A 72,089-nucleotide genomic window follows, 5' to 3' on the forward strand; every position below is an offset into this window, starting at 1 on the left:
TCCCGATCCAGGCATGACCAGGAAGTGGCAGGAAATACCAATCACTGGAAGAGGAGGATCACTGATTGGCTGAGAGGGCATCTACTGCCACTTCCTGTGTGTCAAACCGGGAGCAGGAAGAGGAGACCAGCAGGGACTCCATGATCACTATAGAAACATGAGTGTCAGGATAGCAACTACCGTCACACACAAGCAGGTTTAGTGCAGCCCAAAACTGCCCCGGACACACTATTTCTAGCTACTTGCAGGATCACCCTAGGCAGTGACCTGCAACTCACACAAACAGGGACAAACACCAAGAGAATCGTCGTACAGAAAAAGGGTAAAATACCAGTAGGACAGTAAAGTACAAGTAACGCCATGGGCAAACAAGAGAACCAAGACACACCAAAGAGTCAGAACCAGGAGATCATTGCGATAACAGAACGCCAGAAGCAAAAACCGTAGTCGCAGACCCAAATCCAGTATTCCCAAGCCAGGGGAGTCTTCAAATAATGCAGGAACCAGCAAGGGGAGCCAGAGGACAGAAATTCACTGGCACCTACACGCTGCAGGTGCCGACCTTTATACTGGAAGAAAGGCAACTCACATCAGCATGCCCGCTCGCTGGGTGGAGCTGCTGCCAAGGCGCCCTGATGTTCAGGAGCCCAGGGGCACTTTCTCATTGGCCCCGGGGCTCCGACATCAGCAAGAACCGCCCTGCAGTTCCAGACGCTGCTGCCTCATGGAGACAGAAGCAGCCATGGGAACCATGACACAGAGGTTTACATTGAATCCATTCTGTCCCTTAAAGAGAAAATTTTGGATGACTGAATAACTCCTTTAAATTAAAATGTGATTCCGGTGATTAGAACATAACTTGCTGCTTAACCCAGTCGAAGAAGGGTATTCAGGTAATGGCTGTTTATTCAATAGCAAAGCTACAAATGACATGGACATGAAAATAAAGAGATAGAAAAGAGGGAAATGTTGATCAACTCATGACGCGTTTCGGCACCAGCAGGCCGATGCCTTTCTAGGCTCATAGAAAAAAGCTCTTCCGTATACTCTACAGAAGGTTAAGGAGTGCGTATACTCTACAGAAGGTGAAGGAGTGCCGTATACTCTACAGAAGGTGAAGGAGTGCCGTATACTCTACAGAAGGTGAAGGAGTACCGCATACTCTACAGAAGGTGAAGTAGTGCCGTATACTCTACAGAAGGTGAAGGAGTGCTGTATACTCTACAGAAGGTGAAGGAGTGCCGCATACTCTACAGAAGGTGAAGGAGTGCCGTATACTCTACAGAAGGTGAAGGAGTGCCGTATACTCTACAGAAGGTGAAGAAGTGCCGTATACTCTACAGAAGGTGAAGGAGTGCTGTATACTCTACAGAAGGTGAAGGAGTGCCGCATACTCTACAGAAGGTGAAGGAGTGCCGTATACTCTACAGAAGGTGAAGGAGTGCCGTATACTCTACAGAAGGTGAAGGAGTGCCGTATACTCTACAGAAGGTGAAGAAGTGCCGTATACTCTACAGAAGGTGAAGGAGTGCCGTATACTCTACAGAAGGTGAAGGAGTGCCGTATACTCTACAGAAGGGGAAGGAGTGCCGCATACTCTACAGAAGGTGAAGGAGTGCTGTATACTCTACAGAAGGTGAAGGAGTGCTGTATACTCTACAGAAGGTGAAGGAGTGCTGTATACTCTACAGAAGGTGAAGGAGTGCCGTATACTCTACAGAAGGGGAAGGAGTACCGCATACTCTACAGAAGGTGAAGGAGTGCCGTATACTCTACAGAAGGTGAAGGAGTGCTGTATACTCTACAGAAGGTGAAGGAGTGCCGTATACTCTACAGAAGGTGAAGGAGTGCCGTATACTCTACAGAAGGTGAAGGAGTGCTGTATACTCTACAGAAGGTGAAGTAGTGCGAATGGAGCTCTACGGAAGGTGAAGGAGTGCCGTATACTCTACAGAAGGTGAAGGAGTGCCGTATACTCTACAGAAGGTGAAGGAGTGCCGTATACTCTACAGAAGGTGAAGGAGTGCTGTATACTCTACAGAAGGTGAAGGAGTGCCGTATACTCTACAGAAGGTGAAGGAGTGCTGTATACTCTACAGAAGGTGAAGGAGTGCCGTATACTCTACAGAAGGTGAAGGAGTGCCGTATACTCTACAGAAGGTGAAGTAGTGCGAATGGAGCTCTACGGAAGGTGAAGGAGTGCCGTATACTCTACAGAAGGTGAAGGAGTGCCGTATACTCTACAGAAGGTGAAGGAGTGCCGTATACTCTACAGAAGGTGAAGGAGTGCCGTATACTCTACAGAAGGTGAAGGAGTGCCGTATACTCTACAGAAGGTGAAGTAGTGCGAATGGAGCTCTACGGAAGGTGAAGGAGTGCCGTATACTCTACAGAAGGTGAAGGAGTGCCGTATACTCTACAGAAGGTGAAGGAGTGCTGTATACTCTACAGAAGGTGAAGGAGTGCCGTATACTCTACAGAAGGTGAAGGAGTGCTGTATACTCTACAGAAGGTGAAGGAGTGCCGTATACTCTACAGAAGGTGAAGGAGTGCCGTATACTCTACAGAAGGTGAAGGAGTGCTGTATACTCTACGGAAGGTGAAGGAGTGCCGCATACTCTACAGAAGGTGAAGGAGTGCTGTATACTCTACAGAAGGTGAAGGAGTGCTGTATACTCTACAGAAGGTGAAGGAGTGCCATATACTCTACAGAAGGTGAAGGAGTGCTGTATACTCTACAGAAGGTGAAGGAGTGCGTATACTCTACAGAAGGTGAAGGAGTGCTGTATACTCTATAGAAGGTGAAGGAGTGCTGTATACTCTACAGAAGGTGAAGGAGTGCTGTATACTCTACAGAAGGTGAAGGAGTGCTGTATACTCTACAGAAGGTGAAGAAGTGCCGTATACTCTACAGAAGGTGAAGGAGTGCCGTATGCTCTACAGAAGGTGAAGGAGTGCCGTATACTCTACAGAAGGTGAAGGAGTGCTGTATACTCTACAGAAGGTGAAGGAGTGCCGTATACTCTACAGAAGGTGAAGGAGTGCCGTATACTCTACAGAAGGTGAAGGAGTGCCGTATACTCTACAGAAGGTGAAGGAGTGCTGTATACTCTACAGAAGGTGAAGTAGTGCGAATGGAGCTCTACGGAAGGTGAAGGAGTGCCGTATACTCTACAGAAGGTGAAGGAGTGCCGTATACTCTACAGAAGGTGAAGGAGTGCTGTATACTCTACAGAAGGTGAAGTAGTGCGAATGGAGCTCTACGGAAGGTGAAGGAGTGCCGTATACTCTACAGAAGGTGAAGGAGTGCCGTATACTCTACAGAAGGTGAAGGAGTGCTGTATACTCTACAGAAGGTGAAGGAGTGCTGTATACTCTACGGAAGGTGAAGAAGTGCCGTATACTCTACAGAAGGTGAAGGAGTGCCGTATACTCTACAGAAGGTGAAGTAGTGCGAATGGAGCTCTACGGAAGGTGAAGGAGTGCCGTATACTCTACAGAAGGTGAAGGAGTGCCGTATACTCTACAGAAGGTGAAGGAGTGCCGTATACTCTACAGAAGGTGAAGGAGTGCCGTATACTCTACAGAAGGTGAAGGAGTGCCGTATACTCTACAGAAGGTGAAGTAGTGCGAATGGAGCTCTACGGAAGGTGAAGGAGTGCCGTATACTCTACAGAAGGTGAAGGAGTGCCGTATACTCTACAGAAGGTGAAGGAGTGCTGTATACTCTACAGAAGGTGAAGGAGTGCCGTATACTCTACAGAAGGTGAAGGAGTGCTGTATACTCTACAGAAGGTGAAGGAGTGCCGTATACTCTACAGAAGGTGAAGGAGTGCCGTATACTCTACAGAAGGTGAAGGAGTGCTGTATACTCTACGGAAGGTGAAGGAGTGCCGCATACTCTACAGAAGGTGAAGGAGTGCTGTATACTCTACAGAAGGTGAAGGAGTGCTGTATACTCTACAGAAGGTGAAGGAGTGCCATATACTCTACAGAAGGTGAAGGAGTGCTGTATACTCTACAGAAGGTGAAGGAGTGCGTATACTCTACAGAAGGTGAAGGAGTGCTGTATACTCTATAGAAGGTGAAGGAGTGCTGTATACTCTACAGAAGGTGAAGGAGTGCTGTATACTCTACAGAAGGTGAAGGAGTGCTGTATACTCTACAGAAGGTGAAGAAGTGCCGTATACTCTACAGAAGGTGAAGGAGTGCCGTATGCTCTACAGAAGGTGAAGGAGTGCCGTATACTCTACAGAAGGTGAAGGAGTGCTGTATACTCTACAGAAGGTGAAGGAGTGCCGTATACTCTACAGAAGGTGAAGGAGTGCCGTATACTCTACAGAAGGTGAAGGAGTGCCGTATACTCTACAGAAGGTGAAGGAGTGCTGTATACTCTACAGAAGGTGAAGTAGTGCGAATGGAGCTCTACGGAAGGTGAAGGAGTGCCGTATACTCTACAGAAGGTGAAGGAGTGCCGTATACTCTACAGAAGGTGAAGGAGTGCTGTATACTCTACAGAAGGTGAAGTAGTGCGAATGGAGCTCTACGGAAGGTGAAGGAGTGCCGTATACTCTACAGAAGGTGAAGGAGTGCCGTATACTCTACGGAAGGTGAAGGAGTGCTGTATACTCTACAGAAGGTGAAGGAGTGCCGTATACTCTACAGAAGGTGAAGGAGTGCTGTATACTCTACAGAAGGTGAAGGAGTGCTGTATACTCTACGGAAGGTGAAGAAGTGCCGTATACTCTACAGAAGGTGAAGGAGTGCCGTATACTCTACAGAAGGTGAAGTAGTGCGAATGGAGCTCTACGGACACATTTAATGATGAGAGCATTTCACAGCCTAAGGCTCCATTCACACGTCCGCAAGTGTTGTCCGCACCCGTTCCAACACTATGTGCTCTCCTCATCCGCATTTCCGCAGCGCGGCCCCAATCTTCTGGTCCGCAGCTCCGGAAAAAAATAGAACATGTCCTATTGTCTTGTCTGCAATTGCGGACAAGAATAGGCATTTCTATGGGGGTGCCGGCCGGGTGTATTGCGGATCTGCAATGCACTTCGGACGTGTGATGGGTCCTAAAGGCCAATCCTGGGGCTGAAGCACAGTGTGAACGCAGCCTCCATTGCTTTGATACATTTAAATGTTTCCCATGATGCAGTTCTGTCTTCTTTTCCCCACTTTGATCACATTTGCATATTTTCTAATTCTTCAAACTCCAAAAAATGATTTGTTTATTTTTGTAGCGAATGAATGACGCCCCCTTCCCCCATCCTATACGTGCTGAGAACGCCCCCTAGGACAGCTCTGGGCGTCAGGGGCCTCACTAGTTCACCAGTACTGTCTTCATTGTCAAAGAATTGCAAATGACTGCCCATGAAGGGGTTAACGAAAGGAGGCGTCCATGTAATGGTCCAGGACAGATATGAATTATCCCCTTCGTATATCAGCAGCAACGCGCTAGAACATTGCTTGTTTGGGTTGTCAGGACGCATTGTGACCGCTGTCATATCCCGCGACATTCCCGTCTCTTATATTAACTACGAAGAAAAGCTTCTTCCACCTGTTTGTGTTCTGACTTCACAAAAATGGATTATGAGGAGACAGAAGGGAGCACCCTTTACATATCTGATGCACGACGCGCTTCATGCCGCTAACCTCCTTCACTGATGTTAAGCTGTTTCTACCTACAACTTTGCAGACTTTCTTTGGAGACATCTACTCTTTTGTCTTCTGTCAATTTTTCTCTTGGGAAAGGTTCGGGCTATTCGCGGACGAGCATGTCCCCTTCACATCTTTTAATATTCTATTCAAAAACAGTGATATTGGCGGCTGGGTGACAACCACTGCGCCCAGTGTCTCCAGTTTGGCTTGCCAGGAACCTTCACGGTTAGATAGTTTTATAGTATTCACTCTTACAGATCATTCTGTGTGTGTCAGTCTTTACTATAGCTCTGGCATTACTTTTATAGACCAGGAAGATCAGGATGAGCAGATGTCTAGATACCTTGCACATGGGGGGTGATGAAGTACATAGAATTTCTGAAAGACATAGAAGAAGTCAGCTTGAAGGGGTTGTCTCATGAAGGCAACCACGGTCCGTATGACAGCACATGGACATTATAGAGGTGGGACCTCCACTCAGAGGAGCTTTCTATGAGCCAAAATGGAGGCCCACACTTGTTTTCGAGAACTCGATTCATCCATGGACAGTCGTTCAGCTGAATGGTCGCTATGTAATACCATGTTTCCCCTGTAGGGGTCACTCTAGGAGAATTGCCTGACTGACCACTAATTTCGCACAGTAAAACCAAGCTCTTTCAGGACGTTCAACTGATCAGCACTTTTTGAAAGGGGTTAACTCTGGTGAGACAACCTCTGAAGATAACGCTTTATGTGTGTCCTCTTATGTCATTTTTACCTCGAATTGGCAAGGTCTTCCCTCTTCATTATCTGAAGTGGGAGATTTCTCCAAGTCTTACATGATCAGCCATTTTTCTAAATCTGTGCCTTTTAATACCACATTTGGCCTGCAGGAGGCGCCACTGTAGAAAAGTAGCCTTATACATTGGATGTTCAAATGAATGGCCGAGCAAAAACACCTGGAGGGGTCAGGTCCACAAGAGACATTCTTTGACATCTCTTTATTTTGGTCAACAGAGGAGGTCCAAGCAGAGAACCCACCTATAAGGCCTGTGTGACCTATTGGAACATATAGACTGGAATATCTGCATGAAAATACCTTGTTGATACATTAGATCACTAACTGGTATACATAATTTCCAAGGGTAGATCTATATATATATAGAGAAAAGTATGGATGTCAGTTGATGTGTTTCGAGTCCAGAGTCTAGACCCAGGGGCGTAGCTATAGGGGGTGCAGAGGTAGCAGTCGCTACCGAGCCCAGGACCCTGAGAGGCCCAAAGACCCTTGTGCCACATAAGACACTGGCATTATAGAAAGTGCATGCTGGTCAACTTACACATCTGGCTGGGGGGAAGGGGTTAGGTCAAGAATTTGGCATGGGGGGGGGTGTCCTTTCAATGTTTGCCTCAGGCAGCAGGAAGGGTATGTGCTACCCTGCCCCTTGCCAACAAGTACTGAGGGAAGGGGGGCCCAAGCTGAACTCTTGCACCAGGGCCCATGAGCTTTTAGCTATGCCCCTGTCTAGACCATTTATGAACTTGTAGAAAGGGAGAAATCTCCAGAACGTGAATAAGCCTAGATTTGAAACGCGTTAATTAGCAAGGATGTGTGTTTTTAAAAATATGCCCTCTTATTACAAGCACAAGCCCTCATCCCACCATCGTCAGGAACAGATTGAGAGAAAGCTGCAGAATCCTGGAAGAATGGTAATTCACATGTCGCCTTTACATCTGAACATTTGGTAATAACTGTCTCAGGGCTTTCTTCCCATTAAATAATTTTGATTTTATTACCGCGAGTGGCAAGAAGTCAAAATCCAGTTTTACCTATTTAGTAAATTAATACACTTCTCCTGTGCCATTTATTAAGTCCCCGTGATTAAATTCACTTAGGAGCTGATGTAACATTGATGAATGTAGAATATCACAGCTACATCAAAGTGTCGGCGACGCAGAGCATCCTCCATTAGAAAACGTCTACATGTAATGTATTTATGTGTGGACCTGGGGGCCCGAGACTGGTCCCTCACAATTTCAATTAATACTCATCAATTTTCTGTGAAACAGGTTACCTCACTTCATGTCTCAGGCCAAAGCAAAGAAACACTTTGGGGAAAACCATTACATTGTGTTGCTCCTACTGCTGGGTCTGAGGGGGTGGGGCATAACACAGGGATTCTTTGTATGGTGCTTTTTAAATCTCTGCCCCCGCGGAGCCTGCACTAGGTCTAAAATAGTGCATCAATTTTACTGACTGTGTTCTGTTAAAGGAGTTGTCCGGGTTCAGAGCTGAACTCGAACATACCTCCATTTTCACCCAGGCAGCCCCCCTGACTTGCGCATCGGAGCAGTTCATGCTCCGATGCTCTCATTTGTCCTGCGCTAAACCGCGAAGGGCAAAGGCATTTTTAGGAGTTCCGGTGGCGTACTGGGGCTCTCTATGGGGATGCCAGGAAGTCCGGTGATGTCACCGGCACTGATGGGCGGGCTTTAGCACTGCCCTAGCCAGTAAAATGGCTAGGGCAGCGCTAAAGCCCGCCCATAAGAGCTTCCGCCCGGCAGTGTGTTATGATAAACAATAGAGCCTGTGCCCTGCGCGATGTAGCGCATGGCAAGGGAGCGCATCGGAGCATGAGATGCTCCGATGCTAGTCTCAGGGACGCTGCCTGGGTGAAAATACCCTTCAACATTCAAAGAGGGTATCCCAAAAACACATCTTTTACAACTAACTGGTGTCACTCCCCCTACCAGTTCCCAAAAGTAGCCATCAATGGTCACATGGATGGATGATTCTGTTCAAAAGTTTCCTTAACTTCTATTCATCCATATGGAGAGCAATCAAATACTGTAGGTGAAACCAGAGGCTAAACTTGTAGTTCTTGGGCCCCAATGGACAATCTGTTATAGGGCCCCATCTAACATGAGATATTTAGCCCTTTTACTGGTTGTGGCAGTAGAATCTTTAGGTCCTCTCAGTTACCAGTGTCCATGTTCAACTGCTACCCTTGAACCATCTATATCTACACCCCTGATATTTGATACTGGAATGGGCTGATCTCAGGACAGCGGGATTGGGGCCCCCTGATGTGCTCATGTCAATCATGTGTGTATGCATCTAGTTTTCGATGGTCATCAGCCATACTTCTTAGGATGTACCTACTGTGGGCCCCTTCAAGAAGGGAGGGGGTGGTGAAGAACCAGGGTGGTGGCTACATTCACAAATTAACTAAAGACTATTATAAAGTAGATGGGAGCAAGGAAGCACCAAGTTCTTATAATGGTGTAGTATGGTGGTGTTGACCATTACCAGAAGAGGACTTTGTGGAGTTGTCAAGTCAATGTAAAATGGTAAAATAAGCCATCTTACCGATTCCCCACTAATCCCGTTCAGAAGCTTTCCGTTCCCCACCACCAGTTTTTCCTTGCTTCCTGGTCCCTCTCACTAGGGAATTATCAGGCAATCAATTCCTGTGTGTCGAGAGAGACCAAGAAGAAAAGACCAGCAGGAACCAGGAAGTATCAGGGTGGGAGTGGTGGGGATCGGTAAGAAGAGCATAGGCTTATTTTATTATTTTACACCATTCGTCTGAGCCTCTTTAAAATAATTTTTACTCATGGTCCATCCCTTTGATATTTGATATGGGGCCCCTAAACCTCTACCTACATCCCTTGAGGATTCCAACACACATACTATCTGCACATGTGGACATGTCTGTATTTAATCCCGGTAATTATCATATTCTCAAGGTGCTACATGACCTCTTCAGCTCTTATCAGGAAACTGATTTGATACCTTCTCACATTGGGTTAAAATGGGCAGGAAATTAACTTTAGGAAACAATCAGGACGATCATTTATTCCATATTTCTCCGTTTAATCTACATGGTGAGCTTCATTAGGCTCCCATTCATGGGTAATAGGATTTTATCTGGGATCTTTGTACGACTTGGTCATTTTTTTTCATCTCTCAGCATTAAGCAGACATAAGGAACATCTCGTTACCATAAACTGCTGCATAATGGCATCGCATATTAGATAACCGGTATTAAACCATCCCCGGAGCTGGCCGTATCAGCCTGGAAATCAGAATTTCTGAAAACCATTTGCTGATTAATAGACTTCCTGTAGTACAACCGGGCTCTGATCAAGTTTGATTGACTAAATTTAACCCTAGGATGACTGGAGTCCCATGATACAGGGCGGCATGAGGCCTGCAGCCTGGGATCTGGGCAAAAAGGGTTAATTTATGAATTAAAGATCTACATAGAAGAGCATAACCCTATGATGCTTAGGGCGAGGGAGGAGCAATATGGCCAAGACCATCTCCAGCTCACATTATGACTGGGATTGGTCATAAATATTTGCTAACATTCAATTTTTTTTTACTGAGGATCTTGACAAGCGGATGCCAAAAGGGGCAGATTTATGCAAACGCTGCATCAAAGGTGGCATCAAGGGGAGTTTAGGGGCATTGTGGGTAGAAATGTGGGTGGAGCATACAGATGTCCCACAATTTTAGATGAAAATGTTGCTAATTAAGGTGATGTTGTACCTGGTGCCCATAACTCTGCTCTGGGGAGGGGGTATCAAACACAAATTTTAAGGTATATGCTTCATCTGCCCTTACATAGCATCCCAATGGGTTGGCCTATCTCTGTGGTAAGTGCTGACGGAGCCCACAAATACAATCCAGAAGGGTACCACTCATGAGGTAAGAAGGATTGGTGATTCTTGTATAATTGCCAGGGCTCAGACAATAGAATGGATGTCCTGCGTTATAGTGGAGGAGTTTCATATAGTGTGGTGGTCATGCTTGAGCCCCTCAGGGCTGATGGCCGAGTACAACCTCACTGTAACTTCCTCAAGGGTTGTCTCAAGGCCAGGGCTAGACTAGCCCTCTAGGAACCTTCGGGGAGCCTATGCTTTAACACAATAATCAGTCCTGCTGATCCAGCAGAAGACAACTCAATCTGGAGATAGCTTTGGAGCCAACCATTTGCCAGTCAGGTCTATTTCTTGTAGATTTCTCTAAACAACCTATAAGACTGAACAGCACCTACAGATGTGTCCTTCATTACCTTAGTTCTTGGCTCTAGATATCTGGAGATGAATGCCACAAGATGACAAACTTTGAAAAAATAAAAGGTTTGCATTACAAGTAAAACTTTTTTCTAAGCTGGATACTTTGTGAAACTTATTATGGGATTTTGCCAGCTGAGAGCCAAGGTAAGAAAGGATACATCAGTATTTTTTGAGTATTTTTTTATTCTAAGTGGGAGGAATATATTCACCTGCTATATATGAGAACCCCTCTATAAAAGGGTGAGTTTCTGTTATCAGGACCCCCGTATAAAATGCTGACACGTGGCTTCTGTGTGTAATACTATCAGTTCATACCAGCCGGCATCTTTTCCCTCCTATCATGCATGGCAGCCAGAGTACTCATTCCTCTCGTTGCTCCGTGCTTCAGACCAGTCGTGGCCCTCCTTGCCTCATTCCTCCTGCTGCATGCTCCCATAGGGCATGGACGCTCTTCCAGTCTCTCAAAAGGTCAGTACACACACAGGATAGTCTGTCCTCAGCTAATGGCAGCCTTTCCTGGGGTATACAGTCGTAGCCAAAAGTTTTGAGAATTACATAAATATTGGAAATTGGAAAAGTTGCTGCTTAAGTTTTTATAATAGCAATTTGCATATACTCCAGAATGTTATGAAGAGTGATCAGATGAATTGAATAATCCTTTCTTTGCCATGAAAATTAACTTAATCCCATAAAAATCTTTCCACTGCATTTCATTGCTGTCATTAAAGGACCTGCTGAGATCATTTCAGTAATCGTCTTGTTAACTCAGGTGAGAATGTTGACGAGCACAAGGCTGGAGATCATTATGTCAGGCTGATTGGGTTAAAATGGCAGACTTGACATGTTAAAAGGAGGGTGATGCTTGAAATCATTGTTCTTCCATTGTTAACCATGGTGACCTGCAAAGAAACGCGTGTAGCCATCCTTGCGTTGCATAAAAATGGCTTCACAGGCAAGGATATTGTGGCTACTAAGATTGCACCTAAATCAACAATTTATAGGATCATCAAGAACTTCAAGGAAAGAGGTTCAATTCTTGTTAAGAAGGCTTCAGGGCGTCCAAGAAAGTCCAGCAAGCGCCAGGATTGCAGAGGTCCTGAAAAAGAAGGGCCAACACTGCAAATACTGACTCTTTGCATAAATGTCATGTAATTGTCGATAAAAGCCTTTGAAACGTATGAAGTGCGTGTAATTATATTTCACTACATCACAGAAACAACTGAAACAAAGATCTAAAAGCAGTTTAGCAGCAAATTTTGTGAAAACTAATATTTGTGTCATTCTCAAAACTTTTGGCCACGACTGTATATGGTGCTTTCCCCTATGGAAAGGTGTCTGAGAAATGCTAGTTTGCCTGATCACCATATTGACCCTATCCTGACCTCTGCCTGATCATTCTATGGTCCATATGCCAACTGCCCTGACATGTTACAATCTCTGCCGGTCCTGACCCCCAGAATGCACTCTGACCAAGCTTCTGCCTCGGGGGCGTAGCTAAAGACTCATGGGCCCTGGTGCAAGAGTTCAGCTTGGGCCCCCCTTCCCTCAATGCTTTGTGGCCAGGGACAGGGAAGCACATGGTCTTCATGCTCCCTGAGGCAAAAATTGAAATGGCACCCCCCAATGCCAAATGTTTTACCTAACCCCTTCCATAAAGCCAGAGGTGTGACTTTACCAGCATGCACTTTCTATAATACTTGTGTCTTCTTATGCACCCCAAGGGTCTTTGGGCCCCCTCAGGCTCCTGGGCCCGGTAGCGACTGCTACCTCTGCACCCCCTATAGCTACGCCCCTGTTCTGCCTGTAGCTTTGGTGCCACACACTTGTGTTTATTAACCTGCTTCAGTCAGCAACCAGTGAGCAGAGACTAGTACAAGAATTAGCAGACTGGTAGCCCCTGCAGCGAAGTCTAGATCCCCCTACTGAAGTGAATGAGTAAATACCCAGTGACCGCCTTGACAACGATTTTCTACAGAATGACCATTATCACAGAGTCCTCCTGCAGATACCTCTGTGACAGCTCAATGAGAAGCCTTCGCTACTGTATCTGGACGACTTAATAAAGCCCAGGGGGAATCATCCCAGAGTAATACAATGTTTGATGGCTCCGGTGACACCGGCATCTCACAATCTCATTCGCTTCTACTCCCAGAATTCATAAAACTTATCCTGGCCTCTTGTCGTCTGAGCTCCAGCTCTGATCTCTCTGCTCAACACATTCAGATCTTAACACAACAGAAAAAAATAATTTCAAGGGTAAAAAAAAAAAATTCGAACTTGGCAAGCTGACGCTTTCATGTGTCATGTGGAATGTCGCTTCACATATGTCACATAACGCTACATGGGTTTCCAAGGCAACTTCTGTTTGATAAATTGGAAGCAAAAAGGGAAAGAAAAAAAAAAACAAAAAGAAAAATTGTTTGTATTAAAAAATGGCCTGAACGGGAGCAGAGAATGGAGGAAAAGTAAATACAGATGAGAGACCTCAGAGAATGTTCTAGAGGGATTGGATGAATAGATAGATAGATATCACTGCAATATTGTATTTTTACGATTGCACTTGGCAATAATATGTATTTTAAAGATTTAATACTTGTACGCATTCACTTGCTTGAGAACAATTTTTTTCACTAATGCTGGATGTGCTGCGGATATTTTTCATTTCTAGATAAAGAGATAGGTAGTAGACAGAGATTGATGATAGATAGATAGATAGATAGATGAGATTCATAGATAGATATACAGCCGCCCTCCATTCATTTTATATGGCGCCGCCGAAAATAGCCGAGCGGTCCCTTAGAAGTGAATGGGAGAAGTGGCCGGTCATGCACGGTGCGCTCCAATTTACTTCTATGGGGGGAGAGCTTGGTGGTGACCGGACCGGAGTCCTCCAGCCACCACTTTGCGAGGCTGGAGATCCCAGCGATGTGCCCCCATTGTCTTTTACAGACACAAGACAATCTTGTGAGGATCCAGACGCATTGTTCTATTGTTCTCTGTGATCTTCTATCACTTCTCTTCATCTCACATTACAATAAATATAATCAACTCTCCAGGAAACATTCCTGTTCTTTTGGAGAACGCTTTTCGGGGCTTACGATACATGATGGAGAAGTGACTGTCAGCTTTTCAACAATAGCTTTGTAGTTGGTGTAAAATGCATGTTTAATTAATTTTCTCCAGGGCCGGAGGTGGGGGGGGGGGGGGGGTGCTGTCAAACCTTGGCATGAAGTATCTATTGAATAACACTGGAGACAATGATAGTTTTGTATGTTTATCTATGAATGTGCTTTTCTGCTTTGCACAATAAGTTGATCTGCAATTCTGTGAACATCCAAAAATAACAAGGGTATTATCACCGTTTATTTACCAGACTCAGCTCTGCTGCATTTGCATGAAAATCCTCCGATAAGAGAGATAAGGGGAAATCATTACTATCAAACGGCTGTGATAAGGTGCAATGATGTATCCTGCCAAGTGCACAATGATATCACACAAAGCAGATCAACCTTTGTATAGGAGATAAATAAATAGATAGATAGATAGATAGATAGATAACGATAGATATATAGATAGATAATAGATAAATAGATATACAGTCAGGTCCATAAATATTAGGACATCGACACAATTCTAACATTTTTGGCTCTATACACCACCACAATGGATTTGAAATGAAACGAACAAGATGTGCTTTACCTGCAGACGGTCAGCTTTAATTTGAGGGGATTTACATCCAAATCAGGTGAACGGTGCAGGAATTACAACAGTTTGCATATGTGCCTCCTACTTGTTAAGGGGCCAAAAGTAATGGGACAATTGGCTTCTCAGCTGTTCCATGGCCAGGTGTGTGTTATTCCCTCATTATCCCAATTACAACGAGCAGATAAAAGGTCCAGAGGTCATTTCCAGTCTGCTATTTGCATTTGGAATCTGTTGCTGTCAACTCTCAAGATGAGATCCAAAGAGCTGTCACTATCAGTGAAGCAAGCCATCATTAGGCTGAAAAAACACAACAAACCCATCAGAGAGATAGCAAAAACATTAGGCGTGGCCAAAACAACTGGAACATTCTTAAAAAGAAGGAACGCATTGGTGAGCTCAGCAACACCAAAAGACCCGGAAGAATACGGAAAACAACAGTGGTGGATGAGCGAAGAATTCTTTCCCTGGTGAAGAAAACGCCCTTCACAACAGTTGGCCAGATCAAGAACACTCTCCAGGAGGTAGGTGTATGTGTGTCATACAATCAAGAGAAGACTTCACCAGAGTGAATACAGAGTGTTCACCACAAGATGTAAACCATTGGTGAGCCTCAAAAACAGGAAGGCCAGATTAGAGTTTGCCAAACGACATCTAAAAAAGCCTTCACAGTTCTGGAACAACATCCTATGGACCAAGATCAACTTGTACCAGAGTGATGGGAAGAGAAGAGTATGGAGAAGGAAAGGAACTGCTCATGATCCTAAGCATACCACCTCATCAGTGAAGCCTGGTGGTGGTAGTGTCATGGCGTGGGCATGTATGGCTGCCAATGGAACTGGTTCTCTTGTATTTATTGATGATGTGACTGCTGACAAAAGCAGCAGGATGAATTCTGAAGTGTTTCGGGGAATATTATCTGCTGATATTCAACCAAATGCTTCAGAACTCATTGGACGGCACTTCACAGTGCAGATGGACAATGACCCAAAGCATACTGCAAAAGCAACCAAAGAGGTTTTAAGGGAAAGAAGTGGAATGTTCTGCAATGGCCAAGTCAATCACCTGACCTGAATCCGATTGAGCATTTCACTTGCTGAAGACAAAACTTAAGGGAAAATGCCCCAAGAACAAGCAGGGACTGAAGACAGTTGCAGTAGAGGCCTGGCAGAGCATCACCAGGGATGAAACCCAGCGTCTGGTGATGTCTATGCGTTCCAGACTTCAGGCTGTAATTGACTGCAAAGGATTTGCAACCAAGTATTAAAAAGTGAAAGTTTGATTTATGATTATTATTCTATCCCATTACTTTTGGTCCCTTAACAAGTGGGAGGCACATATGCAAACTGTTGTAATTCCTACACCGTTCACCTGATTTGGATGTAAATACCCTCAAATTAAAGCTGACAGTCTGCAGGTAAAGCACATCTTGTCCGTTTCATTTCCAATCCATTGTGGTGGTGTATAGAGCCAAAAATGTTAGAATTGTGTCGATGTCCCAATATTTATGGACCTGACTGTATATGAGATAGATAGATAGATAGATAGATAATAGATAGATAGATAGATAGATATGAGATAGATAGATAGATAGATATTAGATGATAGATGATAGATAGATAGATAGATAGATAGATAGATAGATAGATAGATAGATAGATATGACATAGATGATAGACTTTCTGTTTTACATAGTAACATAGTAGATAAGGCCGAAAAAAGACATCCGTCCATCCAGTTATCCTGCAAGTTCATCCAGAGGAAGGCAACAAAAAAACTGTGAGGTAGAAGCCAATTTTCCCCACTTAAGGGGGAAAAAAATTCCTTCCCGACTCCATTCAGGAGTTTTGTACATCTTTGGTGGTATATGTGATGCTACACAATACAGACAGGACTATATTTGGGGAGCAGAGATACGTAAGAAGATATCATTATTATAAATGGCACAGATTATGTTGTGGAAAAGCTATTACAATTTTGTATTGTTATCTAGGATTCTATCATTATTTTCCGGCTCCCCCAGTTTGTCTTATTTCCGGCTCCCCCAGACTGCGCAGCCCCTATGCAGCTACGTATAGAGCCTTGCTGTAATTTCCCCTCTGGCGTGATATTTCTCTGGTTTGTATTGTTCTATGCAATCATCCACAGAACTAGCAGAGAATGCAGCAGAATAACCCAAAACCCACTGAATAAACAGAAAAACAAGTGAAAATAAAGCAAGGACGTGAAATGCGTTTCTAGCGGAGCAACAAAAGCGGCAATGAAATAATGCGATCGCTCTTTATCTTCTGCCGAGTCATTTTGCTGTTATCGTCACCCAGTGAATCCTTTATTGTCGTATAGAAACAACTTAATTTCCAGCCAATGTGGGGACCTGAGCCATGGAGACAGATTGTGCAGGTTTTTAATAAAGTAACTTGAGAGGATTATGGTTTAACCCTTTCTGCTTAGGACGTAATCACCCCACATCTCCTCTTGTGCCCAGGGGGCTGAATAATATATATTTTTTCTAAATGCAATAAATTGTAAATAAAATCTGAATTATGGCTTTGGCCAGTGAAGAACGCTGCAGGAAAAACACAAGAAACTGATAAGCCCCAGAAATTTTAAATTAAAATGTGGCTTAGCATCAGGACCCTTCTGACCTAAGGCCTATCAGAGTCATAGAATACATCTAGAGAAGGAGAGAAGGGCCCCCAGTCTAAAATCAATTCATTCCACCACTACCCAATCACCAATCTTAGAAGGATGACATGACTCTCAAGCAGGTTCCTCCTACTTTGGTTGGTGTATCACAGTACTGTTGGAGAGAGAGAGTCAAGGAACTGAGCCAGCCTTCGAACAGCCCATCTCCAAGGTCTTTTGGTTTACATAGAAGAACAACTTAGCTTCAAGAAAGTCTACTGTTCTCTAAACCAACAGAGTACCGCCCGAGTAATAAAAGTAAATGGAAAATCCCAAGTGTTTATCTCAGAAATGGTGATGGTACTACTGATTGGATTTTGATGAAGCTAATGAAGGACCTTCAAGAAGGTCTAGGCAAAAAATACAAATATCATCCAAATAGTAGAGTACTTGACCTTCTCTACACTCTACATGAAATGGAATACCTAAAGGTGGTCATACACATTCGATTAAGGTTGGCCAAACCAATGAATATAGACCGTAGTAGCCAACCATCTGTTATGTATTAGATGTTAAGTCCACATTCATTAGGTTGATGTCAAGAGAAAAAATTTCCAAGATGTTGAGTTTCAAGATTCCAGAACCTTTGTTCTTAGGGGGGTTTAATGTGTTTAGCAGGATAGACACCACTTTCCCCATATAGAAAACATGCATCCATGTGTGTGGGGAGGTAAGGAGCTCCCGATACAGCTGTCGAGCAAAAAAGCATTTGGCAGACAGCTATTGAAGGTGTATGGCCATAGCTATGGAGTAGGTATTATTTGATTACCAACCCATCATCAGAACATGAGCACCAAATCCTTGCTCCTGAAAGAGAACTACAGAGGATGGATGAAAGACATGAAAACAGTCAAAAGTACTGTTCTTGGCATGGAGGCACCACGTTTTGTTCCTGAAAGACAAGTAGGCACATACTTGGTGTCATTCTCCATTAAAATTTGTGGGAGACATGGATTCAGTGAAGCGTTCTGTTCTCGGTCTTTATGGAGGGTCCCAGTCCAACTCTGACCAACTAATCATGAGCACAGAGTCCATGTTTCTGAAAGAGAAATAGAGATGCATCTGTGGTCAGACTCCATTAACAAAAATGTGAGACATGGAAACAGTCCAGGGGACTACTCTTGTCCTCACTGGAGGTCCTAGTCTAACCCTGATCCTGGGGAAATGGGCATCTGTGTGTTTCCAAAAAGAGTAACCAATCTCTGTGTGTGGTCATGTTTCATTAAAGTGAATGGAAACATACAAGAAGCCAAGGAAACGATTCTTATAATAAAAAGTGGGTGTCCAACTCGAACCATATTGATAAAAACATTTCTGGCATATCCAGTCATTATGCCATCAAAGTTGTTGTCCTGGTAAAACCCCATTATGCCACATTGAGATGGTGGCTTCATGAATGGCTTCTTATAGTCATGCCCCACATCTAGAATCCTAGAAAACCCCATTACCCATGATTAGAAGAAAACTTTTCATGGATGTTTGTTTATTTTTTCAACTTGAGTTAATTTTTTGTTTAAATTCTCCAAGTTTCCAGGTGGTTCCAAAAGAACATGTGAGAATTACACTTAACGTGAGAATCATCTTAATACGGTGCATAAGTAAATCCAAAGACTCGGCAGATGGCAAGACTCAGAAGCATATTGAGAGTGAAGCTCAGCCGAGGAACTGCATTGATCAGCTCTTAATTCGCTGGGTATCTGACCATAAGGGTGTCATATTTACCACACGTTTCTGGATTTTTATGTTATTTTTTTATTGTTTTGATGATTTACATCTCCTCGCTCTCCATGAGCTGCACACTATGCTCAAATGTTGAATTTATAAACAACCTCTAATAATTACAGTAATTAATCTCTTGTCTCCGAACCATAAAACCACCACATGCAGACTGATGGCATGCAGTCATGGCAAAAAATCTCCCAGCACATCAGGGATTTATATTTTTGTTTCCCCAGAAGGCAGGATGAGAAAAGCTTCTTGTGAGTGAAAAGTCGATAAAGTTTGTCCAAAAGTCTGACAATGGATGAGAGATTTATGAATATCTAAAGTGATCCTGTCACCAGAGCCTCTGGCTTTTAGAGTTCTGTCCATTATGTCACTTCAAATACAAAACATATTTGCTAGAGATATTGAATCAGGTGTTGAAACGCGTGGAGTCTTGGATAGTGACTCCCAGAGGTAATCAACAGCCCAAACTAAAAGAGTAACAGCTTGTCCACACAAAGACAAACTGGCTACAGTTGTAACCCATAAAGTCAAAGATTTAACCAATTCATTACTCAAAAATAACAAAAAACAACAAAAAAAAATTATCTGACACATTTAATATGCACATTTCATCCTTATAAATATTACTGTTATATTACTACCCCATATGTACAAGAAACTAAATACTATAGTAAACATCCACATCCAATAAAATCTTCATTTTATTTAGGAATGCATTAAAAGAATGTTGCAAAACAGTCCAAAATGTGCAAAATGATCTATGTTTATGGATTTTGGAGTTTATAGTCCTTGGTCACATACACGTGAATGATTTGGACTGTTTTGCAACATATTTTAATGCGTTCCTAAATAAAGTGAAGATTTTATTATAAGTGCTATAATTCTGGATGTTGTTGTACTGATCATCAATTTGAGCCTAGCAGCTTCCTAGAACTCATTCCAATGGAAAGGGATCCAAAGACGTAAAGAGCTCTAGGGAGGAAAGCTTCTAAATGTATACTGTCTTTTTAAGTAGTATAATGCTGCCATCTATGTACAAATACTTACTATAATACTGCTGTGTACAGGAATATTATTACTATAATACTGCTCCTATGTACAAGAATATAACTACTATAATACTGCTCCTATGTACAAGAATATAACTACTATAATACCCCTCCTATGTACAAGAATATAACTACTATAACACTGCTCCTATGTACAAGAATATAACTACTATAATACTGCTCCTATGTACAAGAATAAAACTACTATAATACTGCTCCTATGTACAAGAATATAACTACTATAATACTGACTCCTATGTACAAGAATATAACTACTATAATACCGCCTCCTATGTACAAGAATATAACTACTATAATACTCCTCCTATGTACAATAATATAACTACTATATTACTGCCTCCTATTTACAATAATATAACTACTATAATACTGCCTCCTATGTACAAGAATATAACTACTATAATACTGCCTCCTATGTACAATAATATAACTACTATAATACTGCCTCCTATGTACAAGAATATAACTACTATAATACTGCCTCCTATGTACAAGAATATAACTACTATAATACCGCCTCCTATGTACAAGAATATAACTACTATAATACTCCTCCTACAGTATGTACAATAATATAACTACTATATTACTGCCTCCTATGTACAATAATATAACTACTATAATACTGCCTCCTATGTACAAGAATATAACTACTATAATACTGCCTCCTATGTACAATAATATAACTACTATAATACTGCCTCCTATGTACAATAATATAACTACTATAATACTGCCTCCTATGTACAAGAATATAATACTATAATACTGCTCCCGTATGTACAAGAATATAACTACTATAATACTGCCTCCTATGTACAAGAATATAACTACTATAATACTGCTCCTATGTACAAGAATATAACGACTATAATACTGCTCCTATGTACAAGAATATAACTACTATAATACTGCTTCTATGTACAAGAATATAACTACTATAATACTGCCTCCTATGTAAAAGAATATAACTACTATAATACTGCCTCCTATGTACAACAATATAACTGCTATAATTCTGCTCCTATGTACAAGAATATAACTACTATAATACTGCTCCTATGTACAAGAATATAACTACTATAATACTGCTCCTATGTACAAGAATATAACTACTATAATACTGCTCCTATGTACAAGAATATAACTACTATAATACTGCTCCTATGTACAAGAATATAACTTCTATAATACTGCCTCCTATGTACTCAAATATAACTTCTATAATACTGCTCCTATGTACAAGAATATAACTACTATAATACTGCTCCTGTATACAAGGATATAACTACTATAATACTACCTCCTATGTACACGAATATAACTACTATAATACTGCCTCCTATGTACAAGAATATAACTACTATAATACTGCTCCTATGTACAAGAATATAACTACTATAATACTGCTCCTATGTACAAGAATATAACTACTATAATACTGCTCCTATGTACAAGAATATAACTACTATAATACTGCTCCTATGTATAAGAATATAACTACTATAATACTGCCTCCTATGTACAAGAATATAACTACTATAATACTGCTCCTATGTACAAGAATATAACTACTGTAATACTGAGTCCTATGTACAAGAATATAATTACTATTATACTGCCTCCTATGTACAGGAATATAACTATTATAATACAGTCTCCTATGTACAAGAATATAACTACTATAATACTGCCTCCTATGTACAAGAATATAACTACTATAATACTGCCTCCTATGTACAAGAATATAACTACTATAATACTGCCTCCTATGTACAAGAATATAACTACTATAATACTGCTCCTATGTACAAGAATATAACTTCTATAATACTGTCTCCTATGTACAAGAATATAACTACTATAATACTGCTCCTATGTACAAGAATATAACTACTATAATACTGCCTCCTATGTACAAGACTATAACTATTGTAATACTGCTCCTATGTACAAGAATATAACTACTATAATACTGCTCATATGTACAAGAATATAACTATTGTAATACTGCTCCTATGTACAAGAATATAACTACTATAATACTGCTCCTATGTACAAGAATATAACTACTATAATAATGCTCCTATGTACAAGAATATAACTACTATAATACTGCTCCTATGTACAAGAATATAACGACTATAATACTGCTCCTATGTACAAGAATATAACTACTATAATACTGCCTCCTATGTACAAGAATATAACTACTATAATACTGCTCCTATGTACAAGAATATAACTACTATAATACTGCTCCTATGTACAAGAATATAACTACTATAATACTGCCTCCTATGTAAAAGAATATAACTACTATAATACTGCCTCCTATGTACAACAATATAACTGCTATAATTCTGCTCCTATGTACAAGAATATAACTACTATAATACTGCTCCTATGTACAAGAATATAACTACTATAATACTGCTCCTATGTACAAGAATATAACTACTATAATACTGCTCCTATGTACAAGAATATAACTTCTATAATACTGCCTCCTATGTACTCAAATATAACTTCTATAATACTGCTCCTATGTACAAGAATATAACTACTATAATACTGCTCCTGTATACAAGGATATAACTACTATAATACTACCTCCTATGTACACGAATATAACTACTATAATACTGCCTCCTATGTACAAGAATATAACTACTATAATACTGCTCCTATGTACAAGAATATAACTACTATAATACTGCTCCTATGTACAAGAATATAACTACTATAATACTGCTCCTATGTACAAGAATATAACTACTATAATACTGCTCCTATGTACAAGAATATAACTACTATAATACTGCTCCTATGTACAAGAATATAACTACTATAATACTGCTCCTGTATACAAGGATATAACTACTATAATACTACCTCCTATGTACACGAATATAACTACTATAATACTGCCTCCTATGTACAAGAATATAACTACTATAATACTGCTCCTATGTACAAGAATATAACTACTATAATACTGCTCCTATGTACAAGAATATAACTACTATAATACTGCTCCTATGTACAAGAATATAACTACTATAATACTGCTCCTGTATACAAGGATATAACTACTATAATACTACCTCCTATGTACACGAATATAACTACTATAATACTGCCTCCTATGTACAAGAATATAACTACTATAATACTGCTCCTATGTACAAGAATATAACTACTATAATACTGCTCCTATGTATAAGAATATAACTACTATAATACTGCCTCCTATGTACAAGAATATAACTACTATAATACTGCTCCTATGTACAAGAATATAACTACTGTAATACTGAGTCCTATGTACAAGAATATAATTACTATTATACTGCCTCCTATGTACAGGAATATAACTATTATAATACAGTCTCCTATGTACAAGAATATAACTACTATAATACTGCCTCCTATGTACAAGAATATAACTACTATAATACTGCCTCCTATGTACAAGAATATAACTACTATAATACTGCCTCCTATGTACAAGAATATAACTACTATAATACTGCTCCTATGTACAAGAATATAACTACTATAATACTGCCTCCTATGTACAAGACTATAACTATTGTAATACTGCTCCTATGTACAAGAATATAACTACTATAATACTGCTCATATGTACAAGAATATAACTATTGTAATACTGCGTCCTATAGTCCAGGAACAAGTTTATATCTAATGGAATTGCTCTTTAAAAACATAATTACTCACTAGTTCATAAGTAAATATGAGTATTTTGGGTAGCAGAATGTACATTATATGTAAGTAGCATTTGCTTTTTATCTGTGTCCTCATCAGTTTTCCATCCCACATCTGCAGCATTTCAAAGCTCCTCTTCTCCATGCGGTTGCAGCGCTCGCCTTCAGCTATGGTAGTTACTGATGGTCTGCTGTTGAATTTTAATTACCTGCTCAGTCGATGATGATTTGCTGCCTTGGTTAAATAGTCTCCAAGGTTTGGATTGCACAGTAGGAGCCATATATCAATTTGATGAAGGAAGGAGGGTAAAAAATCCTAAAACTATTTTGTTTTTTTCCTCTCCTGCTGAGTATTTATGACGCTTCCTCTCCAGCCCAACCAAAACTGTTTTGAAAATTTCCTTCAAACTTATGTAATTGATAAGGACAAAATAAGTGTCATAGAAAGTCTTCACAGATCAAATAGAAATGTTTTCGGGGGTAGCGATTGTGATCCGAGTTCTGTAAATGGCGGGATGCAGGACGGTCTGTGTGCACGCAGACAGCATGTAGCAATCAAATAACTGGTGTTGTTGTCAAGGTAACGTTTTGTAGATTGTGTCCTTTTGGTGTCCATCGGTGCTGAATGTACAAAACCTCAGTTTGATACTTAAAGAGGTATTCCCATCTTGCTTGTATATACCGTATCATCAATGCCAGATAGGAGTGGGTCCTAGACCGGGGTGCACCTAGCTTTTCTCCTGCCTGAGGTAAAAATTGAAAGGCTAAATTCTCAACCTAACCCCTTCCCTCCAGCCTAACTGACATCATTGTAAAACTATACATGCGGTGCTGAAAAAGCATACAGGGTAAAACAGCGCCACTCACCTCTTACATTCAGTGACGTCTCCTCTGATGTAGACTTTCTCTTTCCTCATCTTCTCTTCTCAGTCCAGACCACCATGATGATTACTTTCAGCCATCTCTTTTCTCTACAGAATTTTGCACACAGATATCTTAGTTTCCTACTTTTCTATCATCCTCCCACGTTCTGAACACTCCATCCTGCCACCCCCAATGCTGTACCCACTGTGTTCCCCAATACTACACTGTAGTAACAGATAATCCCCGTGAAAATGCTAGTACTACACAGATAGTGCCCCACGTTCAATAATTATTGAAGTTGAATATTGAGAAATGAGCGCTTCTACAATGGAAATGCTCACTGTCCATGGCCCTTCCGCCAGCCCCCATTTTTCCCTAGGTGCCTCACATCGCCTCATTGGAGGTGCACCCCCGGAGCCAAACATGGGACCCGCACCTATCTGACATTGTCGGCCTAACCTAGCAATATGCTATCAATGTCCCAGATGGGAACACCCTTTTAATGGGTTAAATAGACAGTGTATTTAATGCATTAAAATAGTATTCCCATCTCAAGATTTATGGCATACCCACAGATTATTTCCTAAATGCCTGATAGATGTGCGCCTCTGAGCTGATATCTCCAAAACAGGACCCCAAAGTGAAGGGAGAGCAAGATGTGCATGCACTCCACCTTCCATTCACCAGGAGTCCTAGAGGTGGGAACCGCACCTATCTGACATTTATAACCCATCTTGTGGATATTCCCCATGAGTAACGCTTTAACCTATCTCAGGAACAGGGCCCAATCCCATGGCTAGTGTGCATGGAGAAATGGCTGCACGTGCGTTTCTCTCTCCGTTCCCTTCTATGAGAAGATGCCTATAGTCCCTTAGACATAGATGTGCGCCAATCATATGGGGGATTGGGGACTCCTGTTCTTGCGAACGGTGCGGGTCCAACCATCCTGTAATAGGGAATGACTTTTTATTGGCATACCCCTTTAAAAGAAGCGTTAATGGGGTATTCCCATCTGGGACATTAATGACATACCGCTAGGATATGCCATCAATGTCAAATAGGTGTGGGACCCACTCCTATCTCCAGAATGGGGCCCCCAAAGTGAAGAAAGTAGTCCCACAGTGGTGGACGGAGAAGTGGGTGCACTTGTACAGCTTGCTCTCCATTCAACACGATGGGAGTTCTGAAAATAGCCGAGCTCAGCTATTTTCGGACATCCTATAGCGGTGAAGCATGCGCAGTGTGCTTTTCTTCATTTTGAATGCCCTGTTCTGGACATAGGATCAGGTCCCAGAGGTGGGACCCTCACCTATCTGACATTGATGGCATTTCCTATTAATACGCCATCAATGTCCCAGATGGGAATACCCCTTTAAGGCCAATCAATATGGACCCTCCTGGACTATGTTCAAGGGGGCTTTAGTAAATTGGAGCTTCCTGACTTCATCTCTGCCTATAGTCATGTCTATAGGGCCATTGGGTAACTTTGGGCTCGTGTCCTTGGACAAGTCAGTTCTTATGATCAGAATCCAACTTCTTCATAGACCTTTTTGGTCTTCTATAAGGTTAATTACTAACTAAGGTTCTCTACTTTGGACAACCCTCTTTTGGGTCAGTAAATAGTAGGGTTCTCCAGGGCTGGTCTTTTCTGTGGCCCCTTTGAATAACAGAGGGTCTGTAAAGGCCCCCCCCCCCCCCCTCCCTGTGACACCCATAGGAACTATGGATACAGGTTGTCCAAATGGGACAACCTCTTTAACATACCTTCTCTTTGTTATAATGTAATTATAACGGAGATAAGCAGATAACATGCCACTTATCTCTTAGAGAGACAAAGAATCAGCTTAAAATTCAATCAGTCCAAACGTTTCCATTGGGAAACCTGCGATTTTCAGATCTCACTGAAATTGGCAACACAAATGTAACATTTACAGCGAGTATGTTCTTGAAATCTCCACTGAGGGCGGCAGCGAGTGATACGTTTTATGCAGCGCTGCAGATTACACTGAAAAAATCATGCGCTATGCTATGACACATCCTGCGTGCTAGTAATGCAGTTCATGACAATGACTAATAGCTGCCGCCCCTTTAAATAGCCCGCCGTAATCTAATTTACCCCCTTTTAAATGGTAAACGTATTAAAATGATGGTCTAACGTTTGGAGATGTCAATGAAGGATTTGTTATTCCGAGAAAACTAGTTTACAAAGTGACTGTTACATATTAGACAGGACGTAAAGACATTATTGTGGTAGGGTGCCATGATTGTAAATGGCCCAAGCAAGCCCCGAGCAATCCGTCAATAGGAAAACAGTAGCATACCAATTATACAATTACCGAAAAGCAATTATCCAAAGTCTGTGACCGATGGGTGGTATCCCTCTTGGAATGACTGCCGGCTTCCCAACGAAGAGGCCCGCTTGCATCAGGAATAGATAATGGCCGCTGCGCCATTGCTTAAAACAATATAGGTCGCTTTCCCTATAATTGATTGGATCTGCTACTGTTATTTTATGAGCACTCAAGGCTTTTAAGGGCCACGGGACACGATCTAATCAAAAGAAGTGAGCGACATGCTCGTCTTATAGGTCCTTTCCGCCCCGGGAGTCGAATGGTTAACATTCCCAGTTATTTCTGACACGTTGTATCACAGCCACGCCACTTATAAACCATTTCTCTGCCCACTGGAGCTTGCCATCTACTTTAGCTTCTTGGGATACAAGGTGACGGAACAGCTCATTGCTATTGGTCGTATGTTGTCCCCGTTCGGGTGAATGGAGAAAATTCTGGATGCTAGTTTAGAGCTAAACGATGTTGCAGTCATGCACCATATATTCATACACATTGATGCACTCAATGTACAGTACAGACCAAAAGTTTGGACACACCTTCTCATTCAAAGAATTTTCTTTATTTTCATGAATATGAAGGCATCAAAACTATGAATTAACACATGTGGAATTATATACATAACAAACAAGTGTGAAACAACTGAAAATATGTCATATTCTAGGTTCTTCAAAGTAGCCACCTTTTGCTTTGATTACTGCTTTGCACACTCTTGGCATTCTCTTGATGAGCTTCAAGAGGTAGTCCCCTGAAATGGTCTTCCAACAGTCTTGAAGGAGTTCCCAGAGATGCTTAGCACTTGTTGGCCCTTTTGCCTTCACTCTGCGGTCCAGCTCACCCCAAACCATCTCGATTGGGTTCAGGTCCGGTGACTGTGGAGGCCAGGTCATCTGGCGCAGCACCCCATCACTCTCCTTCATGGTCAAATAGCCCTTACTTTCAAAGTTTTCCCAATTTTTCGGCTGACTGACTGACCTTCATTTCTTAAAGTAATGATGGCCACTCACTTTTCTTTACTTAGCTGCCCATAGACATATGGCGCCATGTTTTTCCTAATCTTGGAAAACCCCTTCTTCAAGAAGATGTTGTCATGGTGTCCAGAATAGTCAGTAGAAACCTCATGAGGTATGGAGCCATCACCTGGAGAGTGGTGAAGGCCACAGGACGAAACAGGAGTCAGAGCCAGGTGTAGAACAACAGGCGCCAGACTAAGCATCCGAGGCGCAAAGCAGAGGCAATATGCAAGACTAAGGGTACTTTCACACTTGCGTTTTTCTTTTCCGGCATAGAGTTCCGTCCTAGGGGCTCAATACCGGAAAAGATCTGACCAGTTTCATCCCCATGCATTCTGAATGGAGAGAAATCCGTTCAGGATGCATCAGGATGTCTTCAGTTCAGTCTTTTTGACTGTTCAGGTTGGAGATGATACCGCAGCATGCTACGGTTTTATCTCCGGCCCAAAAAACTGAACACTTGCCTGAATGCCGGATCCGGCATTTTTTTTCATAGGAATGTATTAGTGCCGGATCTGGCATTCAAAATACTGGAACCCGTGCACAGCCCGAAAAAAAATGGAAAAAAATGAATGCCGGATCCGTTTTTCCAGATGACACCGGAAAGACGGATCCGGCATTTCAATGCATTTTTCTGACTGATCAGGCATTTTTCAGACTGATCAGGATCCTGATCAGTCTTACTAATGCCACCAGTTGGCATACATTTGCCGGATCACTCTGCCGCAAGTGTGAAAGTAGCCTAAGGCTGAGATAAGGATCAGGAGTCAAATCAGGAAGAAAATGGGCAAGAATGAACCTAAAATACATGGCCCGATTCCCTCTGAAATTGGCTGTCAAGCCTGACGTTATCTAGTGTTTTTGCTGGATCCGGCACGGTTCCATTACTGATAATACAACCGTCTGCATCCGTTATGACTGGATCCAGTTGTATTATCTTTAACATTGCCAAGATGGATCGGTCATGAACTCCATTGAAAGTCAATGGGGGACGGATCCGTTTTCTATTGTGTCAGATTGTGTCATGACCCACACAGTGCAAGTCAATGGGGTCTTGCTCCGCATCCCAGGACGGAAATCATGCTGCGGGTTTGCTCTCCGGTATGAGAACGGAACGGATCGCATTTTTGAGCATTACGTTCTGTTCCCATTGACAATGAATGACGGATCTCAATACCGGAAAATATTAACGCTAGTGTGAAAGTAGCCTTAGCAACTTGATGCCACAGTGGATCCAGAAAAAGCATGGCAATGTCCTGAACCATTGGGGCCATGGTGAAGATTGGGAGCTGGAGCAGGCAAGGAGGAAGCGTCCGCTTGGTAGTTACCATAGAAGGACCACAGTCCATGAGAAGGCAACATCGAAACTGAAGCAACTCCCTTGAGCATGGGTGGTTGCCATTTTCTAGGTTAATACCATGCTAATGCTGGATAAAACCGCGCCTCATGCTTCATTCGTCTCCCTCGTAAAAGAAGATCAGACTATCGTGCCGTGACTGGGTTGATGAATACAGGTGCCCAAAACATAATTAAGTTATCAATTTCATCCATAGCGAGGCAATATTTTTCATATCCAAATCCCTATTTTAGGACCATGTGTAGGAGACTCTATAAATCACGGCAGACCAGTCCGATGCTTATTCGATATTCACGAGTGAACATTTCGTGGACTGGCGCACTTCCTGAGCTATGAAAGGATCTTTCTTTTATGTTTCCTCTTTGATATTCCCATTAATTTTGTGAACCAAGCTCCCAGCATTTCAAAAACAATTAATAAGTCAACCTCCAAGAGGCGGCTGGGAAGTTTAATAAGTTATTATGCCGCCGACGAATGAAAACCTTCCGATATAACATCACCGTACATAACGACGATCAATTCTCATTGTTTATGTGTCCTCTGCGCCGAACAAGGCCATCTTTTCTACAGGCAAAATTGAATTTGAATTGAGGGAGAAATAGTCAAATTGCAATCTTCGCGTTCATCTTCAAACACAAGTAGAAAAAGGATAAAAAGAAGAAATTTTGCTATCAGAAATAAAAGTTTCCTGACGACGCTAAATATGGGAAGAATGTGAATGTGCTGTAGGAAAGGTCCTCTAATGTGCATATGGCCGACTGGTACTATGGAGCCACGGGCACTCCCTACGGCACCATACTGTGGAGAAACTTCCGTAGTGTGGCACATGATGGAAAATGGAGTAACAGGACACCGGCTCTTTATGCTGTTCCTAGACTTTGTGCCTCTGGCCTTGTAATGGCCTCGCTCTGCTGTTCCTATGCTTCTCACTCTCAATCTCCGATCTGCCTCAGTAACAGGACACTGGTTGACTCCCCGGCTCCCATGTAACGGTACAGAGGCTCACCATGCTGTTCTCAGGCTTTTGGCTCATGGTCTTTGATCTGCCTCGGTGAAGGAATACCAGCTCACTCTCCTGTTCTCCAGCTTCCCATTCCTAGTCTCCAATCTGCCTCTGTAGCAGTACAGTGGCTCACCCTTCTGTTCTCTGGCCTCCAGTTCTCAGTCTCTGATCTACCTCGGTAATGGTACATGGCTTCACTCTGCTGTTCCAGGCTTCACCCTCCTAGTCTCCAGTCTACCTCTGTAGCAGTACAGTGTCTCACTCTGCTATTTTCTGGCTTCTGGCTCTCGGTCTCTAATATGCTTTGGTAATGGTATGCTGCCTCACTCTGCTGTTTCAGGCTTCCCCTTCCTAATTTCCAGTCTAACCATGTAGCAGTACATTGTCTCGCCCTTCTGTTCTCTGGCTTCCAGTTCTCAGTCTCTGATCTACCTCGGTAATGGTACATGGCTTCACTCTGCTGTTCCAGGCTTCACCCTCCTAGTCTCCAGTCTACCTCTGTAGCAGTACAGTGTCTCACTCTGCTATTTTCTGGCTTCTGGCTCTCGGTCTCTAATATGCTTTGGTAATGGTATGCTGCCTCACTCTGCTGTTTCAGGCTTCCCCTTCCTAATTTCCAGTCTAACCATGTAGCAGTACATTGTCTCGCCCTTCTGTTCTCTGGCTTCCAGTTCTCAGTCTCTGATCTACCTCGGTAATGGTACATGGCTTCACTCTACTGTTCCAGGATTCACCCTCCTGGTTTCCAGTCTACCTCTGTAGCAGTACAGTGGCTCACTCTGCTATTCTCTGGCTTCTGGCTCTCGGTCTCTGATATGCTTTGGTAATGGTATGCTGCCTCACTCTGCTGTTCCAGGCTTCCCCTTCCTAATTTCCAGTCTAACCATGTAGCAGTACAGTGGCTCCCTCTGCTGTTCTTTGGCTTCTGGCTCTCAGTATCTGATATGGCTCAGTAATGGTATGCTGCCTCACTCTGCTGTTTCAGGCTTTCCCTTTCTAATTTCCAGTCTAACCATGTAGCAGTACAGTGGCTAACTCTGCTGTTCTTTGGCTTCTGGCTCTCAGTATCTGATATGGCTCAGTAATGGTACGCTGCCTCACTCTGCTTCTCCAGACTTGCCCCTCCTGGTTTCCAGTCTACCTCTGGTAACAGTACACCGCCTAACTATGCTGTTCTCTGGCTTTCCACTCCTGACCTCCAATCTGCCCCTGTCCCAGGACATTGGCTCACTCTGCTGTTCCCAGGCTCCCAGCTCTCAGTTTCCAATCTTCCTCTGCCACAGGACCCAGACACCACTCTGCTGTTGCAGGCTACCTGCTCCTGGTTTCCAGACTACCTCTGTAATGGGAACTGGCGCACTCTCCTGTTCCCAAACCGGCATACTCTGCTGTTCCCAGGTTTCATGCTGCCAGTCTCTGATCTTCTTCTGTAACAGGATTCTGCCTCACCTCTGCTGTTCCCACACTCTCAGTAGTGGGTCTCTGGCTCACTTTTCATGCTCTCTGATGCTCTGCTCTCAACTCTGCCCCTGGGATATACCATTCTACTGCTTCGCCTCGAAATTTATCTGACCTTCAGCAATGTCTATCCTACCCTTCCCCAGTCTTCATTTCATCCATGCGCCAGCCATTTCTAATGGAGATTATTCTCCATTTTAATTGACAGTTACAGGGACCATTTATCCAATATAATCTCATCCACCACTTACAGTTTAATTACCTCAGGGGTGGGTCTCACTTTTGATTGACAGCTAAAGGGAAAATTTATTTAATACAATGCACCCAATACTTCAGCTTAAGTACCTCAGGGGCGGGTCTCTCTTCTGATTGACTCTTAAAGAGACAATTTATTAAATACAATGCATCCACTATTTTAGCTTAAGTAGCTCATGGGGGGTCTTACCTCTGATTGACACTTAAATTGACCATTTATTAAATACAATGCACCCAATACGTCAGCTTAAGTACCTCAGGGGCGGGTCTCACTTCTGATTGACTCTTAAAGAGACCATTTATTAAATACAATGCATCCACTATTTTAGCTTAAGTAGCTCATGGGGGGTCTTACCTCTGATTGACACTTAAATTGACCATTTATTAAATACAATGCACCTAATACGTCAGCTTAAGTACCTCAGGGGCGGGTCTCACTTCTTATTGACTCTTAAAGAGACCATTTATTAAATACAATGCACCCAATACTTCAGCTTAAGTACCTCAGGGTCAGGTCTCTCTTTGATTGACTCTTAAAGAGACCATTTATTAAATACAATGCATCCACTACTTCAGCTTAAGTATCTCAGGGGCGGGTCTCACTTCTGGTTGACTCTTAAAGAGACCATTTATTAAATACAATGCATCCACTACTTCAGCTTAAGTACGTTAGGGGCCGGTCTCATTTCTGAATAACACGTAAAGAGACCATTTCTCAGATGCAATTATAACTTTTAATTCAGCAATAGGGCAGTAAAATGGGGTTCATTTCTTATTGGCACAAAAGGGGCTAGGGCACCCAAAAGGTAAGCTTTAATATGGCAGGAAGTGGTTCTTACTTTTGATTGGTACTTTAAGGGATCTTTAAATGCAGCTGCATCACAGAGACTAATCTGATGAAGACATCCCTTTAAAGAACCCCCCACAATAGATTTGAGAACAAAGAATGCCTTATTGAGGTTTTACAACTTTGTTATCATGTAAAACGCCTTGGTTCCAGCAGTTTGATAAATGGAGGGCCTATAAAGGGCCTCTGAACTGTCACAATTTTTGGGTCCCTCTGTTCTTGTAACCCTTTGACTTTTTCTTCTTTAGTTTCCAGAGGAACACTTCAAGCTAAATTGATACACTTTAACATGTCTAGAGCATGGCCAGAAAGGTGGAGCATGAGACAAAAGAACATCAAAGAGTCATATCTGTAAAGAATAAATCAAGGCAACTGGACTTACTGTAGATTTCTTGAAAACGTTTCACTCGTTCTTCCAACAAGCTTTCTCAATTCTGTGAGAAAGCTTGTTGGAAGAACGAGTGAAACTTTTTAAAGAAATCTACAGTAAGTCCAGTTGCCTTGATTTATTCTTTACAGATATACTGTACCATGACCTGGATAAATGAGAACCTTCACAGACATCAAAGAGTCATGCCCCGCCCCCTCAATTTACACCACACCTGACAAAGTATTTAAGGTTTGCTCCTCTGAGTATTCCTTACTTAATGCAGCCTCCATTTTTGTATTTTTGTATTTTTTTTTGCTTAAACATGAAAATAAATCACGACACCGCAAGGGACAATAAAACGTGGCGTCATCTCGTGATGACCTTTAGTCCCATTGAAGCCCGTAATACAATAAAACCTGGATGATTAATGGAAAAAGACCAGTCCCACCAACAGAAACAAACAACATCCCATTAGGTCCCATTACAAGAGCCGAGGGGGGAGATTTATAATTACTTTATCAACCATTGATTTTGGAGAGTAGGTGGAAAGATTTATCGCACGCTGCACGCAGGATCATTAAGGAAAGTTAATTATGGGAGAATGTGGCTGCCTGTGGTCACTAGTAGTCTCTGTAGTATTTCATCGCTACCTGTATGAGAGATAAAAGAAGAGGACTTCTTAAAGCGACACTCCGGGCTCTGAATGGCGGTATATGGTGGCAGGTACCGAATAACTTCAACTTCAGCTTGTAGTTAGAATCCTTGTATCCTTAATGTGATTGGAATCAGATCTCTAAGTAATCGCTTCCTGTAGAGCTTGGGAGATTAAGCAGAGCTGCAGTATAAAGCATGGGGGACAGTTTAAGGCACAAACAAGACAGAAGGTAGATTAGCTACAATAGGAAATGAGCAGCAAAGCAATAATAAAAAATAATAATAATGGATGACTCAAGGGTTTATATTCACTGGGAAATGTTTTATTCATAATGTTTTATGTTTACAGGGTTGTCTCATCTCAGACATTGGTTTTATATTAATTAATTAATTATTTATTTTATTTATTTTACTTTAATTTTTTTAATTTTATTATATGCCTATAGCGCTACTATATTCCGCAGCACTTTACAGTCTTTGCATATCACTAGGATATGCCACCATCATCAGATAGATGCGGGACCTGCACCTATCTCCAGAAGGGGCTCGGCGAAGTGAAGGAGACCTCGCGATTTATTTGTGGCCACTAGTGTTCAGCGAATGGAAGTATCCAAAGTGGACTTCGATCCGAATTTCATAAAAAAATCTGATTCGCCACAAAGCCGAATTTCCTCGTGCTTTGTGGTAACGACTCAATTTTCCATGAAATGGTGTTAAAAAAAACAAAAAAAACATAATCACCTCATCCATTTGTGCATGAAGAGGCCGCCGCGGCCATTTTGATTCAAGATCTCACATGAAATCTTGCGCGCCGTGGCGTATGACGTCACCACACAACAGCCAGTGTGATGACGTCATCACACACTGTGTGGATTAACCCCTGAAAGCCCTCACTATTGTTCTCAGATGCCGCGATCAGCGATGAACGCGGCATCTGAGGGGTTCGATGATGGGGGCAGTGTGATCACTGTTCCCTGTCATTGCACCCGCTACTTTGTTTACAAAACAAATTTGTTTGTAAAATTCGCCGAAGCAGCCAAATCTAATTTTTGATAACTTCACTTATCTCTAGTTGCCACCCTCCAGTCATCACTATGAAACTTCCGAACATAGGTGAGCGCACTCACTTGGCTATTTTTGGAACTCCCATAGCAGTGAATGAAGAGCACCCCTGCATTATCTATCTATCTATCTATCTATCTATCTATCTATCTATCTATCTATCTATCTATCTATTATCTATCTATTATCTATCTATCTATCTATCTATCTATCTATCTATCTATCTATCTATTATCTATCTATTATCTATCCATCCATCTATCTATCTATCTATTATCTATCTATCTATCTATCTATTATCTATCTATCTATCTATCTATCTATCCATCTATCTATTATCTATCTATCTATCTATCTATCATCTATCTATCTATCTATCTATCTATTATCTATCTATCTATCTATCTATCTATCTATCTATCTATCTATCTATCTATCTGTCTATCTATCTATCTATCTCTCTATCATCTTCTACTATTAGATGGATATCCTGTGACCCCCCATTAATCACTCTCTGTATATGGAGGACACTATGTTGCTTCCCTGCCTCTTGTCGTCTGTGCTGTCACTTCCACCGCCCCGGCCCCATCCTCTGCTGCTGTAGTAAAACTGCAATTAAATTATCAGTCCATTACATAAGCACGAGACGGTAAATATTGTCATCAGCAATTGAGTTAGGAGCATTACCCTGAAACGGGGCGCCCCTAATGAAATGATTGTGGGGGCTGCAGGCACAGTCATTGCAGGTATGTTCTGTCCTATGTGCAGAAATTAAAGCCATTAGGATCAAGCTTGGATTATTACTTTGACGTGTGATGCTTATTACTGCGCTGCGCAGTCATGACCGCTGCCGGTGACCTTAAATAGAGGTCGGAAGCATCGAGGACCTTCTGTGTAATCCCATTACCTCTGTTCCCCTAACCGTGACTGTCCAGGTGACTACAACTCCCAGCATGCCCAGAGGCTGGTAAGTGTAGTTGGCCAGAGATGGTGAGTCACAGATTGGAGACAATTGGGTTAAAATATGGCAATAAAAATATAAAGTATATGGAGAGCTTACTCTGTTTAGAAGATCTCTGCTTGCTGTCACTGAAGGAAACATTCTTGATTCAGAAACCCTTGTGATCTAATATTGCTCATAACTGAAGGTTTGCTAAAATGTGTTCTATCTGTTTCTAGAAAAGCTGGATGACAACATAGCTACCATCAGGGGCATAGCTAGAAATCACTGACCCTCACAGGTCTGTGCGGCGCATTGCTTATGCTTATAGCAATGCGCCGCACAGACCTGTGACGAGTTACAAGAAGAAGGAGCGCCGGGCGGCCACAGCGCATGTAAGTATTCTGCAGAGTAACTGGCCATGGCAGCCAGGACTTTAGTAGCGTCCTGGCGGCCATGGTAACCGATCGGAGCCCCAGCATTACACTGCTGGGACTCCGATCGGAACTGCCGCTTCCACCAATGGTGGGGGGGGGGGATCGGGGAGGGGGGAAGGCTGCCCCCTATCGTACCGCCACCCACTCGCCACAGATGATTTATTTTTATTTTTAATCCTCAGCCGGCGGCCCGGGCCCCCAGTGGCGTAGGGCCCCATAGCCATTGCTATGGCTGCTATAGCGATCCCTACGCCACTGGCTACCATCACGGCCACCCCATCACCCAGCTTTTCTAAGCTTCTAAAGAGAAAATCTACCTTTGACGAGGCCAATCTGCCTTCTTGTGGTCTGGAATCTGGGTGCCAACATGTATCAGGCTGTAAGGATACTTTGTAACTCATCATTCAGGTTCCCTAGCAACCAATAAGAAGAGATACTCTGGTGTGCTGTATACAGGGATGTCTCTATAGGTCAGTCAAGTAAAAGTTACAGGTTTTTTTTGTGTTACTGAAAACTGAAACATAGTAACTCAGTGAATAACACAGCTGCAACCTGTACAATAAAAAATACAATGAACCTCTGACTTCCGCTTTCGAGAAAATGATGTTTTAATATATGCAAATGAGCCTCTAGGAGCAACGGGGGCGTTGCCGTTACACCTAGAGGCTCTGCTCTCTCTACAACTGCCACGTCCTCTGTACTTTGATTGATAGGGCCAGGGGTTATGAAGTTTATACACTAACCGGCCCTGTCAAACAAAGTGCAGAGGGTGCAGCAGTTGTAGACAGAGCGGAGCCTGTAGGAGTAACGGCAACACCCCCGTTGCTCCTTGAGGCACATTTGCATATATTAAATTATTTTTTTCCAGCAATGCGGGCACATATGAACATGGGACCAACACAGATGTCTTCAGCTGCCAAGCGCACACGTAACAGGTCAGCCGGTGTCATAGGGACAAATCTGCTGACAGATGCCCTTTAATGCCATAATTAAAAATGGCGCGATTGTTTTTTTTCAGCACGTTTAACAAGTTAAAGGGCTTGTCCTATTGCAACAAGATGTCCACAGTGTCTGATCAGCGGGGCTCCGATTACTAGAGGTTGCGTTCCACTTGTCCACCAATCAGAGATAGGTGAGTACAAGCCAGGGGCAGATTGGGAACCTAAAGTGGCCCTGGAAAAAAATACCTAAAAGTGGCCCCATATTGTAGGAGCCAGGGCAACAAAAGTAGGGGGGTCAGCAAAACCATAGCGCAAAATGCCACATACAACAGTGCCGGACAATATACTGCCCCAAAAGCTGTCCCGCTGTGGTGGCCATCAGTAGCCCCCGTCGTCTGTGCTCCTCCTCCAGTTATCTCTGATAAAGATATGGAGCAGGGGGCTTAGGAGGTGAGATGTGGGACCTAGTTAAATTCAGGAGGACATGTCGCTGGCGGGTATATGTGTACTGAATCTCACAGCGTTAATTACCGCTGATAGCTCATACTGTACCCAACCAGCGGCAGAGAGGAGGGCTTGGGCGGCCCTCTGGGCATCCGACCACTAGGGAAGTTCTCTGTAAGGTCTATGGCCAATCTACCCCTGGTACAAGCACTCGGCAGCCCTGCAGAGCTGAATGAAGCGGCAGTGCTCATGTGTGTCGACCGCCTCGTTCAACAGGGGGAACACCCCCATTCTTACAATCAACTGGAGCACCAGTGGTCGGACCCCTACTGATCAGGTCCGCTATCGTATGCAGGCCAAAGCTGCATGGAAAACACAGATTTTGCAGCGGATTACATGGTGAATGTGCAACAGATTTTGCTTCCCATTCATTTCACCCTAAGTTTACCCTCATCAATGCACCCTGAGATGTGAAGAGCGCAGAGCACCCTGCAGCCGTCAAGCCTCGCTGCTGACAGTCCTCGTCCTTCTAACTGGTGACAATCTCTGTGGTTACGTCACCTGGGCACGGAACGTTTCCCCCCTCCCCCGTCCTCTCTACGCTTTTATCATCCTGCCAGGAATTCCCAGAATATCCTTTTGTTCTAGATAATGATTCTGATAAGCGGTGACATGTTTTTGACTGCGTTTCAATGTGAGATGGATACTGATTATGGTTTATTATCCCTTATGTCTGACTTAACCGGTGCACAATGCTGCCTTCTATTACCAGGGACGGCGAGCAGGAATTAAACAAGAAGACCTGGAATATGTTATTTGCCCAAAATATGGGGTTTAATGGTTCCCTGTCAGCACTGGGCCCCCTGAAAGACAAACATAGAGGGTCGTATGGGTGCTCTCACGACCAGAGGGTCACAGTTTTAGGTATTTTTAGCTGTAACTATTTAATATTATTTATTGTTCAATTCCTCACTATTTCTGTTTGCTGTCAATGAATGGAAACCTTCATGGGTTACATACACCGCCTGAAAATCTGTCCTGATTAGGTCCAGCCAACACAAGTGCAGGAATGGTCTCAAACCAGTGTTCTGATACGCTGTAACAAGCCCCGCAGCTGCTTGAGGAGCACATCTTCAGGACGATTCTGGAAACAAGAAGAGCTCAGTTAGGAACTGATGCACAAACTGCAGTGTAATTTCAATGTGAGTGGTTAGGTGAAGGAATATCAGATGTTCTGGACTATCAGATATTCTGGATTATCAGATAGTCATGCAGCCAGGTCTGGTTTATGGACATATGTATATGTCTGTATTATGACAACAAGACATGGACTTTCTGCAGTTATCTGCATCTTAGATCCCTATGAACCCCATGGCACCATGGAACCTTCTGGTCACCACAGAACCCTATGGATCAATATAGAACTCTACAGTTGCCATGGAACCCAGAGATCATAATACAGCCATATGGTCAATATAGAACCATATGGTGACTATAGAACCCTGATCACTAAAGACCTCTATGGTCACCAAAGAACTCTTAGATCTCCATAATACTCTATGATTTCTATAGAACACTTTACATTATTACAGAACTTTATGGTCACCATGGAACCATTAGATCATCATAGAACGCTATGGTCACCATGGAAACCTTAAATCACCACCCAAATGTGTGGTCACAAGTAAACAGATCACCATAGAACTGTAGATCCCATAGATCATGATAGAACTTTATGGGCACCATACAACCTTTAGGTCAACATAAAACTCTGATGTCAACATGGAACCCTTAAATGACCATAGAAACCTTAGCCCACCATAGAACAGTATAATTGCCATCAAACTCTTATCACCCTTATAACCATAGAACACTATAGTCATTATAGAACCCTTAGATCATCATAGAACTCCATAGTGACCATGAAACACCAAGATTATCATAGACTTTAAGATTATCATATAACCCTGAATTTATCATAGAACTCTGAGATCCCCACGGAACCCTTAGACCACCATAGAACCCTGAGATCATCATAGAACCCTTAGATCACTATAGACCCCTGAGGTCATCATAGAACTCTGAGATCATCATGGAACCCTTCAAAGACTGTGAACCTAAAGTGGCCCTTAAGAACAACTAGAAGTGGCCCCATGTTGTAGGCAGATCCAAATTGACAGAAGGCGGGGCAACACAAGTAGACAAAGATAACAGAAGTGGGACAGCTCTGAGAGCATCAGATCCTTTTTTATAAAACCCTTAGATAATAATCAACATTAATGTCAACAAAGAATCCTTAGATCATCATAGAACTCTAGACCATTGAATCAGATCATTAGATCAAAATAGAATCCTGAAGTCTCCATAGAAACCAGTGGTCACCATTGAACCCTTTGATCACCATAGAACCCTGAGATCCTCATAGAACGTTAAGATCATCCTAGAGCCCTTAGATCATAATGGAACCCTTTAATTACTATAGTATCCTGAGATCATCATAGAATGTCAAGATCATCCTGGAGCCCTTAGATCATCATTAAAACCTTTCATCACCATAGAACACTTAGATCATCATAGAACTTCATGGTCAACATAAAATCAGATGATTGATTAGACCAAGAAAGAACGCTGAAGTCACCATGGAACCCTTAAATCCCCAAGAAACCAATGGTCACCACAGAACCCTATAGATAATCGCCATAGAACCTTTAGATAATCATAGGACAATATGGTCACCATCATTCCCTTAAATCACCACAGAATCCAAAGGCAAGCCTGAAAGCAGCTGTAAGGGCAAGTAACCTTTAGGATGGCATGTAGCCACAATTTAACTGTCAACCCTCATTAAAGGTCCTTTTAGAAAGACCTATGTTTCAGGCAATTATCGGGAACGAACCAGACTTTCCAGATTTTGCCATAGAAAAGTTTCTAGGCAGGAGGTCCCTGTTTACACAGACCAAGCATTTGCCCGTTCATCGTGAGATGGTCGGCACCTCTTACACAGGTCAATTATTGGGAAACATAAAACTTAATTTCATTACTGTACTGAGCAGGCGCTCTGTATGGTATCAGAATGTATTGGCTCCGATGAGCCGAAGTCATTACTTTGTGAAGTGGTACCTTGCATCTGAGCCCGAGTTCGGGAAATGTTTTTTTTACAGTAGAAATCAATTTATAAAGTTATTACGCAGAGTCTCGCGAGACTTTACGAAGGAATAACTTTGGCTCATCGGAGCCAATACATTCTAATACTCTACGGAGCTCATCCCTAATCCTTACCCTCCCAGCTCATTCTTCTGCTTCCAGTCTCTGTGTTGGATTATCAAACTTTCCAGATCAGGGGTGGGTGACCTCCAGCTGTTGTGGAACTATAACTCCCAGCATGCATACTTGTTCTACTGTTCTCAGAACTCCCTTGGAAATTAATGGTCGTAGAAGAAGAAGAAGAAAACAGGACCTTTTTGCCGGCGCTGATGCAGGAGACGTGGGACCAGATTGGTATCGGTAAAAGGAAAAAAACAACTCTTTATTCCAGGTCTACGCGTTTCAGGGGCGAACAGCCCCCTTCATCAGGACAATAAAACATATACAAGTTGTTTTTCCTTTTACCGATACCAATCTGGTCCCACGTCTCCTGCATCAGCGCCGGCAAAAAGGTCCTGTTTCCTTCTTCTCTACGATTGTTCTCATCCCAAAAACCGCTTCTGCGGTAAGGGCAAAGACCTTGGCAGCAGTGCAGATACCCCGCACGCTGGACGGGAAAATACCAGCAAGACGAGACAAAGGAATTGTGACTCATCACAACATCAAATGGTAAGCGCAACTTATTATCTATTGCAATTTTGTGGCAAACGGCAGCACACACGAGGCGCTGCCTCCTGTCTTTTCTTCTTCTTTTACATAGAAAGGAATGGAGCATGCTGGGAATTGTAGTTTCACAACAGCTGGAGGTTGCGGACCCCTGGTCTAGATTATTAGATGCTGGATGAAAAGAAACTTAATTGTATATACATTGAAAAAAAAAAAAATAGATGAATACCGTAAATAAAAAATAAAAAAAAGTAAACTTGAATCACAGATTTTTAGCCTAGTGTGCACTGAGCCTGAAGCGACCCCGCAAACCCTGTGGGTAATTAGCCTTTCATAGTGTTAACTTAGCGGCTAATGTAAGGACCTGTGATACATTGTAGATCAGCTGATATTCCAATTACAGATACACGGTAACCGCGGAAGCAGCGATGGTCCGGACAGAACGCTGCTTAGCAACAGGTTTCAGCGCTGCCAACATGACCTTGGTTTTGTCATTTTTCTTTATGTTTTTGCAGTAATTGCAGCAAATGCCACTTAAGTGTCGCAGGCGTCTGGATTATAAAGGGACAAACAATTGCAACATTGTAACCACAAGTTATCACCCCCTCCCCTTTGTGTATGTTGTGATCTGCCTCATTATAGCAGTTTTCCTAATTGGTGCGTATATAAAGAATGGCAGTGAATGGCAGTCATTGACATGAAGGACCCAGGCGCTCGGCAATCACCGGCCACCGCACAATCTAAGTCCTGCGCCTCCACAGCGACTTCCAGGGGTCTTCATGAAGCAATTGGTGCCGTGATATCTACGAGCACAGATTTCACATAACATGTATCATCATCGTGAACTCTCCTTATACAGATGGTAAAGCATACAATGTATCGTGGAGGACAAAGAAGATTCACATACCAAGACATGTAGCTAGGGGGCGCTCTCCAGAGCACTGGATGTCTGCAAAGGAAAGCCCAGTTACAAAATATCCAATATGGGGTGGGGGGAGCCATGAGAAGAGGACCCCTGGCCATGGCTTCTCCTTTACACGATCAGTGAAGCGGGCCAATTGGTGGGGAAATGGTGAGGCAATGGTCAACAAGGACCCAGTCATCCTGATCTACAATGATGTGAAGGCATGCACCCAATCCAGCAATGGACCCTTCATTTTTGCTATGGGGCCTCCTGTTCTCCGTGTATTCTACTGTATTTAAGTTTTTTTTTTCCAGCAATGCTGAAAGTTTACCAAGAAAAATCGAATTGAACGCCCAGTAGGAGTCCTGCCCCTGCAGGTCCCATCAGTCTTTTTGGAGGTTATGGAGTATTCCCATTTTATAAAGTGATAGAATATCACTGGGATAGGCTGTCACATTATGATTAATAGGGGTCTGACCTCTGGGACCTCCACTGATCCTGAGAATGAAGACTGGTTCAGTGCGGCACTGCAGTCTTACACATGGGGGGGGGCCACTTTGAAACATACCGGCTCCTTTGTTTGCCACATGGACAGGGTCATATGCTAGTAGGGGGTGACGTGCCTCCTAAGCGATGCATGACCCAGTGTTGTGCTTGGGAGACACTCGGGAGCACACGTGATCCCCGCGGTGGACCGAAGCAGCTAGAATCGAGCAGTGGGGAGCATGTTTCCCTCCAGACGCCCAACAGGGAGGGGGGATACATGGCATCATCATGGTTGCAAAAGTCTACATACCATTAAAAGAATACACAACATCATATTTGGGGGGTTAGTTGAGAAGCTCTGCTCTGTATCGATCAGGTATAGTCACCCATTCTATTATATCTTCCAGTTGTGGGAGGCTGTTATCGCCCCAAATAATCATGGCCTGCAGCCACCGCCGATCTCTGTGTGTTTTATGGAGACAAATCCAGTAGCCGTTCCAGCAGCGGAAACAGAAATACAGCTCCAAAATCTTGGCTTTTGTTCCATATGCATGCCAAGTAATTTACTGCCCTTATTACGCCTTCCAAAAACTTTAATGCCAGTGTCCAAATATTAGCTGACCCCGAGGCTGGAGGCAGTGACCCTCCATAAATCCTGAGCTGGCCACAGGCAGATGTTGGCTGCAGTAAGCCTCCAGTCTGATGCCTGCCTCCTCTCTCCGCTGCTGCTGCCCGTAAATCTTTATTTTCCTCTAAATGAAACCATTTTGTAAGTTTAGCATCATCCTTTTGGCCCCGTAAATCGATTTGATGATGCGGAGCCCATGGCTGATCGTAATAGTAAAGTTGATTAAGAGAAAGACAACACGTAAGAGCCCCAAAGAGAAGGTGCAACGTAAGGATGCAGCCATTACTCCGCAAAGACCATGGACATCATCCAGCAAATTACACATTACTCTGAGCCGCACTTAACACGTACAGTGTGAACAGCCATTTGGCTTCAGCTCCTATAAGACTGGGGGCAGGGGTGGACCACCAATGAGGCCAGGTGAGGTGATCACCTCAGGCAGAACCAGGTGGGGGCAAGAGGGGGGCAGTGGAAGGGACATGGGCAATGAGCGATTTCATTGTGGCAAAGGGGTTAGGTTAAGAAATTGGCATGGGGGGGGGGGGGGCGCCGTTTCAGTTTTCGCCTCAGGCAGCAGAAAGGCAAGGTGCATCCCTGATGGGGGGCGCATAGTTTTCCTATAACAGCGTGCTATACTGTCCCTAATGTAAAGACAGCACTTCCTGGAATGCAAATTATCACACAAAAGTCTGTGCAGACACTGAACCAGCAGGGAATCCTTGGTGATTTTAGCTGCAAAATAGTGAGTGCAGCTCTGGGGTATAATACAGGATGTAACTCAGGATCAGTATAGGATAAGTAATGTATGTACACAGTGACTGCACCAGCAGAATAGTGTGTGCAGCTCTGGAGTATAATACAGGATGTAACTCAGGATCAGTACAGGATAAGTAATGTATGTACACAGTGACTGCACCAGCAGAATAGTGTGTGCAGCTCTGGAGTATAATACAGGATGTAACTCAGGATCAGTACAGGATAAGTAATGTATGTACATAGTGACTGCACCAGCAGAATAGTGAGTGCAGCTCTGGAGTATAATACAGGATGTAACTCAGGATCAGTACATGATAAGTAATGTAATGTATGTACACAGTGACTGCACCAGCAGAATAGTGAGTGCAGCTCTGGAGTATAATACAGGATGTAACTCAGGATCAGTACAGGATAAGTAATGTAATGTATGTACACAGTGACTCCACCAGCAGAATAGTGAGTGCAGCTCTGGAGTATAATACAGGATGTAACACAGGATCAGTACAGGATAAGTAATGTAATGTATGTACACAGTGACTCCACCAGCAGAATAGTGAGGGCAGCTCTGGAGTATAATACAGGATGTAACTCAGGATCAGTACAGGATAAGTAATGTATGTACACAGTGATTGCACCAGCAGAATAGTGAGTGCAGCTCTGGAGTATAATACAGGATGTAACACAGGATCAGTACATGATAAGTAAGTTACTATTATACTAACTTTGACTTTCTAGACAGCCCAGAACTTCAAGATCTTCCATTATCAAGGAGCAACACAGTGGTTCATTAGTTCACATTATCCCCATGTTTGCTTGGGATTTCCACCAAGTTCTCCAGTTTCCTCCCACGCTCCAGAAAACATCATGGTAGGTCATTAAGCTTCCTATGTAAATGTGTAAATGGCCATAGTGTATGTTTATGTCTGAGATAGGGATATTAGATTTAGTTTTCCATTAAGGACAGCAAGTGAAGAGAGTGACGACAGTCTCTGCACAACACTGAGGAATATGTTGGTGCCATACAGTATAAGCACCATGGATAAGCAACACAAAGAAAGTGTAATAAAATCTAGGCATCTAGGTATAAAATAGAGCTGATGGCAGTTTATCTGCTGTACATTGAAGGGGTATCCAGATGGCAGAAATGTAAGGCATACATGTATCCATGTGACAGATGTGTGGGGATCCCACTTGGCTGGACAGTGGGAATCCCATGGTTCTCTATTGAGCAGCAGAAGATGGGTAAGCTCCACAAAGGTGAGGAGATGCCAAGGAAATTTGGAGACACAGTTGAGCCAGTGGTCATGGGATTTCTGTTCTCCCAAGAGATATCTAGAAGTAGTTCATGGAATACCCCTCTAAGCCTATGCTGGGACGTATGTACATGGTGGGAGCTCAAGGTGACCTTCAGCTGGTCAACGCTGAAGAAGTCATGGGATCCCTATGAAGACTTCAGGTGGATTTTGTCTCCTCTTAATCTTCATGTATTTTTAAATACTGGAACGTCTCAGCCCAATCCTGACCTTCTGGAGGCAGCAAAACTCAAGCTCTAATTATAAAAATTCGGCTTCTTTCAACACAACGACCTGAAAGAAAGTGCATGCGGATCACCTATGGGCTTGAGGGAGATCCCCCGCCGCTCAGACGGTTTCCTTTACGGGGGTATTGATTCTGGAAATGCTTTGAAGAATATATTATACTAACAGCTGATGATCTTTCACTGGATGAATAAGGATTTGAAGGATCCAAGCTCCGGTGTGAGAAAAGAGGATGTTTAGAGATTTGGATCTTGTGAAGATGGACTGAAAAAAACTTGAGAGAAAGTTTAAAAGGCGTCAAGAGGAAGGAACAGACGAGTCTTTACAGGGGCTTTCCGGCCAATTAATAAAAAATAAAAAAAAAGGTGAAAAACATGTAATGTCTCAAGCTGCTACCTCGGAGGGAAACTACTGTCAGAAAGGGGTCCTCAATGTTCACAAAAAGCACATTTAAAAACAAATTTGACATTTTGGGACCTGCACCTATCTGACTCCTATCTGTCATGGATGGCATATCCTAGCAATGCCCCAGCTGGGCCAACCCCTTTAAATACAACATTTTGTCACAAATATTAAGACCTCCAAAACAGATAAGGACTACATTGTCAATTTACTGCTGCTGTGAAGGGAGGATGTTATCTGCAGGGCAATTCTTATGATAATAGTAGGCGTAGAATCGGGATAAACTTTTTAAAGGGAACCTGTCATCAACGTTATGCTGACCTCACATAAATTAGTGACAGAAATGCTGATGTCAGCGCTGTGTCACTCACGAGCTAAAAGTAAGTGGTTGCGGAGAACCAGCATCATAATCATTGCAGCCCAGGCCTTGAGAAGAGTCACATCCACCTGAGAAGAGTCCTGGTTATTATAATCTCCTGCTCTCCTCGCCCATCTGCTGATGATTGGCAGTTCTCTCCTACAGAGAAATGGAGAAAACTCGGTATTAGACTGTCAGTCATCAGCAGGTGGGCAGGAGAGCAGGAATTCATGAAGGACCAGGACTCTTCTCAGGTGGCCGTGACTCTTTTCCAGGCCTAGTCTGCAATGATTGTGATGTTGGTTTTCGGCAACCACTTACTTTTATCTTTTAAATGACAGACCGCTGAAATCAACTCACCTGTCTCTACTTTAGTATGGGCAGCATAACGTTGATGACAGGTTCCCTTTAACTACTCTATTGTTTTCAGAATCTGGATAGATAAAGATGGGCCCAGAAGAACAATGCAATGATCAGTGTAATGTGTGATTGTCTAATGGAGTCACTTATCTCCCCCTCCCTCTCTGGCCGCACTGATGGTTATCCGAGACAGTCTGCAGTGCTAAAAGTCCAAACACAGAACCAGGACAGGAAGTAAAATACATGGAGTGACTTCAAATACCATCCACCTGTTTTCTATTAAACAAATTACACAGAATATTCACATCTAGGATGTTAATATTTTTTTTAAAAAACAATTGATGAAAGTGTTCCTTTAAGGGAATTTTCCAGCCGATTATTCTTATTTTTTTAAAGGCTCCAAACAATGTAACATAAAGTCATATTCATCTTAGCCGACCCTCATCAACACTTACCAGTTTCCCTCTGGTCTCTACTAGTGATGTGCGGCAAAGGCAAATTTTTCGCATAATATTCACGATAAATTAGCGAATTCTAGAATTCGTGATCTCCAGTCATTATTTTCGCGATTGTGCGAATCGGCACTAATGATGCAACTTCACATTTTAGCAGGTCTGACTACATATTACTGATTGGTGCACTAAGTATTGTTGTGACATCACAGCCCTATGTCTGTAGCATGTATGTATGGAGAGCAGAGAAACAGTAATCCCTATCACACTACCTAACACCCTGCACTGGAACCTATCAGCTCCACTATATCAGGATATAACCTACACTGACTATCTGTATTATATATATATATATATATATATATATATATATACAGTATATATATATATATAAGCTATCTAACTATCTAATGTAATGACACAGGAAAGCACAGAGCACAGCAATGTCACTGCTCTCTCTCTCAGAACTGCAAAAAACTGCAAAAAATGGCTTCTGGGGAGGTTCTTATATAGTAAGGGGTAGGCTACTGTCCTATTGGCTGCTAGGGATGTGGCTAAGACATTGCAGCCTTCTCATTGGCCCACAAGGAAGAGTTACTGATGAAAAGAAAAATACAGAATATTCGTGATTACGAATATATAGCACTATATTCTACATCTTCGCAAATTCTCGAAGTGACGATATTCGGGATAAAAATTTGCGATTAGAATATTTGCGATCAACACTAGTCTCTACCTTCTGGTCCCTCTTGACACATAGAAAATGATGGCTCATCCAATCACTGGTCGCGATGGTGACCCGCCTCACCCAGTAATTGGCTGAGGAGCAGTCATTTCCTGCAGGTATTAGAGACCGGCAGGGGCCCGGGAAGCATCAGAATAGGAGCAGTGGGGGATCGGTAATATGAGAATGACCTATTTTCCTATTTTTTATGCCATTGTGTATCTTTTTGTAAAAAATGTATTTCGTTGGACAACTCCTTTAAGGTAGCAGCTTGAGATGTGAATTTTTTTTAATGCCTTATTGACCATTGAGCCAGGATTTTCAAAAAGTCCTACAAGTCGTCCCTACCGCCATACCTGTTTCAAGCTCAAGGGCCCCAATGCAAAGTCTCTGCCTCAAATTCATCACCTGTAGTGGTGGTGTCCTGTTTTGTGGAAAAGAGACCTCTGAGCCACCTCTAGCACTAGGACCAAGGAATTACTGAAAGTTCTGCACCCACTATGGTTATACCATTGATCTCCCCCATATGCTCACCTTCAGAACCTTCAAGCTACCCCATTCCATTGTCCCATCATCGTCTCCTCATGCCCCTGTAGCTCTGTGAAGGTTATATAGTGTTTCTCTGCGTCCTTTCATCTTTAGACCTTGGGACAAAACACCTCTCACCCCTGCGATGATTACCACAAAAAGACTGTGAGGGAGCTTCTCAAATCCAAAACCTCTAGAAGATGGAACTAAGATCTAGGTTCAAAGTAGGAGCTTTCCAAATGGCAATCAGGATGGATTTTCAGGATGGATCCTGTCTCTCCAGAGTCAAAGAGGAGGAGTTTTCCTTGGCCAATATTTAGAAATCCTGTGTCTAGGTAGTCAAGTGGGAGGGATATCCTATTGCCTATTTTGACAGAGCAATGTAGTGAGTGCAATGGAGCCCAATAATCCAGCATTGTCCCTTCTTGAGTTCCAAATTTGGATTGCTCATGGGGGGTACTGGCTCTCATTGAAGAGACTCAGCAGTGTATGGAGACTTATTTTTAGGCAATGCACGATGGGAAAACAATATGCAAATTTGCTGATAACATTCATCTGTGGACAGCACAGGTTTTGGGGTTCTTGCCCCTCATCAGAACAGATCTGAAGTAGGGATAGAAGCTTCAACTGTAGATGAGCTCAAATCCCAGGTCCCCCGAGGAACTGCTCCCACATATTCAACAGAATATTTATAAGAAAATGTAAAGAGTGAATATAAGAAGATTTTAGCTGGCGGCGGGTGCAGTGCCTTCCTTGGTATTTCCATCCTTTTGTGTGACTCAGTCGGTGGGTTTTCTCTCCTTCACATTAACATAACACTTCATCTGTTTGTTGGAAATATTTCTGTGCCTGAAGGAGTCTCCATCGATGAAAGGCAATGATAGATGGATAGGAAGGCCCCCGCAGCCTTGGAAGAAATGAGCTCACCTCCTTCGGCACCAGCATGGGCAGGGTTAACGCTACATGGATCTTTATATGGGCAGCTTCATTATTGCACAAAGCAGAATAGAAATTATATGTTATGGACAAAGCACAACAAATGTATCTACTCCACAGGATAATGATGTGTATAGTGTGAGCCGAGTGATCATTATAGACCATACATCACTGCTATTATATCTCATTATACCGGGCAGGTGACTGTACTGTTACATTGTAGATTATATATCTCATTATACCGGGCAGGTGACTGTGCTGTTACATTGTAGATTATATCTCTTTATACCGGGCAGGTGACTGTGCTGTTACACTGTAGATTATATATCTCATTATACCGGGCAGGTGACTGTGCTGTTACATTGTAGATTATATCTCATTATACCGGGCAGGTGACTGTGCTGTTACACTGTAGATTATATCTCATTATACCGGGCAGGTGACTGTGCTGTTACATTGTAGATTATATCTCATAATACCGGGCAGGTGACTGTACTGTTACACTGTAGATTATATCTCATTATACCGGGCAGGTGACTGTGCTGTTACACTGTAGATTATATCTCATTATACCGGGCAGGTGACTGTGCTGTTACATTGTAGATTATATCTCATTATACCGGGCAGGTGACTGTGCTGTTACATTGTAGATTATATCTCATTATACCGGGCAGGTGACTGTGCTGTTACATTGTAGATTATATCTCATAATACCGGGCAGGTGACTGTGCTGTTACATTGTAGATTATATCTCATTATACCGGGCAGGTGACTGTGCTGTTACATTGTAGATTATATCTCATTATACCGGGCAGGTGACTGTGCTGTTACATTGTAGATTATATCTCATTATACCGGGCAGGTGACTGTGCTGTTACATTGTAGATTATATCTCATTATACCGGGCAGGTGACTGTGCTGTTACACTGTAGATTATATCTCATTATACCGGGCAGGTGACTGTGCTGTTACATTGTAGATTATATCTCATTATACCGGGCAGGTGACTGTGCTGTTACATTGTAGATTATATCTCATTATACCGGGCAGGTGACTGTACTGTTACATTGTAGATTATATCTCATTATACCGGGCAGGTGACTGTACTGTTACACTGTAGATTATATCGCATTATACCGGGCAGGTGACTGTACTGTTACACTGTAGATTATATCTCATTATACCGGGCAGGTGACTGTACTGTTACATTGTAGATTATATCTCATTATACCGGGCAGGTGACTGTACTGTTACACTGTAGATTATATCTCATTATACCGGGCAGGTGACTGTACTGTTACATTGTAGATTATATCTCATTATACCGGGCAGGTGACTGTACTGTTACACTGTAGATTATATCTCATTATACCGGCAGGTGACTGTGCTGTTACATTGTAGATTATATCTCATTATACCGGGCAGGTGACTGTACTGTTACATTGTAGATTATATCTCATTATACCGGGCAGGTGACTGTACTGTTACACTGTAGATTATATCTCATTATACCGGGCAGGTGACTGTGCTGTTACATTGTAGATTATATCTCATTATACCGGGCAGGTGACTGTACTGTTACACTGTAGATTATATCTCATTATACCGGGCAGGTGACTGTGCTGTTACATTGTAGATTATATCACATTATACCGGGCAGGTGACTGTACTGTTACACTGTAGATTATATCTCATTATACCGGGCAGGTGACTGTGCTGTTACATTGTAGATTATATCTCATTATACCGGGCAGGTGACTGTACTGTTACACTGTAGATTATATCTCATTATACCGGGCAGGTGACTGTGCTGTTACATTGTAGATTATATCACATTATACCGGGCAGGTGACTGTACTGTTACACTGTAGATTATATCTCATTATACCGGGCAGGTGACTGTGCTGTTACACTGTAGATTATATCTCATTATACCGGCAGGTGACTGTGCTGTTACACTGTAGATTATATCTCATTATACCGGGCAGGTGACTGTGCTGTTACATTGTAGATGATATCTCATTATACCGGGCAGGTGACTGTACTGTTACATTGTAGATTATATCTCATTTTACCGGTCAGGTGACTGTGCTGTTACATTGTAGATTATATCTCATTTTACCGGGCAGGTGACTGTGCTGTTACACTGTAGATTATATCTCATTATACCGGGCAGGTGACTGTACTGTTACATTGTAGATTATATCTCATTATACCGGGCAGGTGACTGTACTGTTACACTGTAGATTATATCTCATTATACCGGGCAGGTGACTGTACTGTTACACTGTAGATTATATCTCATTATACCGGGCAGGTGACTGTGCTGTTACATTGTAGATGATATCTCATTATACCGGGCAGGTGACTGTACTGTTACACTGTAGATTATATCTCATTATACCGGGCAGGTGACTGTGCTGTTACATTGTAGATTATATCTCATTATACCGGGCAGGTGACTGTGCTGTTACACTGTAGATTATATCACATTATACCGGGCAGGTGACTGTGCTGTTACATTGTAGATTATATCTCATTATACCGGGCAGGTGACTGTGCTGTTACACTGTAGATTATATCTCATTATACCGGGCAGGTGACTGTGCTGTTACATTGTAGATTATATCTCATTATACCGGGCAGGTGACTGTACTGTTACATTGTAGATGATATCTCATTATACCGGGCAGGTGACTGTACTGTTACATTGTAGATTATATCTCATTATATCGGGCAGGTGACTGTACTGTTACCCTGTAGATTATATCTCATTATACCGGGCAGGTGACTGTGCTGTTACACTGTAGATTATATCTCATTATACCGGGCAGGTGACTGTGCTGTTACACTGTAGATTATATCTCATTATACCGGGCAGGTGACTGTGCTGTTACATTGTAGATTATATCTCATTATACCGGGCAGGTGACTGTACTGTTACACTGTAGATTATATCTCATTATACCGGGCAGGTGACTGTGCTGTTACATTGTAGATTATATCTCATTATACCGGGCAGGTGACTGTACTGTTACACTGTAGATTATATCTCATTATACCGGGCAGGTGACTGTACTGTTACATTGTAGATTATATCTCATTATACCGGGCAGGTGACTGTACTGTTACATTGTAGATTATATCTCATTATACCGGGCAGGTGACTGTACTGTTACATTGTAGATGATATCTCATTATACCGGGCAGGTGACTGTGCTGTTACATTGTAGATTATATCTCATTATACCGGGCAGGTGACTGTGCTGTTACATTGTAGATTATATCTCATTATACCGGGCAGGTGACTGTGCTGTTACATTGTAGATTATATCACATTATACCGGGCAGGTGACTGTACTGTTACACTGTAGATTATATCTCATTATACCGGGCAGGTGACTGTGCTGTTACATTGTAGATTATATCTCATTATACCGGGCAGGTGACTGTGCTGTTACACTGTAGATTATATCTCATTATACCGGCAGGTGACTGTGCTGTTACACTGTAGATTATATCTCATTATACCGGGCAGGTGACTGTGCTGTTACATTGTAGATGATATCTCATTATACCGGGCAGGTGACTGTACTGTTACATTGTAGATTATATCTCATTTTACCGGTCAGGTGACTGTGCTGTTACACTGTAGATTATATCTCATTATACCGGGCAGGTGACTGTACTGTTACACTGTAGATTATATCTCATTATACCGGGCAGGTGACTGTGCTGTTACATTGTAGATTATATCTCATTATACCGGGCAGGTGACTGTACTGTTACATTGTAGATGATATCTCATTATACCGGGCAGGTGACTGTGCTGTTACATTGTAGATTATATCTCATTATACCGGGCAGGTGACTGTGCTGTTACATTGTAGATTATATCTCATTATACCGGGCAGGTGACTGTGCTGTTACATTGTAGATTATATCACATTATACCGGGCAGGTGACTGTACTGTTACACTGTAGATTATATCTCATTATACCGGGCAGGTGACTGTGCTGTTACATTGTAGATTATATCTCATTATACCGGGCAGGTGACTGTGCTGTTACACTGTAGATTATATCTCATTATACCGGCAGGTGACTGTGCTGTTACACTGTAGATTATATCTCATTATACCGGGCAGGTGACTGTGCTGTTACATTGTAGATGATATCTCATTATACCGGGCAGGTGACTGTACTGTTACATTGTAGATTATATCTCATTTTACCGGTCAGGTGACTGTGCTGTTACACTGTAGATTATATCTCATTATACCGGGCAGGTGACTGTGCTGTTACATTGTAGATTATATCTCATTATACCGGGCAGGTGACTGTGCTGTTACATTGTAGATTATATCACATTATACCGGGCAGGTGACTGTACTGTTACACTGTAGATTATATCTCATTATACCGGGCAGGTGACTGTGCTGTTACACTGTAGATTATATCTCATTATACCGGCAGGTGACTGTGCTGTTACACTGTAGATTATATCTCATTATACCGGGCAGGTGACTGTGCTGTTACATTGTAGATGATATCTCATTATACCGGGCAGGTGACTGTACTGTTACATTGTAGATTATATCTCATTTTACCGGTCAGGTGACTGTGCTGTTACATTGTAGATTATATCTCATTTTACCGGGCAGGTGACTGTGCTGTTACACTGTAGATTATATCTCATTATACCGGGCAGGTGACTGTACTGTTACATTGTAGATTATATCTCATTATACCGGGCAGGTGACTGTACTGTTACACTGTAGATTATATCTCATTATACCGGGCAGGTGACTGTACTGTTACATTGTAGATTATATCTCATTATACCGGCAGGTGACTGTGCTGTTACACTGTAGATTATATCTCATTATACCGGGCAGGTGACTGTACTGTTACACTGTAGATTATATCTCATTATACCGGGCAGGTGACTGTGCTGTTACATTGTAGATTATATCTCATTATACCGGGCAGGTGACTGTACTGTTACACTGTAGATTATATCTCATTATACCGGCAGGTGACTGTGCTGTTACACTGTAGATTATATCTCATTATTCCGGGCAGGTGACTGTACTGTTACACTGTAGATTATATCTCATTATACCGGGCAGGTGACTGTGCTGTTACATTGTAGATTATATCTCATTATACCGGGCAGGTGACTGTACTGTTACACTGTAGATTATATCTCATTATACCGGGCAGGTGACTGTGCTGTTACATTGTAGATTATATCTCATTATACCGGGCAGGTGACTGTACTGTTACACTGTAGATTATATCTCATTATACCGGGCAGGTGACTGTACTGTTACATTGTAGATTATATCTCATTATACCGGGCAGGTGACTGTACTGTTACATTGTAGATTATATCTCATTATACCGGGCAGGTGACTGTGCTGTTACATTGTAGATTATATCTCATTATACCGGGCAGGTGACTGTGCTGTTACATTGTAGATTATATCTCATTATACCGGGCAGGTGACTGTGCTGTTACATTGTAGATTATATCACATTATACCGGGCAGGTGACTGTACTGTTACACTGTAGATTATATCTCATTATACCGGGCAGGTGACTGTGCTGTTACATTGTAGATTATATCTCATTATACCGGGCAGGTGACTGTGCTGTTACACTGTAGATTATATCTCATTATACCGGCAGGTGACTGTGCTGTTACACTGTAGATTATATCTCATTATACCGGGCAGGTGACTGTGCTGTTACATTGTAGATGATATCTCATTATACCGGGCAGGTGACTGTACTGTTACATTGTAGATTATATCTCATTATACCGGGCAGGTGACTGTACTGTTACATTGTAGATTATATCTCATTTTACCGGTCAGGTGACTGTGCTGTTACATTGTAGATTATATCTCATTTTACCGGGCAGGTGACTGTGCTGTTACACTGTAGATTTTATCTCATTATACCGGGCAGGTGACTGTGCTGTTACATTGTAGATTATATCTCATTATACCGGGCAGGTGACTGTGCTGTTACATTGTAGATTATATCTCATTATACCGGGCAGGTGACTGTGCTGTTACATTGTAGATTATATCTCATTATACAGGGCAGGTGACTGTGCTGTTACATTGTAGATGATATCTCATTATACCGGGCAGGTGACTGTGCTGTTACATTGTAGATTATATCTCATTTTACCGGTCAGGTGACTGTGCTGTTACACTGTAGATTATATCTCATTATACCGGGCAGGTGACTGTACTGTTACATTGTAGATTATATCACATTATACCGGGCAGGTGACTGTGCTGTTACATTGTAGATTATATCTCATTTTACCGGGCAGGTGACTGTGCTGTTACATTGTAGATTATATCTCATTATACCGGGCAGGTGACTGTACTGTTACATTGTAGATTATATCTCATTATACCGGGCAGGTGACTGTACTGTTACACTGTAGATTATATCTCATTATACCGGCAGGTGACTGTGCTGTTACATTGTAGATTATATCTCATTATACCGGGCAGGTGACTGTGCTGTTACACTGTAGATTATATCTCATTATACCGGGCAGGTGACTGTACTGTTACACTGTAGATTATATCTCATTATACCGGGCAGGTGACTGTACTGTTACACTGTAGATTATATCTCATTATACCGGGCAGGTGACTGTACTGTTACACTGTAGATTATATCTCATTATACCGGCAGGTGACTGTGCTGTTACATTGTAGATTATATCTCATTATACCGGGCAGGTGACTGTGCTGTTACATTGTAGATGATATCTCATTATACCGGGCAGGTGACTGTACTGTTACATTGTAGATTATATCTCATTATACCGGGCAGGTGACTGTACTGTTACATTGTAGATTATATCTCATTATACCGGTCAGGTGACTGTGCTGTTACATTGTAGATTATATCTCATTATACCGGGCAGGTGACTGTGCTGTTACATTGTAGATTATATCTCATTATACCGGGCAGGTGACTGTGCTGTTACATTGTAGATGATATCTCATTATACCGGGCAGGTGACTGTACTGTTACATTGTAGATTATATCTCATTATACCGGGCAGGTGACTGTACTGTTACATTGTAGATTATATCTCATTATACCGGGCAGGTGACTGTACTGTTACATTGTAGATTATATCTCATTATACCGGGCAGGTGACTGTGCTGTTACATTGTAGATTATATCTCATTATACCGGGCAGGTGACTGTGCTGTTACATTGTAGATGATATCTCATTATACCGGGCAGGTGACTGTACTGTTACATTGTAGATTATATCTCATTTTACCGGGCAGGTGACTGTGCTGTTACATTGTAGATTATATCTCATTATACCGGGCAGGTGACTGTACTGTTACATTGTAGATTATATCTCATTATACCGGGCAGGTGACTGTACTGTTACACTGTAGATTATATCTCATTATACCGGGCAGGTGACTGTACTGTTACACTGTAGATTATATCTCATTATACCGGGCAGGTGACTGTACTGTTACACTGTAGATTATATCTCATTATACCGGCAGGTGACTGTGCTGTTACATTGTAGATTATATCTCATTATACCGGGCAGGTGACTGTGCTGTTACATTGTAGATTATATCTCATAATACCGGGCAGGTGACTGTGCTGTTACACTGTAGATTATATCTCATTATACCGGGCAGGTGACTGTGCTGTTACATTGTAGATTATATCTCATTATACCGGGCAGGTGACTGTGCTGTTACATTGTAGATTATATCTCATTATACCGGGCAGGTGACTGTGCTGTTACATTGTAGATTATATCTCATTATACCGGGCAGGTGACTGTACTGTTACATTGTAGATTATATCTCATTATACCGGGCAGGTGACTGTACTGTTACATTGTAGATTATATCTCATTATACCGGGCAGGTGACTGTACTGTTACATTGTAGATTATATCTCATTATACCGGGCAGGTGACTGTGCTGTTACATTGTAGATTATATCTCATTATACCGGGCAGGTGACTGTGCTGTTACATTGTAGATTGTACTGTATTGTGCCATGTATCATTGTACACTACAGTATTATAAATGGTGATTGTGTACTACGTATAACTGCTATTACATTGTAGTGTATATTACATTGTATCACTTTACACTATTTTACAGGGTGATTCCAAAAGGATGGTTTAAATCTAAAATCCTGTAGTTAAAGGGATTCTGTCACCAGGATTTACCCTACAGAGATATTCATATGTGCCCATCAGTCTCCTTGTTCTGTATTAGATGATCCCACTCTTACTGCTCTGTGTGTCTTTTATTCGTCAAAAAAGTGATTTTATTGCTATGTAAATTACCTTGATAAGGAGCCCGAGGGGTTGTCCCACGATCCGTTGGAGGCCGGCCGCGCCCATCGTTCCGGAGCCCAGCACCGCCTGCCAGTTCATTTATTCTTTTTAAAAGTTTTTATAAATCTGTCCCTTTGTGTACAGGTTAGTCTAAAGGGACCCATGAAAATGCTAATGAATCTGCCAGCATCAGGTTATATGGTTTTATGGGAAAAGATTCAGTATAACTTGTAATATATACATTTATGTTCCTGCTCATTCTGGGCTGTGAAGTCCAGGAGGCGGTCCTATCAGTGATTGACAGCCTTCCCTCTATGACTATGTATACAGAGAGAGCTGTCAATCACTGATAGGACCGCCTCCTGGACTTCACAGCCCAGAATGAGCAGGAATATAAATGAAAAAATTACTAATTATACTAAATCTTTTCCCATAAAACTATATTTCAATCTGTTGCAGTAAGAAAAAGCTTTTTGCATGTTGGAATTTGTGGAGTTGTGACAGTAAAGCAAAATTTTCAGAATCAATTTGCTAAATGTGCTCCGCATAGAATCTGCATTTCACGTTGGGTGAAGCCCATGTGAAGCTGATGGCTGTTTTTGTCATTGGGAAATGTGTGGGCTGCCCAAAGACTTCAGAAGAGACAGTGAACAGGACTCAAGCCGTGTGTGAGCATAGTCGACCAGACTGACCAGTATGGAACTACAAGTGCCACAAGTCCTACAGATCACAAATTCTTCAGGAGCCGAAACGCGTGACTTTTGCATTGACTTGCAGGCTGGTGTTCAGCGATGAGGCTATCAGTGGGAAGGACAATCGCCACTATGTTACAATCAAGGGCTCAGAAAACCCGTCTGCCCTTATCGAGCACATGAGGGACTCGCCCAAAGTTAATGTTCTTTGCATTGAGCAGCCAACAACTCTACAGTCCCTTCTATTTTGCCCAGGACACGGTCACCGGTCGCTCCTACCTGGAAATGTTAAGTAAATGGCTTATGCCACAGGTTGAGGAAGATCTGCCAAATGTAGTCTATCAGCAGGGTGGCGCTACTCTTCATATTCGGCAATACATGAATAAAACTCTACCGGAGTGTCGGCTCGGCCGTGCCGGAATAAATGATTCAGCAGTGTTGCACTGGATACCTGTGACAACCTACCAGGACCTTACTGAGTCCCCCCCAGCCTGTCTGGCTGCTTTCAGTGCTGCACATGGCGGGTACTCTGGATATAACCTGTGGTCGTCATAATGGGACTCTAATGTGTATATTGCTTGTGCATTGTATTGCTTTACACTGTTATATTATAAATGATTGTATGCCATGTATATTATCATATCACATTAGACACGATGACTAGTCTGTTTAATATTTTTATATTGCATTATGCTATTATGTATTACACTGTACTGCACTGTGTATTATGATTGCATGTAAATGATTATATCACATTATATAATATTGCTTGTATAGAGTATATTATTCTGCTGCCTTGTGGATTATATTATATTACACTTGTATGTGATAATTGCTGCTGTGCACAGTGTGTGACATTATGTCACATTATAAGATACAATACAATTGCACTATTAAATTGTATGTTGTATTATACTGACTGGACTAAGTGCACTTACTGAGACTTACCATTAGGCTATGTGCATGGCTACAGAGCTAGAACTGGCTGCACCAATGCAACTTCCAAATAAACGAGTGTACACAGAGGCCAACAAATACTGAAAAGAAGAAGAACAACACATTTCATTTCAATTAAAATGACACATAGACAGACAAGGAATAAAACTGAGTCACAGGGTGTAAGGTAGGACCTAGAGACTCCCAGATGTCCTATAATAGGTGACCTGCCGATTAGTTATAAAGCACCATTACACAAGCCAAAAGTTTACAGGGTGAGTGTAGGTTACCTCTATAATAAACTGCCCAATGCACACTACACCGCTATGTATCTGTACTGGCACATGTTCTATACACTATCTATATGGGAGTCTCCGGGCCCAACCTTATACCGTGCCACTCCTGGTCCGTCTACACGTCATTTTAATTGTATTTTGTAATAAAGTTTGTTCTTAACCTTTACAATTTTTTTGGGGCCTTAGAGCACACTCCTTTGTGTTGTACTATACACTATGCGTAATGTCTGACATTATATATTACACCATATTGCACTGTATTGTATATGATACCAAACTATAGCATATTCTTTCATAGTGTATAACCTATTATATTCAATTTTGAGATGCGGTAGTCAAATCGATTCACTAAGGGAATTATTTTTTTTTAATCATTCCTAATTTTAATAAACCATAATAATAATATATATTTGTAACAAAATACCATGGTCAACATCTAGAACCATAGCCAGCAAACTCAGAAACTGCTATCAGACTTCCTTAATCACTCCGGTTGGTAGGAAGGCAATGCCACCCTTAGTTTCTTCACCAGATGCAGCCACAAGGCCGGTTGGACTTGGCTGCCAGGGACCCGGGTTATGCCTGTGGAGTAAGGTGGCAGGAAACTAGTGCAAGCTCGCTAGAAGCAGTTCTGCCAGAATGACTGGGGTAAAAAGAGTAGTAGACAAACAGGGTCTGGACCAGGAGAGACTGATAGAACCAAAACAGCAGACAATCTGGAAACTAGTCACCGTCAGATTGGCAGAAGAATCAGTAGAAGCCAATATAGCAGACAAGGAGTTAATCAAGGAAACAAGCCTCAGTCACAATATCAGGATAATTAGTAGAAGCTAATTCTGCAGGCAATGGGTTAATCAAGTAAACAAGCCACATTCAGAATGCCAGGAGAATCAGTAGAAGTCAATACAGCAGACAAGTGGTTAATCAAGGGAACAAGCCACAGTCAGAATATCAGGAGAATCAGGAGAAGCTAATACAGCAGACAAGGGGTTAATTAAGGAATAGAGCCACAGTCAGAATATCAGGAGAATCAGTAGAAGCTAATGCAGCAGACAAGGGGTTAGTCAAGGAAACAAGCCACAGTCAGAATATCAGGAGAATCAGTAAAAGCTAATACAGCAGACAAGGGGTTAGTCAAGGAAACAAGCCACAGTCAGAATATCAGGAGAATCTGAATTAGCCAGTGCAGCAGACAAGGGGTTAGTCAAGTAAACAAGCCACAGTCAGAATATCAAGAGAATCAGTAGAAGCCAAAACAGCAGGCAAGGGGTTAATCAAGGAAACAAGCCACATTCAGAATATCAGAAGAATCAGTAGAAGCCAATGTAGCAGACAAGAGGTTAATCAAGGGAATAAGCCACAGTCAGAATACCAGGAGAATCAGTAGAAGCTAATACAGCAGACAAGGGGTTAATCAGGGAAACAAGCCACAGTCAGAATATCAGGAGAATCAGTAGAAGCCAATGTAGCAGACAAGGGGTTAATCAAGGAATCAAGCCACATTCAGAATATCAGGATAATCAGTAGAAGCTCATACAGCAGGCAAGGGGTTAATCAAGGAAACAAGCCACATTCAGAATATCAGGAGAATCAGTAGAAGCCAATGTAGCAGACAAGGGGTTAATCAAGGAATCAAGCCACAGTCAGAATATCAGGAGAATCAGTAGAAACTAATACAGCACACAAGGGGTTAATCAAAGAAACAAGCCACAGTCAGAATATCAGGAGAATCAGTAGAAACTAATACAGAAGACAAGGGGTTAATTAAGGAATAGAGCCACAGTCAGAATATCAGGAGAATCGATAGAAGCTAATACAGCAGACAAGGGGTTAATTAAGGAAACAATCCACATTCAGAATACCAGGAGAATCAGTATTAGCCAGTGCAACAGACAAAGGGTTAATCAAGGAAACAAGCCACATTCAGAATTTCAAGAGAATCAGTAGAAGCCAATACAGCAGGCAAGGGGTTAATCAAGGAAACAAGCCACAGTCAGAATATCAGGAGAATCAGTAGAAACTAATACAGCAGACAAGGGGTTAATCAAGGAAACAAGCCACATTCAGAATATCAGGAGAATCAGTAGAAGCCAATGTAGCAGACAAGGGGTTAATCAAGGAATCAAGCCACAGTCAGAATATCAGGAGAATCAGTAGAAACTAATACAGCAGACAAGGGGTTAATCAAGGAAACAGGCCACAGTCAGAATATCAGGAGAATCAGTAGAAACTAATACAGCAGACAAGGGGTTAATCAAGGAAACAGGCCACAGTCAGAATATCAGGAGAATCAGTAGAAACTAATACAGCAGACAAGGGGTTAATCAAGGAAACAGGCCACAGTCAGAATATCAGGAGAATCAGTAGAAACTAATACAGCAGACAAGGGGTTAATCAAGGAAACAAGCCACAGTCAGAATACCAGGAGAACCAGTAGAAACTAATACAGCAGACAAGGGGTTAATCAAGGAAACAAGCCACAGTCAGAATATCAGGAGAATCAGTAGAAACTAATACAGCAGACAAGGGGTTAATCAAGGAAACAGGCCACAGTCAGAATATCAGGAGAATCAGTAGAAACTAATACAGCAGACAAGGGGTTAATTAAGGAATAGAGCCCCAGTCAGAATATCAGGAGAATCGGTAGAAGCTAATACAGCAGACAAGGGGTTAATTAAGGAAACAATCCACATTCAGAATATCAGAAGAATCAGTAGAAGCCAATGTAGCAGACAAGAAGTTAATCAAGGGAATAAGCCACAGTCAGAATATCAGGAGAATCAGTAGAAACTAATACAGCAGACAAGGGGTTAATCAAGGAAATAAGCCACATTCAGAATATCAGGAGAATCAGTAGAAGCCAATGTAGCAGACAAGAGGTTAATCAAGGAATCAAGCCACAGTCAGAATATCAGGAGATTCAGTAGAAACTAATACAGCAGACAAGGGGTTAATCAAGGAAACAGGCCACAGTCAGAATACCAGGAGAACCAGTAGAAACTAATACAGCAGACAAGGGGTTAATCAAGGAAACAGGCCACAGTCAGAATATCAGGAGAATCAGTAGAAACTAATACAGCAGACAAGGGGTTAATCAAGGAAACAGGCCACAGTCAGAATATCAGGAGAATCAGTAGAAACTAATACAGCAGACAAGGGGTTAATCAAGGAAACAGGCCACAGTCAGAATATCAGGAGAATCAGTAGAAACTAATACAGCAGACAAGGGGTTAATCAAGGAAACAGGCCACAGTCAGAATATCAGGAGAATCTGTAGAAACTAATACAGCAGACAAGGGGTTAATCAAGGAAACAGGCCACAGTCAGAATATCAGGAGAATCAGTAGAAATTAATACAGCAGACAAGGGGTTAATCAAGGAAACAGGCCACAGTCAGAATATCAGGAGAATCAGTAGAAATTAATACAGCAGACAAGGGGTTAATCAAGGAAACAGGCCACAGCCAGAATATCAGGAGAATCAGTAGAAACTAATACAGCAGACAAGGGGTTAATCAAGGAAACAGGCCACAGTCCCTGCTCTGACTCCATACATTTTATGGACATGAAAGGGGTATTCCCAAGCATTAGTCATTGTACTTAGGGACACCCTGTGTATAAAAATCTGTTTTAGACTCTATTATTGAAATGTCTCTGTGGGGATTTGAACTCACAGCCTTCTACATCAAGAGCAAGAAACTTAACCACTGGGCTATAGAGCTCAGGGCTTAAAACCTTGGTAGAAGTTTCTCTTGTATAATATAAGAGAAACCTCTATGCTGTTTTAACAGAAAATAAACTTCTATGATGTTTTTCAGCACTGACATAGCATTGAGCACTATAGCCAAGTGGTTAAGGTTCTTGCCCTTAATGTAGAAGATCCCTACAGAAACTTTTTTTAAATAGAGGATAAATAAAACTTAAATACACAGGGTGTTCCCAACAGTAAAAAAAATTGATTTTATTAAGAAAAAATGGAACAAAACGTAAAATATGATCAAATAACATCCGTATTAGCCTAAACCAACTAACGTATTTTTCGCATTATAAGACGCACCTAGGTTTTTGAGGAGGAAAATAAGAAAAAAAATATTTTGAACCAAAAGGTTTGCTTTTGGTGGGGTTTGAACTAATGGTGGTCTGTGGATGACACTATTATGGGGGATCTGTGGAGGACACACTGGTTTGGGGGAATCTGCGGATGGCACTGTTATAGGGGATCTGTGGATGGCACTGTTATGGGGGATCTGTGGATGGCACTGTTATGGGGGCATCTGTGGATCACACTGTTATGGGGGCATCTGTGGATAACACATATATGGCATCTTTTGCTATATATGTGTCATCCACAGATATCCCCCATAACAGTGTCCCTGTGTACAGTAAATAGTGACCCTAATACAAGTGGGGGCCGGAAATCTCTGCGGGGCCCGATGCAGTCACTGTACTCTAATACACCGGGCCCCACACACACCAGTATTTAGATGTAAACCGTAGGCAATTGATATGTTAACTGTAGGCAATCCATAGTTAAACTACAAGGTAGCACAATTCGCGTACCTTAGTACTCACTATTGAACGCCCGTAATTGCAGGCAGGTTGGCCGGTCACACACTTCCTCACGGTGCATGCTCCATTAATAAAGTAAGCGGAGCATGCGCCATGAGGAAGTGTGTGACCGTCCAGCCTGCCTGCAATTACGGGCGTTCAATAGTGAGCACTAAGGTTCGCGAATTGTGCTACCTTGTAGTTTAAATATGGATTGCCTACAGTTAACATATCAATTGCCTACAGTTTACATCTTAATACTTGTGTGTGCGGGGCCCGGTGTAAGAGTACAATGACTGCACCGGGCCCCGCCGCGAGTTTCCTCCAGCCCCACCTCCCTCCCCGCTGATACCTGATACATCGCAGCCTGCGATCTAAAAATTGCAGCATTCACCCCATAAGACACACCGCCATTTCCCCCCAAAAGTGTGTCTTATGGGGCGAAAAATACGGTATTTTAACTTGTGTAACCAGTATTTTTAAAATGTTTCTGTGGGGATTCGAACTCACAACCTTCTACATTACAGGTAAAAAACCTTAACCACTGGGCTATAAAGCTCAATGCTTAGTTACTGTTAAAAAACCTCATAGAAGTTTCTCTTGTGTAATACAAGAGAAACTTCTATGCTGTTTTTAACAGGAGAGAAACTTCTATGAGGTTTTTCAGCACTGACTTAGCATTAGCTCTATAGCCCAGTGGTTAAGTTTCTGGCCCTTAATGTAGAAGGTTGTGAGTTCAAATTCCTCCAGAAACTTTGTAAAAATAGAGGCTAAATTAAACTTAAATTCATAGGGTGTTCCCAACAGTGAAAAATTTGATTTTATTGAGAGAAAAATGGAGCAAAACGTAAAATATGATCAAATAACACCCGTATTAACCTACACCAACTATTTTAACTTGTGTAACCAGTATTTTTTAAATGTTTCTGTGGGGATTTGAACTCACAACCTTATACATTACAGGTAAAACCTTAACCACTGGGCTATAGAGCTCAATGCTAAGATACTGCTGAAAAACCTCATAGAAGTTTCTCTTATATAATACAAGAGAAACTTCTATGAGGTTTTTCAGCAGACCCTACAGCCCAGTGGTTAAGGTTTTTGCCCTTAATGTAGAAGGTTGTGAGTTTGAATCCCTACAGAAACATTTTAAAAATAGAGGCTAAATGAAACTTAAATACATAGGGTGTCCCCAACAGTCAAAAGTTTGATTTTATTGAGAAAGAAAATGTAGCAAAATGTAAAATCTGATCAAATAACACCCGTATTAACTCACACTAACCTTTTTAACTTGTGTAACCAGTATTTTTTGTTGGGAAAGGTGGCAACCCTAACAGCCCAACTCAGGACCTCAATATGCCCGCTCACTGCAGCAAGCTAAACCTCATCAGGACTCACTTCGTAAAAAAATATTTTTTTTCTTTTCATCGCGATATTCTGACCGTCATCACTTTTTCATAGTTATGTCCAGTGAGATGTTTGGGGGCTCATTTTTTTGTGGGACGATCTGTAGTTTATGACAATACTATTTGGGCTGTGTATGACTTGATCACTTTTTATTCAATTTTCTTGGGAGATAAAGTGATGAAAAAAACTCGAAACGGTCTTTTTTTTTAAAAAAAAATCTGCTATGCCATACACCATATGGGCTAACTTTTTAAAAATATTTTAATAGTATGGGTGCTTTTGCATGCGGCGATGCCCATAATTCAATTTTAATTTTAATTTTATTTTGGGGAATAGGGTTGATTTTAATTTTTATGGTTTTTTATATTTACTAAACTTTAAAAAAAATATATATATCTTTTTGTTAAGTACCCCAAGTGGACCACAACAATCATCAGATATAAATTGCTCCATTATTCTGTATAGAAATCACTTTATCACAGTTCAGTGCTGCCATCTAGTGGCCAGAACTGGGATATACTAACAATGAGCCTGGAAGCCTGGTACAGGCTGCGACTCATTTTTAGAACAGGGTGCTTTCACTGATCTCCTCTGGGGGAAAGCGCGCCTGAAGAGGAATCCCGCGCTTACGGTTTTTAACACTCTCAGATGCCGTGAATAAGGGGAACCCATTGCTGTGAGTAGAGGGGCATGAGTCGTATTCTGGGGCCACGAGGGTGAAGAACTGTGTGAGGAGCTTTGCGGGGTGTAAATCTGTGAGGGAGCGCCGGAATCGACAGAATGTGTTGTTAGTACATTATTACACAATTTGGGGCCCCACTTTTGATTTTGCCCAGGGCCACATTTTGTCAAAAAAAAGGCCCTGACTGTGGGGAAGTAACAGAACGAGCAATCCATATCTATGGACACGCTCGCGTTCCCAGGGGGCGTGGCTACACAGCGCATCACAGGGGGCGTGGCCTGGCATTGCTTCTCACACGCGGCACGGCCACTCTGCAACTCCAGAGCCCGAATAGATAAGTTGTTGACATACACAGTATTACAAAATCAGCTCTGCTACATCAGTGGGGATGGGCTGGGTTCTGAGGTGTCGCTGGGTGCTCCCTGCTCCCGGTCCAGCACATGTCTGGGGGTTCAGGTGAGATGAGAAGTTTCTGCCCCCTTGGGGACGTGCAGTGTCCTTGTGCCTGAGGCTGGATGTATTGGCGCCTGCAGAGGATTTCTCCGGGATCTGCTTTCACATTATGGTCTATGGGGCGTTTTATGTCGCCCCTTTAATATTTCATATTGCAGTTATTTTGTTTTTATGCATTTTTTTCTTTCTTCCGCACGATATCAATTAAATGTCCTGTAAAATCAATATCCCTTGTCAGGAGTAACGACAGAAGCACAATCCAGGCTGAGCCGCTGATATTCCTCCCGGAACAGGTGCGCGGGGATATGCTCACGTTTATGGCCACGCAGAGACCTGCGGCTCGTATACCGATAATGCAAATACATGATAAAGTATTATAATATACATACTAGTAATGTAAAGTATAGTAATATATGTTATAATGTAAAGTATAATATATATAGTAATATAAAGTATAATAATATATTATAATGTCAAATATAATAATATACAGTATATATATATATATTATCTATATGTAATATATAAAGGAAAAAATAGTAATGTAGTATTATAGTATTACAGAGTATAGTAATATCCATAGTAATGTATTGTCATATAAGGACATAATAATATAGTAATATACTACAGCAATATACAAAGCAATGGCGATGTACAATATAGTAATACACGTAGTAATGCAAAAGGATAGTTATACGGTGACGTCAAATATAGTCATTCAGCAAAGTATTGAGATGTAAAGAATTATTTTAAAAATTTAAGTGTTAATAGTTTATTTTTATCAAAGTGAATGAAGGAAAGAGAACTCTAAATCTGATCAGTATTGGATGAATCCGCCCTTTGCCTTCAGCATCCGTTTTTCCGGTTCTCTCCCTTGCACACAGTTTCTGAAGGAACTCGGCAGGGAAGTCGTTCCAGAGATCTCGGAGAACTAAGCCCAGATCTTCCATGGATGAAGGCTTGCTCAGATCCTTCTGTCTCTTCATGTCATCCCAGACAGACTGGATGATGCTGAGATCAGGGCTCTGTGGGAGCCATATCATCCCTTCCAGGACTCCTTCTTCTTTATACTGATGGTGATAATTCTTAATGACATTGGCTGGATGTTGGGGGTTGTTGTCCTGCTGTAGACTACATTTGGAGCCAATCATTCACCTACCTGATGGTATTTCATAATGGATAATTATCTGCCTGCATTTCCCAGCATCGATTACAACATTGATCCATGACCAGAAGGATCATCATCTGAGTGAAAAGATCAATATACTCATCTCCTGAAATCCTCTGTGCTGCTGGAGACCCCCTCTTCTTCCACTCTCAATCTGTCTCGTCTACTTCTACTATCTGCTCCTCCCCCCCTTTAATGACTGCACCTGTAACTTTCAGAGCTGATGAGTGTGGACAGGTCAACGCCACCACAGGATCAGCACACTACTCTCCTGAAATCCTCTGTGCTGCTGGAGACTACTCTCCCTTCCACTCTCAATCTGTGACATCCCACTAGTTCCCATTCCCCTCTGCACCATGCAGCCCGGTCCTCACTGACACCATCACACAGATTAGTACACTCATCTGAAATACTCTGTGCTGCTGGGAGCTTGTTTCCTTTTACTATCTGCCCCCCCCCCCCCTATAATGACTGCACCTGTCTCTTTCAGAGCTGATGAGTGTGAACAGGCCCCCACAAGATCAGCACACCACTCTCCTGAAATCCTCTGTGCTACTGGGGACTACTATCCTTCCACTCTCAATCTGTGACATCCCACTTGTTCCCATTCCCCTCTCCACCATGCACCCCGGTCCTCACTGACACCATCACACAGATCAGCGTCCACCACAAGATTAGTACACTCATCTGAAATACTCTGTGCTGCTGGGAGCTAGTATCCTTCTACTATCGCCCCCACAAGATCGGCACACTACTCTCCTGAAATCCTCTGTGCCGTTGGGGATCCATCATGTACTTTAATGTATAGAACCCAAAAAGCTGCTGACTAACCCAAAAACCAAACCTGACGCCTGGTCCTAATGACTGTCAGTAGAGTATGTGCTTTGCATAGAGTTTTCTCTGCGTCTTGCAGACAAGTCTCTGTGCCTGGCACTAATAGAGTATGCCTATTCACGTCTGGATTAGCGAGAGGGCCTCTCCCTGCGCCTTCCCCATAATGGAACAGATGCTCATCATATTCACAGTGGGACCTCAGCAAAGTAAGAAAAACGGCGCTGTTAACATGTGTTCTGGCTTGTTATGGTGCGGCACGCAGCCCCGCGCTGTCTGCTTCTTCCCTGCTGGAGAAAATGGATTTTTTTTTTAATTGTGTCTGTGCTTTTTAGGAGTAAATGAAATCAACTGTGTCTTAAGCGGAGGGAGGATGCACCATCATTTTCCCTTTATCTAGATGTTTCCAGCATTGTAGGATACATTGTAACAGCCATAGAGTTACATGGTGAAATTCCTTCTGCCTGCGGCCACCACTAGAGGGAGCTCTCTAGAAGCAATGTTATATAAATCCCATTGACCGCCTGGTATACTGTGACAAGTGCACATCACAATGATCTCATGGGTACTTCCACTGTACCCCCCAGAGCAGTGGCAGGAGCCTGTCTATTATACCCAGCTGTGCTCCTTCTCCAACTGCTAGGGACGCAGAAAACTCCAATCCAGGCATTATAAAGGGGTTTTACCGGATTTTGATACTGATGGCCTACCCTCTGGACAGGTTATCAGTATCTGATCGGTGGTGGTCTGACACCCAGGACCCCCGCCGATCAGCTGTGTGAGAAGGCACCGGTGCTCCTGTGAGCGCTGCGCCCTTCTCCCTGCTCGCCAAGCACAGCGCCGTACATTGTATAGTGGCCGTGCTTGGTATCGCACTCAGTTTCTTTAATTTCAATGGGGCTGAGCAGGTAACCAAGGAGCACCGGTGCCTTCTCACACAGCTGATCAGCAGAGGTTCTGAGTGCCGGACCCTCACTGATCAAATAATCATCATTATCAAAATCCCAATCGTCTCTAGGGGGACGAAAAGTGAAATCAATAAAACGCATTGAAATATCCCAGACTTCAAAAAATAAATGAATAATAAGTTAAAAAAACACTTTTTATCCCAAAAATATATATATAAAAAAAAAAAAGATGTATGATATGGCTGTAAGGCCACTTGCACACAAAGAGGTCCGCAAAAAACGAATCCGCAAAAATACGGATGACGTCCGTGTGCATTTCGTATTTTGCGGAACGGAACAGCCGGCCCCTAATAGAACAGTCCTATCCTTGTCCGTAATGCGGACAATAATAGGACATGTTCTATTTTTTTACGGAACGGAAATACGGACATGCGGAAACGGAATGCACACGGAGTAATTTCCACATACGGCCCGCAAAAAACCCAGACACGGAAAGAAAATACGTTTGTGTGCAGGAGGCCTAATTGTAACAATCAGTAAAAAAAAATAATACAAAAAACATTATTTAAACTGTAGTAAAAGAAAAACCCCATATGTATCTGCAATGGTGGAATCGCTATCATTTCCACACTCCGCCCCTCCCCTAAAAAAATAATAATAAATGAAGAAAAGTCAAACACTTTATTATGTGTAACCCGGAACTACATCCCATCCTGCAAAAAGTAACCTCATCCCGCTATGATGTTGGGATAATAAAAAAGTCTTTGAATGTGGCGACACAAACCTTTTTTTTTTTCCAGTAAAACCCTCCAACCAATGAATCCTCCCGTCCTGTGATGGAGCAGTGTCCGCCATGCTTCCTTTTGGGTCAGCGTTGACCCCATACCACTTCATCCAGACCTCGTCTTCCTCGAAACGTCTTCAGTTCAGGAAACAATACGTTTTATTTAAAAGGGTTTTCTAACTCTTTACAACTGATGCTCTATCCTCAGGACAGGTCATCAGCATCTGATCGGCGGGGGTCCGACCCCTGGGACCCCCGCCGATCAGCTGTTTGAGAAGGCAGCGGCACTCGCAGTAGGACCATGGCCTTCTCGCATCTTTTCCTAGGACCCCCACTGATCATATACTGGTCATCAGTTGTAAAGTCTCGGAAAAACCCTTGAAGGGGGCGCCACCATTTGCTCTGAACAAAGGCTTGTGAGCACCACGAATAGTATAGCAGTGTTATTTAGACCTGGTATGGCAGTGTTATTAGATGACTTTTTGTATGGTGCTGCTATCTGATCACTGTACTGTAGTTTTATCAAAACACTATATGGCAGTATTTACCATTATACCCATTAGTCACTGTGTAATGTGACTGGGCGAACCTCCTAATTGCCAGGGTCTTCTCCCAGTGTCCCAGTAACTGGACTGTAGACGCTGCAGCCAGCTTGAACTTGGAGGTAGTAGTGGCGGTTCTTCTTCTCATTTCCCAGTCCACTGGCTGGGTATCACACAACTGTATTACTCCACAATCGTCTGTCCCATCCCAGCTTAGGAATCTCATAGGGTTCCTCTTAAACCTGCTGGTCTTTGTTGTCCTACCTCCGTCTCATTGCTAACCTCTCTTCCTGGCACCAGCTGGGAGCCATTTTTGTTCTCACACTAGTGCCACTTTGGCTACAGACTAGAGCCACCCATCTACAGCATTGTTTTTAGGGAAGTATTATTTGGCCAATGTATGGCACCGTTATATGGCAAGCATACTGTACACACATATACTGTACATATTGTGGGGATTCACTCCGGTAGTTAGGATAAGCGGGCGCAGTACAGAGCAAAATACAAGTTCGTAATTCAAACTTCAGTGTTTATTCACACATGGTGCCAAAAACAAAACGCCACTTTTGTAGGTGTTACTTCACACCCAATGGCAGGTTAATATAAGAAAAAGTCACCTTGGTGGCAGTTCTGCCTCAGAAAGTCCAAATACAGGCTTTAGGCCGTTCCCCTGACACACGGGTCTCAGCTCTCCAGCCCAGCACACAGACTCCTGAGCTCCACTGTCAGAGGGAGGTAAATCCACACACCTGGCAGTGCTGGCTGGTTTTTATGCCTGGCAAAACCCGGCCTGGAACATGGGGAGTAGTCACCCACCCAGCACTATGACTACTCCCAGTAAGAGCCATCCCGGATCAGCTATGACTGCTATGCTAACTCTCAAGGTGTCAATTAGCAATAGCTGCTGCTGACACATATAATACTGGCTCTTAATTCACCGAGGCCAGGAACCTCGGTGACA

The sequence above is a fragment of the Bufo bufo genome, chromosome 10, assembly GCF_905171765.1.
Source record: "Bufo bufo chromosome 10, aBufBuf1.1, whole genome shotgun sequence".
NCBI lineage: Eukaryota > Metazoa > Chordata > Amphibia > Anura > Bufonidae > Bufo > Bufo bufo.